General features: G+C 43.9%; 1 protein-coding gene and 1 long non-coding RNA gene across 14 annotated transcripts; both read left to right on the top strand.

Moving 5' to 3' along the window:
- Positions 1 to 49,333: 49,333 nt before the first annotated feature.
- LOC123159252 (uncharacterized) lies at positions 49,334 to 50,894 on the top strand. Its single transcript, XM_044577077.1, has 2 exons — positions 49,334 to 49,501; positions 49,621 to 50,894. The coding sequence occupies exon 2, from the start codon at positions 49,675 to 49,677 to the stop codon at positions 50,845 to 50,847; it is 1,173 nt and encodes a 390-aa protein (XP_044433012.1). The 5' UTR covers positions 49,334 to 49,501; positions 49,621 to 49,674; the 3' UTR covers positions 50,848 to 50,894.
- Positions 50,895 to 51,569: 675 nt separating this feature from the next.
- On the top strand, positions 51,570 to 63,767 carry LOC123160440 (uncharacterized). Of its 13 annotated transcripts, none has more exons than XR_006480214.1 (14): positions 51,570 to 52,836; positions 52,921 to 53,046; positions 53,130 to 53,320; positions 53,787 to 55,109; positions 56,122 to 56,301; positions 56,399 to 56,468; positions 56,557 to 56,805; positions 57,001 to 57,118; positions 57,647 to 57,716; positions 59,515 to 59,592; positions 59,710 to 60,671; positions 60,941 to 61,066; positions 61,461 to 61,568; positions 63,720 to 63,767. It is a non-coding gene; the product is annotated as an uncharacterized lncRNA (long non-coding RNA). The 13 variants fall into 13 exon arrangements; XR_006480215.1 differs by lacking the exon at positions 63,720 to 63,767 and adding an exon at positions 62,045 to 63,074; XR_006480213.1 differs by lacking the exon at positions 63,720 to 63,767 and adding an exon at positions 61,772 to 63,074.
- Positions 63,768 to 72,089: the final 8,322 nt, after the last annotated feature.

Raw genomic sequence — 72,089 nt, 5'->3', positions numbered from 1 at the left:
CCTGTGTTTACAAATGCTCTGTTTACCATGTGCATTCCTATCCTATTCCGGTGTTTTCCTATCCCTGCATTTTTAGAATCATACAAGCCAAATGAGCCCTTACAGAATTACTTCAGTTACATGTAGGTGTCGAATGGAACTTTTTGTGGTTTGTCCTGCTCCAGCCGCGACGTCGTCCACCTCACGTGAGCTGCTCCATCGACAGAAGCATCCACCAAACCAGACATCATGATTCCTGACCATCTTTCACCGCCTCAGATCTCCTTCCCTGCCACTGGCACCCACCGCAACGGCATCACCATCATTGACTCAGCAGATGAACCTGAGGAGTACACAGGTCCACAAGAGAGGTCGCACTTTTTTGTTTCTGCTTATGTTATGCATTGCTTAAAATTAACTGCTACTTTATCGTCCTGTTCACCTCTTGGACTCCAAGTCAGGTCCAAATTAATGTTCAAACTTGAGTTCTAAATTAGTTGTGGGACACATATCGAGGCAACAATGAATAGTATCTCTATCTAATATCTGGTTCACCTAGGATATGCCTATGTTGTCCATCTTGGGTGGGAAACAAATAGTAAAGCAATCATCATCTGTCTTTTTATTAAACTAAAGCAATCATCAACCTGCCATCATTATTTTTGGATCCATCCACTAGTTGTTACCATCACTCTAAATTTCTACATGCTCTCCTTACATAATCTCACCATATTTTTTTTGTATGCATGTCGATATTGTACATAGTCATGTTGAACATGTAGAGAAAAAGTGAAGAGTTTTGCGCGGCAATACAATGTCATGCAGACATCGCTCCATGGTGGGTTCAATGGCAAACCCTCCCCCTCTCTAGATTGTAATCCATAGGAAGATATCTGTTCTGAGGCGGATTCAGACGCAGCTGACCACTCCTATTTACCCCCCAAGGTGTTTGCTCTACCTTGGCATGATGGTGTTAGTCATATCATGCATATTTTGCCTTGCAGTGCCTACTTTTCACATCATATATGTTATCTTCTTAGTTTAGACATGTTCTGTAATGCCACCTGTTTAGTTTCTATATCATATATGGGAATTATGCAGTCTCATGTCTTTTAGCCAGCCATAATATATGTGAAATGTGCAATGCCATCCTGTTTAACCAGGCATCATATATTTGAATGATATCTTTCCCATCCTTTTCTTCATTACATTTCCATTTGATGACAATGTTTGTACATTAAACTACTCTTCCTATGAATCAGCCATTTGGGTGGGAGATGGAAAAATCTGGAGTGAAAACAAGGCCTTTAGAGCAGACAGTGCTACCTGTTGAAGCAGATCTCTTGTTGGGTCTCGATAGCTCCTCCGAGATGGATTCAAAGACAGATGACTAGTCCTATTCCCCCACCGAGGTGTATGCTCTAACTTGGCACAATTATACTGCTCATATCATGCATATGGTGTCTTGCATTGCATAGTTTAGACATCATATACACAATATTCAACACCATGTTCTTAGTTCAGACATCATATCGAATGCCCTCTGTTTAGCATATAAATCACATATGTGAATTAAATCATGTGATCCTAATTACTTAGATAACATGTAGGTGAATTATGTCATGCGATCCTGTTTAGTTATTCATCATATCTTTGAATTATGTTATGCTATGCTATCCAGTTTAGATAGACATCATATATGTGAAATTATGTCATGCTATCCATTTTAGTTAAACAATATACATGTCAACTATTGCATGCCATCTTTTTTCCACACTATATATTGCATCTATCTCTCATACAATGTCTATACATTCAACTATGTTTCCTGTTTATCAGCCATTTGAATTGGAGAAGGTGATGTCAGTATCTAGCGGACTAAAAACACGGTCTTCAAATAAAACAGTGCTACCTCTTGGTGGAGATAGCACCCCGGTTGTACATGCACGAGAACCAGCCCTACCACACATAACCCAAACTCTCGCATATTGTACCCCTACTGCAATGGACAGAGAACTAGCTTCACCCAATCTAACCCCAACCCCAGCAGATAGTAACCCAGTTCCTGTTGACACAGCACCATCTCCACCACAGAGCTCCCAAACAAGGGCGGTTAGTAAGGCAGCTCCAGTGCCCAAAGGGTCAGTACTACCACGGCGAACCCCAACTCCACCAGTTAGTACGCCTATTCCTGTGGAGGAAGCACGACCAACTAGTCGTAGTTTAGCATCTATCGCATTTGATGTTGTTAAATCCTATGTGCGTATCTTCCCATCTTGGAAATATTATACTGAAGATGAAGGAAAATGCCAGTTGCAGGTGTTTGTCCAGGAGTTATGTGTAAGTAATGTTATTCATGGCAATTACTTTGCTTTGTCCCATACATCCTACCTCCATGATGGTTATAATACAACAAATTTTCCCATTTTTCTCTATAGAGAAGGACGATTTGGAAACTCAGGATGAGGTAACCTGTGCTAGTATCTCTGCTATCTTCAAGAATGCTTGGTGGCAGTATCGGAATTACCTGAAGAAAACGTACTTCACCGGCAAAGAAACTCATCAAATTCCCTTACGTTCTCCTGAGACACATTTACTGGACGATGACTGGGAACGCCTTGTTTTGTACTAGTCCCAGACCAAGAATGTGGTAAGGTCTATGAGCTCATTTTATATTTTAAGTACTATATTCTTGCGTCTTACTGTACTCTGTTCATGTAGAACAAGTGCCTAAACCTGAAGAACAACTGTTCTAATTTAAGATTCCATTGCTATCGTGCATACTGCTTTGCTCTTGTATCACTATATTTACTCATACAAACTTATTTTTAAATTGAAGGATCCAATCGAAACTCCAATGGCACAACAGGTATGTTCACGCATGTTTCTTTAACAGGTTTGCTCTTATCAATAACTCTGTTGATTTCAATTTCAACTGTGTATATAGTTGACTTCTCATATCATGCACATTACTAGCATCACAACAGAGCCAATAGTGTTGTTGTACATGTAGACCCGTGGTACCCATCTAAAATCTTGTTGTGCCGTGTAGTTTCCCACACTTTGTATTCTTTCACTGTTGCTTTGTTTGAACTGATATGATTTGAACCATGTCTTATTTTGATCTGGCAAGACAATGCAGTGACCATAGGACATAGATATATGCTTGTTTCATGCTTCTATAGTACTTGGCAATAGAAGACTTGGTAGTTTAATCCTGTCCACCTTACTAATGAACTGGTTCACCGAAATGAGTTTCATATACTAGTACATGCTAAACCTGTTATGTGTCTGCTTGTTTCTTCTTTTAGAATGATGACAGAATATTGGAGAAGAGTGCCTTATTAAGCAATGGTAAAGGAAGTAATGCAGATAAGGTTCGGGATAGTGAGACATTCTTGTTGGTCTCCAACAAAGCTGATAAAACAACTAAGGAAGACTATCCTGAAGACAGTGAGATAACCCCAAAGTCCTGTCTTGGTTTAGTGTTCGAGTTATTGGCCACTACCGCTTGCACAAGCTATTCAAACTCACTGTCTGAATCAGTTTGGTTTCTTGAGTCTCAACTACAAGCTGAAAGACATCGATCAGCTATGCTGCGACAAGAAGCGGAACGACTGCGGAAGTCCCTGGAGCATTCAGATGCATACTTTCTGGTGCAACAACAAGCGTCGGAGGATTTTAGCGCCAAACAAGACAAAGCTAATAAGCTCGCTAAGCTTATTGCCAGCATGGTGGATACCCAGGATAACGTTTCTTGAGCTCTTCTGAAGTTGTTTTAGTTATCCTCTTGTTTTGCTGCCGTGTTTATTTGCACTGGTGGCCAATTTTGACGGCCAGTGTACGTAATATGCGGCTTTGTTCCCTATATTTGCACTGGTGGCGAACTTTGATGCCTAGTGGATGTAATATGTGTAATAGCGGTAATAGGCTAGCGTTAGTTGCTTGCTTATTTATTTCCTTATTGTCTTGTTTAGTTGTTTGCTTGTAGTCACTGTAGTTCTTTTTCCGTGTTTTTCTAGTGGCCACAATAACCTATTTTTGGTAACTAGGCCACAATAATCATGGCAACACACGGACTATTGTAACCATGGGCCTCCTACGGGCCGTATGATCCATGGCCTTCTACGGGCTGTAGGATCCATTGGTCTTCTATACGGGCCATAGGATCCATGGGCCTTCTACACGCCATAGGATCCATGGGCCTTCTACGGGCCGTACGATCCATGGGGCTTCTACGGGCCGTACGATCCATTTGTCTTTTACGGGCCGTACGATCCATGGGCCTTCTACGGGGCGTATAATCATTTCGCCAATCATGGGCCGTACTATTCGTGGACCATAATGGGCCGTTAATAGGCCATATTTGATAACTCTATGAATACAGCCAACGGGTTTTTTTTGACATGAAAACGGCCCAACGTATTAACAGGACACAAACGAGCCGACTATAACCACGGGCTGAATTTGGCCCACAAGCAGAAAATGATAGTAACGGGTCGTAAGTAACCGAATGCTGGAAATGAGCCCAAGAATAAATGGACTAATAAGGCTGAAAGATAACATGGGATGGAAATGGCCCAGTGGAATAATGGGCCGTTAATGGGTATAAAGTGATACACTGTTCATTACGGGCTAGTTTCACCATGGGCCATTAATGGGCCAAGAGTTACAAAGGGCCTCATATGGTCCGAAAGACGTCATGGGCCATACATGGGCCGAAGTTAAAACGGGCTAGAATCATATTAGACGGCCCAGATGATGCTACTGGGCCTAATTCGGGTAGGCCATAACGGGCTCTGGGTTAGCGAGCTGTAAATGGGCTATATGCGAACAAGCCGTTAACAAGCTTTCCGTGGGTCGGCCCGCCACCTTTTGACCAAGTCAAAAGGGCCGACCTTTTCACAGGAATGGGCCTCTGTTGGGTCGTGCCATGTGTCGACGTATCATAGGCGCCTTGGTCCAATGAGTGGATGACATCTGTCCCAACGGTGAGCCGACACGTGTTTCCTCCAGCCAATGATAATTTTACACGTGGAAAATCCCCATTGGTCGGGGCTGTTAACGGGTTATCGGATCCAAAACTGGTCCCGATATCTTAACCGTGTTCCGTTATGGTGGATGCCACATGTCGGTCACCCTTGACGAAAGCACTTCTGTGACGTGCGATTTATCGTCATGGAAGTGGACACTTCCGTGATGATAATTTTGGTAATGTCATGGAACACTTCTACGATAGCACAGGCATGACTATCTTGATTCTATCATAAAATTGTCATGGATGTACATGCATGACAAAAAACGTGACCTACTATGACAAACACGTATCATCACGGAGGTGTATTTTTTTGTAGTGCTAGATTGATTTTTCTTGCAATGGGAAGAGGTGCTTTGTGATGGGTTCCATCTTGCGGTGCTCAATCTCAGCGACAGAAGGAGACATGACATGCATGTATCGTTGCTATTAAGGATAAAAAGATGGGGTCTATTCCTACATGAATAGATCTTGTCTACATCATGTCATTGTTCTTGTTGCATTACTCCGTTTTTCCATGAACTTAATACACTAGATGCATGCTGGATAGCGATCGATGTGTGGAGTAATAGTAGTAGATGCAGGCAGGAGTCGGTCTACTAATCTTGGATGTGATGCCTATATACATGATCATTGCCTTGGATATCGTCATAATTATTTGCTCTTCTATCAATTGCCCAATAGTAATTTGTTTACCCATCGTATGTTATTTTCTCGAGAGAAGCCACTAGTGAAATCTACGGCCCCCGAGTCTATTTTCTATCATATTGTTTTCAGATATATTATTCAAAAAAACCAAAAATACCTTGCTGCACATTTTCTTTATTTATTTTATTTCGTGTTTTCGCTAGATCTATTTATCCAATCTCATACAATTTAATCTATCTTAATACCGGGGGATTGACAACCCCTCTTATGTGTTGCGTTGCAAGTATTTGTTCTTTGTGTGCTGGTACCATTTACATAGTGTTGCTTGGTTCTCCTATTGGATTGATAAACTTGTTTTCATAACTAAGGGAAATACTTACCGTTGTTGTGCTGCATCATCCTCTCCTCTTCGGGGAAATACCAATGCGGAACCATGAGTCTTCTAGTGAGATGATCCGGTTTGTGAGGGGAGTGTGTCCAAACTTTCATCAAACAATCCAATTTTATTTACCACAACATCTTGGTGCCATGCCATTACGTCCAGCAAGGTTTCATGTATTTCTATCATTTTTGAAGTTCTTGGAATTTAAAAGCCATGGTACTCAATGTTTGTGTCCAAGCCATGACACCAATATGTTTGAAAATTCCTTCCAATTTACTGCACATGGAATTAACTTGCACACAAGTACAGAAATATGATTTTCCACCCATGATGTTTTGCTGTTGCATGTACATGCGGCTCAAATTTGAATTACGGCATTAAATGGCTAGAAACTCACTTAATGTCTTAAAAAGGTCAAATGAACCCTTATAATTTCCAAATTTTAACATGACAATTGTATTAGTGCATTTTATTTAAAACACCATTTGTTGCCACTATACTCCAAATTGGTCTTTCACAGCCAATACAAAAAATCAACTATGTCAGACATAGTTTGTTATAGGAACCATTTGCGATGAAAATTCGTGGGTCTATTTATGTCTTCCTCCATAAGGTTCACCGGCTTCATCTGCTCAAGTGTCGGTCACCCCCGAATCCACGATCCCCATTCCCCAACCCCTTCTTGCAAAGAATGACGCCATGGAGATGCTTCATGAGGGTCTGTACGATGGCCGCGTCCTCCCCGAGCGCCGCTGCCTGAGCCGAGAGTGCGGCCGCCTAAGCGAAGAGCGCGACCGCATCTACATTGAGCGCAACCCTATCCACCGAGACGCCGTCTGCGGTAGCCGACAGGGCAGCTGCAGCGGCCGAGACGTCAGCAACAGCTACTGCGACGGTGGCTGCAAACACCGAGAGCGCTCGAGCAGCCATCCCTTCCACTGATGTCGCCCTGGCCCAGGTCGAGGCCATCTACGTCAAAGATCAAGAACACCGACGCCAAGATATTCTAGGCCTCCTCGGAATCCATCATGCAACCCATGTCTGAAAAGGCAACGGAGGACATGGAGCACCTCCTTCCTCATGAGATCGGCGAGCGAGAGTTGGAGATGTAGGAGGCGGCGGAGATCGAGGAGCACCGGGAGGAGGAGTTGCGTGTGGCTGAGGAGGTAGAGAAGAGCCTGTTCATCGAGGAATCAGCGATGGAGTGCCAACGTGAGCTCTGGCGCAGCCACTACTATGAGTACTACAATCTTGAGGGCGGCGCCGAGGACGGGGATGACCACGCAGACGACTTCAGCCTGGGAGACGTGGAGTCCACCAACGGCAGCTTGTCACCAGGATAAGTCATCGACATCTAATCTTACACCAATGAGGCATGCGTGTCGGCGGCTTTGTTAAAATTATGCATACTTAGCCTTTGTTTATAATGCTGGCCTTTTGCTAGAGCAATGTTCAGGTCAATTGGCTTTGTTTAATTACTAAAATTTCTTGATTCAGTAAGTGTGGTTTGTGTGCTCTAAGCTGTTTTGTGTACCCAAATTAGCAAGCAATGTTAAATTATGCAATGACATGGATGAGGACCAAACCCAAGGAAATTTCCACCAAATTTTGAATGAATAAACTCATCGCATGTGCATAAAGCAGAAGAATCGTTTGTGATGCACACATTTGTTCAAAGTGAATGGTGTCCGGTGGCACCGCGTGCAAAATTTCCCTCCACCATTTGATTTTTTGCCTACCACCAAAGTATCTAACTCTTCCTCCTCCCCACCCCCTTTTATCCCCGACCACAAGTCGCAAATCCCCTGTTTCCTCCTTCCTTCCTTCCCAAGCTATAGCCGCTTCCTCGCTTGTCCTCGCTCTCATCATCTCGCATTCGACCGCCGCGGTCGCCATGGTCTTCTTCAATGACCTCTCCACCGGTTCCTCCTCTGACGATTACTCTTTCACTAGCCCTGTATGCCTCTCTCCCCTCTCTCCCAGGTTATGATTTTGAATAAAGGATTTTAACCCAGCGTCCGATTTGAGTCATTTCTTCCTCTTGTGGCTCCCTAGGACCATCACTTGCAATGAATGGAGTGGGGTGGCCGAAGATTTGCCTACTCGTTGTGACCATCAATATCCATGCATGAAGTTTGTTGTGTTTGAATCTGTGGACAGTGGGAGGAAGTTTCTGTTGGGGAACGTAGCATGTAATTTAAAAAATTTCCTACGCTCATGCAAGATCTATCTAGGAGATGCATAGCAACAAGAGGGGGAGAGTGTGTCCATGTACCCTCATAGACCGAAAGCAGAAGCATTTGACAATGCGGTTGATGTAGTCAAACTTCTTCTTTTTCCGACCAATCAAGCACCGAACGTACGGCACCTCTGAGTTCTGCACACGTTCAGCTCGATGACGTCCCTCGAACTCTTGATCTATAACGCCCCAGATTCGTTGCGCCAGGTGTCCGCCAGTTATTCGCCATCGTTGCCACGTCATTTGCTTGCGTGTTGCATTTTATCATGTCATCATGTGCATTTCATTTTGCATACGTGTTCGTTTATTGCATCCGAGCATTTTTCCCGTTGTCCGTTTTGCAATCCGGCACTCCTGTGTCCTCCGGCGCCCCCTTTTGCCTCTTTTCATGTGCGGGTGTTAAACGTTCTCGGAATGGACCGAGGTTTGCCAAGCGGCCTTGGTATAGCACCGGTAGACCGCCTGTCAAGTTTTGTTCCATTTGGAGGTCGTTTGATACTCCAACGGTTAACCAGGTAACCGTAAAAGCCTCTTTTGTCTTGCAGCCCAACACCCCTCCAAAGTGGCCCAAAACCCATCCAAACTCCCTCCATGCTCTCGGTCGTTCGATCACGATCGTGTGGGCAAAAACCGTGCCTCATTTGGAGCCTCCTAGCTCCCTCTACCTATAAATATGTGCCCCTCCCCGATTTTTCGCGCAGATGAACCCTAGCCCCTTCTCCACCGCGCCGCCGGACATGTCCATCCGCGCCAGACCTGTCCGTCGGACACGTCGCGCGGACCAATGGCAGACCGCCACATCTCTCCGCCGCTGCTCTCCTCCAACCCGCCGCCGCCACGTCATCGGCCGCCTCCCTCTCTTTCCTCTGCGCCCGCCGCCGGCCCGTGGGGCCCGTGGCCGGCCCGCCCGAGCCGCGACCGGGCCCGCGCGTCCTCCGCCGCCCGCGCCCGACTCCGGCCACCGGACCCTGTCGGCGCCTCCGCCGTCGCCTCGCCGACGTGCTCCTCCGCCGCCTCGCCGACACGTCGCCTTCTTGCCGACCCCGCACCTCGCTCCCCGCCGCCGAGCGCCTCCCGCGGTCGTCCGCGCCGTCGCCCCGAAGCTCCTCCGCGCCCTCGCGCTGCCCCTTGCGCCCGTCGCTGGCGTGCCATCTCGCCGGTCGCCCTCCGCCGCTAGCTCGCCGCCGGCCATCTCCGGTGCCGGATCCGGCCGGGGCCACCCCGGATCCGTCGTCCTCGGTCTCCTCCGGCCTCCCCGCGCCCTCTTCGGCCATCTCCGGCCACCTCCACGTTCAACTCCGGCGAGGTCCGGGAAGATGGATGAGATCCACCTATCCCCGGATCCAAACACCCTCGCCCCGCCCAGATCTCCTCGTCCCGGGTCCTCCTCGTCCCGTTTCCGGAGGGTAAAATCCACAAGTCCCTGGATCTGCTGTTATTTTCATGTCCTGTTCATCATGACCTAACTTCTTGCATACTGCTCCGTTTTGTGCGTGCTATATATCAAAATGTTCGTTGTGAGATGCTCTTCATTTTGTTCCATTGCACCATGTTTATTTCAGTCCATCTTGATGCCTGAATCATCATTGCAAGAGTGCTATATAATGTTATCTGCTGTCTGTTAACAGAACATGCTCATTTGTCATTTTTGCCATGTTTGATGTGTGCATCCTATGAGGTTGATGTCTACTTGTGTTTTGTACTACGTCATGCCATATTTACAGTGGTGCTATCCATGTATTTTTGTGAATCTTGTACTGAGTGCATCGAGCTCGTGAAGTAGGGTACTTGCTGTTACTGTTTTGCTAGTCTGAATCTGTTATTTTGTGATGCTATGTAAACCTGCTGCTACAAGTCATTCTATGCATAATCTGGAGATGTTCTCTAAGGATGTTTTGTTGTACATGTCATGCTCTATCCATTCATGCCCCTGGTTGCATTTATAGTTTGCTGTAACATGTTTTTATCATGCTCCAAAGTTGCTAGATAATGTTGCTGTCAGCCTGTTAACGTTAAGTTCAATGTGGCCATGATTGTTGTTAGTGATCCATGCACCCTATAAACTTGCTCTTGCCATTCTTAGCTTCATAAACATGTCTTCTTACTATTGGTTGCCTTTTCATTCCATTTATTGCTTTGTGGTGAGTGGATCAAGCTCACCAACATGCCTACTTATTGTTGTTCCTGCCATGTATGAATCTGTCATATCATTTGCTATGTTTACATGGGTGCCATCATATTTTCTGTGCCCTTTTGGCTCATGGTCAGTAAGGGACTTTTGTTATATGAGATTAGTAGATTCATGCCATGTCTTTGTTTGCCATGTTAAGTTCCTGTAATATGTTGTTTGATAGCTCTAAACATTGCAACCTGTTGTTATTTCTGCCAAGTCTAAAACTGTTATTATTTGCAATCTTGCCATGTCCTTCTGAGCATGTTCTAGTTGTTTCTGGAGATAGCTCAGTGTTCATGTTTTTCCATGCTTTACCTGTACTTCATGCACATGCCTTTTGTTCTTACGTTCGAATGCTGTAGCATTTTGTTTTGATGCTTGTAATTTGCCTAGTTGTTGTTTTGGACAGCTTGTCCTTTAAACTTGTATAGTGTGTGTGTTGAACCGTTGCTCCATTTTGAGTGTGCTCTATATAAAACTTGCTTGATTTTGCATGTAGTTTCATATTATCATGTTGCATCCTTGTTTTGAGGTGCTTGCTTGATGTTTGTATGCATTTTGCATCAATGCGATGTTTTTAAGCGTTGCTAGTTGCAAGTGAAGTTGAAGATTTCTCCATGGTGGATAGGATTTTGGTTGGGATATCACAATATCTCTTATATTATTAATGCATCTATATACTTGGTAAAGGGTGGAAGGCTCGGACTTATGCCTGGTGTTTTGTTCCACTCTTGCCGCCTAGTTTCCGTCATACCGGTGTTATGTTCCCGGATTTTGCGTTCCTTACGCGGTCGGGTGATTTATGGGACCCCCTTGACAGTTCGCTTTGAATAAAACTCCTCCAGCAAGGCCCAACCTTGGTTTTACCATTTGCCTCACCACCACCTATATTTCCCTTGGGAGTAATTAACCCAAGGGTCATCTTTATTATAGCCCCCCCGGGCCAATGCTTGTCTAAGTGTTGGTCCAAACTAGAGCACCGTGCGGGGCCATCCCTTGGCAACTTGGGTTACGTCGGTTCCTGTACGCTTCGCTCATCCGGTGTGCCCTGAGAACGAGATATGTGCAGCTCCTATCGGGATTTGTCGGCGCAGCGGGCGGCTTTGCTGGTCTTGTTTTACCATTGTCGAAATGTCTTGTAAACCGGGATTCCGAGTCTGATCGGGTCTTCCTGGGAGAAGGTATATCCTTCATTGATCGCGAGAGCTTATCATGGGCTAAGTTGGGACACCCCTGCAGGGTATAATCTTTCGAAAGCCGTGCCTGCGGTTATAGGCAGATGGGAATTTGTTAATGTCTGGTTGTAGATAACTTGACACCAGATCCGAATTAAAACGCATCAACCGTGTGTGTAGCCGTGATGGTCTCTTTTTGGCGGAGTCCGGGAAGTGAACACGGTTTCTGAGTTATGTTTGACGTAAGTAGGAGTTCAGGATCACTTTGATCATTGCTAGCTTCACGACCGTTCCGCTTGCTCTCTTCTCGCTCTTATTTGCGTATGTTAGCCACCATATATGCTAAGTCCCTGCTGCAGCCTCACCACTTTACCCCTTCCTTTCCCCTTTAAGCTTTGCTAGTCTTGATACCCATGGTAATGGGATTGCTGAGTCCTCGTGGCTGACAAATTACTACAACAATAGTTGCAGGTACAGGTTACATGATGTTCATGACGCGAGAGCGATGTTTGCTTGTATTGGAGTTCTTCTTCTGCTTCTTCTTTGATCAGGGGATAGGTTCCAGGTCGGCAGCCTGGGCTAGCAGGGTGGATGTCATTTGAGTTTCTGTTTGTGTTTCATCCGTAGTCGGATGATGCTCTTATGTATTGTGATATTGTATTCGTGTGGCATTGTATGCCTCTTGTATGTATCCCCATCTTTTATGTAATGTTGATGTAATGATATCCACCTTGCAAAAGTGTTTCAATATGCGGGTCTATCCTTGGTGGGACCTTGAAGTTCCTTTTGGATAGGGTCACATATTGGGCGTGACAAGTTGGTATCAGAGCCTCGACCGACCCTAGGAACCCCCTTGATTGATCGTGTAGTTTGGCCGTTGTTGAGTCTAGAAGAAAAACTGTTTTTGGAGTCTAGTTATATCGGAGAGTAGGAATTCTTTTTACTCCTCAGCCTCTTCGTCGCTCTGGTAAGGAATCTTGATGTAGGTGTTTTGAATTACTCCTCTTCCCTTTCAAACTTACTTTAGGATCACGCAGTTGGTTTTCCGGTAGTTGTTCCTCAGCTCTTTTGATCTGGTGCGTTTCTCGTCAAGTTGACTCGACCCTCTTCATCTTTGCCAAGTTCAATCCTCAGTTGTTTTCTTTTCCCACCCGCCCACCTCTTTTCATCTCAGAACCGGAGTCCGTAATCGATTATCCATCCTACTCGTGCGAAGTTTTTGCTCTCTCTCCTCAATGATTTCAACCGGTATTTTCTCTTCAAGATATTCGTCGTTTCCCCTTCCAAGTTGATTTTGTTTTCCTGCCCTCCCACCCTTTTCTTCCCGGAGTCTGACTCTCTCTCGACCATCTATTTCATTCGTGTGGAGCCTCTTCAGTCTTCCCTCAATTATTTCAACTGGTGAATTCTCGTCTCGGTCCTTCATCTCTTTTTCTTTCCGGTGGATTCAATTCAAGTTTTTCGGTTTGATCATATTTTTTTCCCTCGGCTCAAGTGTTTTCCTTGCTCGTTTGCCTCTCGCCTGTTTATCCTTCCGGAGTGCTTAAGACATATCAGGAGATTCATCTGTGTTCCAATTAATTCGAGGTTGTCACCTCATTCAAATATTTCAAGTGTTCCGGTGCACCATCTACCTCTTCAACATCCCTTTCCAACGGTGTTTTCTTTTTAGAGGGCCCTAACCCACAGGTTTTTTCCAGGATCTTACCTAACTCTTCTAACTTCCCGGAGCTATTATCAAATCCTTTTCAAGTGTGACGTAAGAATGAATTTCATCAGTCAGATGCTTTTCCAAGATCGATTTCAAATCATTTTCCTTTGTTGCCTCAACCTCTTCGCTTTTCGTTTTCCCAGAGTATCTTAGTAATTTCGATGGTGTTTCTCGTCGATCGCAGAAGAGTTTTCCTTTAAATCTTGCCCGTTCACTTGAAGTTTCGTGGTTCTAGCTTCATGTTATCCTCGCAAATTATTCCGTTTGTCAGAAGTTCTTTTCATCCATCCGGAGTATCTCAGAAGTTGTTTTCCCATTTGTTTTCACCAGAGGCCATCGTTCTAGAAGAATTCTTCGTCCTCACATTTCAGCTATCGTTCTCTATTTATCTCAGTGCTTCGTTCAAGCGTTCTTTAATAAGCTCATGATCTCTTTGTTCTTTTGCATCTAAATCCCCCTCAAACATATTGTTTCTTCCCGGTGATTCATTCTCTTTCATCAGTCATTTTCCAATTCTTACGGCGGTTCGTTCAAGATTATTTTTCCTTGATTATCATTAAAATTCATTCGTTCTTTCCAATCCTACCGGTGGTTCATGAAGACCTTCTCAAGGTGGCGCTATATCTCTTCTCAATCCTTTTCAAGAAGAATAAGTAGTATGTAAAATCCATTGCTTGTCATCAATTTAATTTGATGAAGGATAATCATACAATAAATCTTATTCTTATTTCATCCAAGTGAGTAATCCTTTCCTTCGGAGTTTGTTCTTGATGAATAAATTCTAGTTCCAAGTGTTTTCATCTTTTCTTTTCCCGGAGTTCAATTTCCTCAGCCATTTCGTCGGAAACCTCCATCTAAATCGTCGCAAGGCTCATCTTATTCGCTCATCCTTCATTCTATCTCATCATCGTTTTGTTACCGGAGTTCTTCATGGTGGTTCTTTATGAATTAATTCTTTCTTTCAAGAGTTCATCAAGATTCTTGTTGGCGGAGTTCAAGTATCTTTTCTTCTCGCGTCTCGAAGTGCAATTAATTCTCTGTATTCTTTGGTAGTGGAGTTTTGCATTCCTTCGTTCTTCTCAGCTATTCTATCATTTCCGTTTGCGGCTGGTTATCACCTCATAATTCCTGAGATGTTATCCATAAGTCCACGACAAGCTTATTCTTTTCGTTGTTGAATTTTCTCAACAATTCCATTCAATCTTTTCTTCTAAGGTTGCTTTCTATTTCATTCGTGGCGCAAGTTGTCATTTTCTTCTCAGTTCTTTTCATTCAATTCTTTCAATTCTTCCGGAGGCATTGCGTTGTTTATGTCTTCAAGTATCATTCCATCCTCTCAAGCTCGTGTTTTATTCATTCCATTTTCAGCCGGAGTGCTGCCCAAATCCTTTTTCAGCCTTATTTGTTTCTTATCTCGTTCTAACCGGAGTGCTTTCATAGTCTATCTGATTCCATGAGCATTTGATTCTCGTCATTCTCATCGTTCCTCTTTTCTTCTCGAGTACTCTCGATTCTTTGCTTCTTCTCTTGAGTTCTTGCTTCACCTCATCCCTTTTTCCCTTCCGTCTCGGTCCTAAGATCTCGGGATGAGATCTCTTGTTAGTGGAGGAGTGTTGTAACGCCCCGGATTCAATGCGCCAGGTGTCTACCAGTTATTCGCCGTCGTTGCCATGTCATTTGCTTGCGTGTTGCATTTTGCCATGTCATCATGTGCATTTCATTTTGCATACGTGTTCGTCTCATGCATCCGAGCCTTTTCCCCATTGTCCGTTTTGCGATCCGGCACTCCTATGTCCTCCGGCGTCCCCCTCTTCTCTCTTTTTGTGAGTGGGTTTAAACGTTCTCGAAATGGATCGAGTTTTGCCAAGTGGCCTTGGTATAGCACCGGTAGACCGCCTGTCAAGTTTCGTGCCATTTGGAGTCCGTTTGATACTCCAACGGTTAACCACGTAGCCCGAAACCCCCCTTTCTCTTTGCAGCCCAACACCCTTCCAAACTGGCCCAAAACCCATCTAACTCCCCTCCATGCTCTTGGTCGTTCGATCACGATCGTGTGGGCGAAAACCGCTCCTCATTTGGACTCTCCTAGCTCCCTCTACCTATAAATAGGTCCTCCCCCGAAATTCCCGCAGTCCAAACCCTAGCCAAACTCCTCCCCGCCGCCGGACATGTCCACCTCCGCGCCAGACGCGTCCACCCGCCAGCCTCCACCTCACCCCGGCGAATCACGCGCCTCCACGTCACCTCCGCCACCTCCCTCCACCACTCCGCGAGCGCCACGTGTCCCGCCGGCCTCCTCCCACCGCGTCGGCCCACCAGGCCCGGTGCGGGCCCCCAAAGCCCGTGGCGCCGCCGCCGCTCCGCCCGAGATCCGCCCGCAGCCTCGCGTCTGCCCCGCTGCTGACCGCCCTCCGCCGGCGCCATGCCGCCGTGGACCGCGCCCCTCGTCGGAGCTCCTCCGGTGACCCCGACCTCGCCGCCCCGGTCGCCCTTCATCCCCACCACCGCCTCGCCGTTCGGCGTCGTCCGCCGCCGTACCCCGCGACCCCGCCACTAGAAGCTCCGATCGCCGCCGCCCGAGACCTCCCCGGCCCGTGCGTCTCCCCGCGCCGCCTCCTCGCTGTCGCCGGCCACCGTCACCTAGCCGGCCGCCGCAGCTCCGAGCTCGCCGCCCCTCGCCTCCTCCGCCGTATCCCTCGTCTCCGGCCTCCTTCCCCACTGTCTCCGGCGAGCTTCTCCGGCGACCTCCGGATCAGGACCAGATCCACCACTCCCTCAAACCAAATGGTTCCCCGCGCCCCTGGATCCCTCCGTCCCGCGTTGACTTTCGCGGAGGTAAAATTCCGCTAAGTCCCTGTTATTTGACATTATCATGCCATGTTCATCGCATCATATCTCTGCATCCGTAGCTCCGATTTGCACGTGCAATATGTCAAATTGTTCGTCTCACGAGTACCTCATTTCATTCCATTGCATCATGTTCATTTGTGTCCATCTTGATGCCTGAATCATCGTTGCAAGAGTGCTTCATAATGTTGTCTGCTGTTTCTTAACAGAACAAGCTCATTTGTCATTTTTGCCATGATTGATGTGTGCATCCTATGAGGTTGATGTCCACATGTGTTTTGATCTATGACATGCCATATTCACAGTGCCGTATGCCATGTATTTTTGTGATCAATGTGGTGACTAGCACAAGCATGCAAACTAGGCTTTGTGGTATTGCTGATTTCAGTCCCTGTTCTGCTGTTATTTTTATGCCATGTAAACATGTTGCTACAGAGATATCCATGCTTATTTTGAGATACTTCAGTAAGGATGTTTTGAACATATGGTTATTGTCTATCCATTCACGCCTCTGTTTGCAATTATGGAGTAGTATAGCATGTCAGTTTCATGCTCTACTTTTGCTTCAAAATGTTTCCTGGCAGATTGTTTACATGTTATTCAATTTTGCCAAGGTTGTTGTAGTTGATCCGTGCATGCTATGAACTTGTTCTTGCCTTGGTTTGTTTCATAAACATGTCTTATTCTTGATGCTATGCTTATCTTGTCATGCAATGACTTGTGGTGAGTGTATCAAGCTTGTTAAGTAGTGTACTCGTTGCTGCTGTTTTGCTAGGCTGAATCTGTTATTTCGTGATGCTATGTAAACCTGCTGCTACAAATCATTCTATGCATAATCTGGAGATGTTCACTAAGAGTGTTTTGTTCTACATGTCATGCTATATCCATTCATGCCCCTGGTTGCATTTATAGCCTGCTGTAGCTTGTTGTTTCCTTGCTCCAAAGTTGCTAAATAATGTTGCTGTTAGCCTGTTAACATTAAGTTCAGTTGTTGCCATGATTGTTGCTAGTGATCCATGCACCCTATGAACTTGCTATTGCCATGCTTAGCTTCATAAACATGTTTTCTTACTGTTGGTTGCCTTTCCATGCCATTTATTGCTCTGTGGTGAGTGGTACAAGCTCACCAGCATGCCAACTTATCGTTGTTCCTGCCATGTTTGAATCCGTATTATAACTTGCTATGTTTACATGGGTGCCATCATATTTTCTGATCCTTTTTGGCTTATGGTCAGTAAGGGACTCTTGTTCTATGCATTGAGTAGATTCATTCCATGCCTTTGTTTGCCATGATAAGTTCCTGTAACATGTTGTTTGATAGCTCTAAACATTGCAACCTGATGTTAGTTTCTGCAAAGTCTGAACTGTTATTGTTTGCAATCTTGCCATGTGTGTTTGAGCATGTTCTAGTGATTTCTGGAGATAGCTCGGTGTTCATGTTTTGTTAAGCTCTACCCGTACATCATGCCCATGCCTTTTGTTTTCATATTGGGGTGCTGTAGCATATTGTTTTGGTGCTTGCAATATGCCTAGTTGCTGTTTTGGACAGAATGTTGCTATAACTTGTTTAGTGTGTGTGTGTTGAACCGTTGCTCCGTTTTGAGTGTGCTCTATATGAAACTTGCTTGATTTTGCATGTAGTTTCATATTATCATGTTGCATACTTGTTTTGAGGTTCTTGCTTGATGTTTGTATGCATTTTGCATCAATGCGATGTTTAACTTGTTTTGCTCATATCTTCTAGGCCGTAGTTCCGAATTAAATGAACTTTATATGTAACTTGACTAGAATCTCGTGAGGATCATCCTTGTGCATCTTAACTTGCAGTTTAACAACTTGAACATAAGGTTTATTCAGATCTGGACCAACTTCGAAATTTGCATATGAGGACGTACCGGAATTGTTATATGTTGTTCCCGGCCTCGTTTAAACTTGCCTTGATGTGTTGCTCTTGTTTGCATCATCTCTTGCCATGAGTAGCTTCATGTAGCCTGGTCATGCATCATGCTTGGTTGTGCATCATGTCTTATCTATGTATGGTGTGTTTACCTTGTTGTGTGCTTCTTCTCGATAGTTCATGTTTTGTTGCGATCGTGAGGAATCATTCGTCTACGCTTGGTTCGGCTTCATCCGTTCGTCTTCTTCATGGACTCGTTCTTCTTCCTTGAGGGATTTCAGGCAAGATGACCGCTACCCTAGATCTCACTACTATCATTGCTATGCTAGTTGTTTCGTTCTATCGCTATGCTGCGCTACCTATCACCTGTTTATCAAGCCATCTCAAATTGCCATGAACCTCTAACCTTTGACACCTTTCCTATGCAAACCGTTGTTTGGCTATGTTACCGCTTTGCTCAGCCCTCTTATAGCGTTGCTAGTTGTAGGTGAAGTTGAAGATTTCTCCATGGTGGACAGGATTTTGGTTGGGATATCACAATATCTTTTATATTATTAATGCATCTATATACTTGGTAAAGGGTGGAAGGCTCGGCCTTATGCCTGGTGTCTTGTTCCACTCTTGCCGCCCTAGTTTCCGTCATACCGGTGTTATGTTCTCGGATTTTGCGTTCCTTACGTGGTCGGGTGATTTATGGGACCCCCTTGACAGTTCGCTTTGAATAAAACTCCTCCAGCAAGGCCCAACCTTGGTTTTACCATTTGCCTCACCACCACCTATATTTCCCTTAGGAGTAATTAACCCAAGGATCATCTTTATTATAGCCCCCCGGGGCCAATGCTTGTCTAAGTGTTGGTCCAAACTAGAGCACCGTGCGGGGCCATCCCTTGGCAACTTGGGTTACGTCGGTTCCTGTACGCTTCGCTCATCCGGTGTGCCCTGAGAACGAGATATGTGCAGCTCCTATCGGGATTTGTCAGCACAGCGGGCGGCTTTGCTGGTCTTGTTTTACCATTGTTGAAATGTCTTGTAAACCGGGATTCCGAGTCTGATCGGGTCTTCCTGGGAGAAGGTATATCCTTCGTTGATCGCGAGAGCTTATCATGGGCTAAGTTGGGACACCCCTGCAGGGTATAATCTTTCGAAATCCGTGCCTGTGGTTATAGGCAGATGTGAATTTGTTAATGTCTGGTTGTAGATAACTTGACACCAGATCCGAATTAAAACGCATCAACCATGTGTGTAGCCGTGATGGTCTCTTTTCGGCGGAGTCCGGAAAGTGAACACGGTTTCTGAGTTATGTTTGACGTAAGTAGGAGTTCAGGATCACTTCTTGATCATTGCTAGCTTCACGACCGTTCCGCTTGCTCTCTTCTCGCTCTTATTTGCGTATGTTAGCCACCATATATGCTTAGTCGCTGCTGTAGCCTCACCACTTTACCCCTTCCTTTCCCCTTTAAGCTTTGCTAGTCTTGATACCCATGGTAATGGGATTGCTGAGTCCTCGTGGCTCACAAATTACTACAACAACAGTTGCAGGTACAGGTTATGTGATGTTCATGACGTGAGAGCGATGTTTGCTTGTATTGGAGTTCTTCTTCTGCTTCTTCTTCGATCAGGGGATAGGTTCCAGGTTGGCAGCCTGGGCTAGCAGGGTGGATGTCGTTTGAGTTTCTGTTTGTGTTTCATCCATAGTCGGATGATGCTCTTATGTATTGTGATATTGTATTTGTGTGGCATTGTATGCCTCTTGTATGTATCCCCACCTTTTATGTAATGTTGATGTAATGATATCCACCTTGCAAAAGCGTTTCAATATGCGGGTCTATCCTTGGTGGGACCTTCGAGTTCCTTTTGGATAGGGTCGCATATTGGGTGTGACAGGTACACCTTCTATCACAGATCTAAGGCAAGAATTTTGTTGCTAAATTCGGATCCTTTCTAGAGAAGGAGTTTCTCTCGAAAGAAGTGAGTGGGAGGAAAGTAGAACTTGATGAGGTAACTGTACCTGCTTCCTTATTGGAAAGTAGTTCATCATAGAAACCGGTTCCTGTGATGACTACACCAATTAGTGAGGAAGCTAATGATATTGATCATGAAACTTCAGATCAAGTTACTACCGAACCTCGTAGGTCAATCAGAGTAAGATCCGCACCAGAGTGGTACGGTGATCCTATTCTGGAAGTCATGTTACTTGACCATGGCGAACCTACGAACTATGAGGAAGCGATGATGAGCCCAGATTCCGCAAAATGGCTTCAGGCCATGAAATCTGAGATGGGATCCATGTATGAGAACAAAGTATGGACTTTGGTTGACTTGCCCGATGATCGGCAAGCCATCGAGAATAAATGGATCTTCAAGAGGAAGACTGACGCTGATGGTAATGTTACTGTCTACAAAGCTCGACTTGTTGCGAAAGGTTTTCGACAAGTTCAAGGGGTTGAATATGATGAGACTTTCTCACCCGAAGCAATGCTTAAGTCTGTCTGAATCATGTTAGCAATTGCCGCATTTTATGATTATGAAATATTGCAAATGGATGTAAAAACTGCATTCCTGAATGGATTTCTAGAAGAAGAGTTGTATATGATGCAACCAGAAGGTTTTGTCGATCCAAAAGGTGCTAACAAAGTGTGCAAGCTCCAGCAATCCATTTATGGACTGGTGCCAGCCTCTCGGAGTTGGAATAAACGCTTTGATAGTGTGATCAAAGCATATGGTTTTATACAGACTTTTGGAGAAGCCTGCATTTACAAGAAAGTGAGTGGGAGCTCTGTAGCATTTCTGATATTATATGTAGACGACATATTGTTGATTGGAAATGATATAGAATTTCTGGATAGCATAAAAGGATACTTGAATAAAAGTTTTTCAATGAAAGACCTCGGTGAAGCTGCTTATATATTAGGCATCAAGATCTATAGAGATAGATCAAGACGCTTAATTGGACTTTCACAAAGCACATACCTTGATAAAGTTCAAAATGGATCAAGCAAAGAAAGGGTTCTTGCCTGTATTACAAGGTGTGAAGTTGAGTCAGACTCAATGCCCGACCACAGCAGAAGATAGAGAGAAAATGAAATATGTTCCCTATGTTTCAGCCATAGGCTCTATCATGTATGCAATGTTGTGTACCAAACCTGATGTATGCTTAGCAATAAGTTTAGCAGGGAGGTACCAAAGTAATCCAAGAGTGGATCACTGGACAGCGGTCAAGAATATCCTGAAATACCTGAAAAGGACTAAGGATATGTTTCTCGTTTATGGAGGTAACAAAGAGCTAGTCGTAAATGGTTACGTCGATGCAAGCTTTGACACAGATCCAGACGATTCTAAATCGCAAACCGGATACGTGTTTATATTGAAGGGTGGAGCTGTCAGTTGGTGTAGTTCTAAACAAAGCATCGTGGCGGGATCTACATGTGAAGCGGAGTACATAGCTGCTTCAGAAGCAACAAATGAAGGAGTCTGGATGAAGGAGTTCATATCCGATCTAGGTGTCATACCTAGTGCATCGGGACCAATGAAAATCTTCCGTGACAATACTGGTGCAATTGCCTTGGTAAAGGAATCCAGATTTCACAAGAGGACCAAGCACATCAAGAGACGCTTCAATTCCATCCGAGACCAAGTCCAGGTGGGAGACATAGAGATTTGCAAGATACATATGGATCTGAATGTTGCAGACGTGTTGACTAAGCCTCTTCCATGAGCAAAACATGATCAGCACCAAGGCTCCATGGGTGTTAGAATCATTACTGTGTAATCTAGATTATTGACTCTAGTGCAAGTGGGAGACTGAAGGAAATATGCCCTAGAAGCAATAATAAAGTTATTATTTATTTCCTTATATCATGATAAATGTTTATTATTCATGCTAGAATTGTATTAACCGGAAACATAATACATGTGTGAATACATAGACAAACATAGTGTCACTAGTATGCCTCTACTTGACTAGCTCGTTGATCAAAGATGGTTGTGTTTCCTAACCATAGACATGATTTGTCATTTGGTTAACGAGATCACATCATTAGGAGAATGATGTGATTGACTTGACCCATTCCGTTAGCTTAGCACTTGATCATTTAGTATGTTGCTATTGCTTTCTTCATGACTTATACATGTTCCTACAACTATGAGATTATGCAACTCCCGTTTACCGGAGGAACACTTTGTGTGCTACCAAACGTCACAACATAACTGGGTGATTATAAAGGAGCTCTATAGGTGTCTCCGAAGGTACATGTTGAGTTAGCGTATTTCGAGATTAGGATTTGTCACTCCAATTGTCGGAGAGGTATCTATGGGCCCTCTCGGTAATGCACATCACTATAAGCCTTGCAAGCAATGTAGCTAATGAGTTAGTTACGGGATGATGCATTATGTAACGAGTAAAGAGACTTGCCGGTAACGAGATTGAACTAGGTATTGAGATACCGATGATCGAATCTCGGGCAAGTAACATACCGATGACAAAGGGAACAACGTCTGTTGTTATGAGGTTTGACCGATAAAGATCTTCGTAGAATATGTGGGAGCCAATATGAGCATCCAGGTTCCGCTATTGGTTATTGACCAGAGACGTGTCTCGGTCAGGTCTACATAGTTCTCGAACCCGTAGGGTCCGCATGCTTAAAGTTAGATGACAGTTATATTATGAGTTTATATGTTTTGATGTACCGAAGATACATCGGAGTCCCGGATGTGATCACGGACATGACGAGGAGTCTCTAAATGGTCGAGACATGAAGATTGATATATTGAACAACTATATCCGGACACCGAAATGGTTCCGGGGGTTATCGGATATATACCGGAGTACCAGGGGGTTACCGGAACCCCCCTCCCGGGGGGGGGGGGGGTTAATGGGCCTCATGGGCCCAAAGTGGAGCAGAGGAGGGGCGGCCAGGGCAGGCCGCGCCCCCCTCCCCCTCTAGTCCGAATAGGACAAGGAGGAGGGGTGGCGGCGCCCCCCTTTCCTTCCTCTCCTCTCTCCCCTTCCTTCCCCCTCTCCTACTTGGACAAGGAAAGGAGGGAGTCCTACTCCCGGTGGGAGTAGGACTCCTCCCTGGCGCGCCTCCTCCTGGCCGGCTGGCCCCTCCCCCTTGCTCCTTTATATATGGGGGCAGGGGGCACCTCTAGACACATCAATTGATCCTTGAGATTCATTAGCCGTGTGCGGTGCCCCCCTCCACCATATTCCACCTCGATAATATCATAGCAGTGCTTAGGCGAAGCCCTGCGTCGGTAGAACATCATCATCGTCACCATGCCGTCGTGCTGACGAAAGTCTCCCTCGAGGCTCGGCTGGACCGGAGTTCGAGGGACATCATCGAGCTGAACGTGTGCTAAACTCGGAGGTGTCGTGCATTCTGTACTTGATCGGTTGAATCGTGAAGATGTACGACTACATCAACCGCGTTGTGCTAACGCTTCCGCTTTCGGTCTACGAGGGTACATGGACAACACTCTCCCCTCTCGTTGCTATGCATCACCATGATCTTGCATGTGCGTAGGAATTTTTTTGAAATTACTACGTTCCCCAACAGCTAGGGTCATCAAGTTTAACCTGAGTATTCCACATGTGCAAAAATTTATTGCACTCGTTGTATGTGAACGTAGAGCTTATCACACCCGATCATCACATGGTGTCTCAGCATGACGAACTATCACAATAGTGCATACTCAGGGAGAACACTTATACCTTTAAATTTAGTAAGGGATCATCTTATAATGCTACCGCCGTACTAAGCAAAATAAGATGCATATAAGATAAACATCACATGCAATCAAAATATGTGACATGATATGGCCATTATCATCTTGTGCCTTTGATCTCCATCTCCAAAGCACCGTCTTGATCTCCATAGTCACCGGCTTGACACCGTGATCTCCATCATAGCATCGTGGTCGTCTCGCCAACTATTGCTTCTACAACTATCGCTAACGCATAGTGATAAAGAAAAGCAATTACATGGTGTTTGCATTTCATACAATAAAGCGACAACCATAAGGCTCCTGCCAGTTGCTGATAACTTTTACAAAACATGATAATCTCATACAATAATGTATATCACATCATGTCTTGACCATATCACATCACAACATGCCATGCAAAAACAAGTTAGACATCCTCTACTTTGTTGTTGCAAGTTTTACGTGCCTGCTACGTAGGGATGAAAATGGAGTGGAAAGATTCATTTTTCGGAGGCAAAATGGAAACAGATAGTAAATATGAAAATGGAAATTTGCAAAACCGAAATGGAAATGAAAATTTTTATGTGGAAATGGAAACAAAAACGGAATGGTGTTTTCTGGGGGAACAGACGTGGAAACGGAACTTTCCGTTTTCGTGAATATGGAATTTCCATTTCTACTATAGGACCATGGCTGATTTGTAGCCCAACTACCAAACAACACACAATGATACAATGAGTAGAATGAGCAGAATGGATCATTTGAGGACCAACTTTTACTACCACACACATATTCAACTAGACCCTATACGGAATTGTCATGTATTATTACAATACTACCCTATGCTGCTAAGACAACCATATTATTTTGTAGCCATGTTAACAATTCCATAAGTTTGTTTGCTTTTTTCTGTATTTCTCTATGATTCAAGGGGGGGGGGTTAAGTTCCAGTCAACATACAATATTGTTTCCGTGTCCGCTCTGTATTCGGTCCTTGTTTGTTTTTGGTACTATCTATTTCCATATTCGTTTCCATGGTTTCTGTATTCGTTTCCGCTTCTGCAAAAAAATATGAAAACAAATATGGTAGCACCCAGTTCCGTTCGTTTCCACGCCGTTTTCATCCCTACTGCTATGGGCTTCTAGCAAGAACCGTTGTTTCCTACGCATCAAAACCACAATGGTGATTTATCAAGTTTGATGTTTTAACCTTCAACAAGGACCGGTCGTAGTCAAATTCGATTCAACTAAAGTTGGAGAAATAGACACCCGTGAGCCACCTTTATGCAAAACTAGTTGCATGTGAACGTGGTCATGTAATGTTGGTCTGGGCCGCTTCATCTAACAATACCACCGAATCAAATAAGACATTGGTGGTGAGCAGTATGACGATCACCGCGCACAACTCTTTGTGTTCAACTCGCGCATATCATCTACGCATAGACCTGGCTCGGATGCCACTGTTGGGGAACGTAGCATGTAATTTAAAAAATTTCCTACGCTCACGCAAGATCTATCTAGGAGATGCATAGCAACGAGAGTGGGTGTAGGATCGAAAGTATGTCTAGAGGGGGGTTGATTAGACTACTTGCCCAAATAAAAATCTAGCCTTTTCCCAAATTTAGTTCTTGGCAGATTTTAGCAGCTTAGCACAAGTCAAGAAATCAACCTACACATGCAATTCTAAGAGTGTAGTAGCGGAATGTAAAACAATTGCATATGAAGGTAAAGGGAGGAGTTTGAGGAGGCAAACGCAATGTTGACACATAGATTTTTTATCCGTGGTTCCGATAGGTGGTGCTATTGTACATCCACACTGATGGAGACTTCAACCCATGAAGGACAACGGTTGCGCGAGTCCATGGAGGGCTCCACCCACGAAGGGTCCATGAAGAAGCAACCCTGTCTATCCCACCATGGCCATCGCCCATGAAGGACTTGCCTCACTAGGGGTAGATCTTCACGAAGTAGGCGATCTCCTTGCCCGTACAAACTCATTGGTTCAACTCCACAATCTTGTCGGAGGCTCCCAAGTGACACCTAGCCAATCTAGGAGACACCACTCTCCAAGAAGTAACAAATGGTGTGTTGATGATGAACTCCTTGCTCTTGTGCTTCAAATGATAGTCTCCCCAACACTCAACTCTCTCTCACAGGATTTGGATTTGGTGGAAAGAAGATTTGAGTGGAAAGCAACTTGGGGAAGGCTAGAGATCAAGATTTATGTGGTAGGAAGGGAAGATCTTTACCTCAACACAAGTGTGGTGGTTCTCTCTCAGAAAATGTATGCTGGAAGTGTAGGTACGTTCTGATGGCTCTCTCCACGAATGAAGAGTGGGTGGAGGGGTATATATAGCCTCCACAAAAAATCTAACCTTTACACACAACTTACCAAACTCGGTGGGACCGAATCGTGAAACTCGGTCAGACCGATTCTGGAAATAATGTGACCGTTAGGATTTTTGGTGGGACCGACATGTCATCTCGGTGGGACAGATATGGTTAGGGTTAGGGCATAACGAAATCTCGGTGAGACCGATTAAACAAACTTGGTGAGACCGATTTTTGTAATGGACACACAGAGGGTTGGTCAGGCAAACTCGGTGGGACCGATTCGCTCATCTCGGTTGGACCGAAATGTTACGAAGAGGAAACAGGGAGTTTGCATTGCAATCTCGGTGGGACCGATTGCTCATCTCGGTTTGACCGAAACGTTATGGAGGGAAACAAAGAGATTGCAATCCCATCTCGGCGAGACCGAGATCCCTATCGGTGAGACTGAAAAGACTAGGGTTTTGTGGCAGTGGCTATGTCATCTGAACTCGGTGGCGCCGGATAGATAGTTTTGGTGGGGCCGAGTTTGACTTTTGGTTTGGGTCATATGTGGATGTGAGAAAGTAGTTGAGGGCTTTGGAGCATATCACTAAGCACTTTGAGCAAGAAACTCATTAAGCAACACCTCATCCCTCCTTGATAGTATTGGCTTTTCCTATAGACTCAATGTGATCTTGGATCACTAAAATAGAAAATGTAGAGTCTTGTGCTTTGAGCTTGAGCCAATCCTTTTGTCCTTAGCATTTTGAGGGATCCACTTTTCTCATCCATGCCATGTCAATCATTGAGCTTTCCTAAAATATTTGTCTTGAAATAGCATTAGCTCAATGAGCTATATGTTGTTAGGAATTACCAAAACCACCCAGGGATAGTTGCACTTTCAATCTTCCCCTTTTTTGGTAATTGATGACAACATATAGATCAAAGCTTCGACAAATGATAATAAGATTAAAAGACATCGTCGCTTTGAGAAGTATGTGATAAGTAAGAGCTCCCCCTAAATTTGTGCACTATTTGAAATTTTGCTTTGGACTGCAAATGCACAATGAGTTAGGATCATGAGTCACTCTTCCATGTGACATACATCTTGGTGGAGCGCTCAAAAATGATAATAATTAAACACATGCACTCATCACCAAGCAAAGTGAATGATCATATAAGGATATGAAAGATAATGTCATGATCATCCAAGTATCTCACAAAAGGCATAATGTATCAAGCAAAGCACACACAAAGAAGTTCAACCACCAAAAGCAAGAGAGATAAAAAGCAACACTCTCTCTTGAAGCCTATGATCTATACATTTTTCTCCCCCTTTGGCAACAAGTTACCAAAAAGTTCAAAATTGCATAGTACTAATCGACTCTCAGGCTTGGTCTTCATGTGGTGGTGTAGAGATGACTCCAAGGACGAAAGCATCAGTTGATGTAGCTGGAGCTGGTGGAGTAGGAGCTAGAGCTGGGGCACTGAGGCTGTAGCAGCTGGTGCAGATGATGTAGCTCTGGTGTCTGGAACAGGCACTGCAGCAGATCTCTGACCTCTGGGCACTCTAGCAAATGCATCTGTGGTAGACTTGCCCTTCTTCTCCTCCACTTCCCCCTGAAGTTGCTCAACTGCAGTTTGTATTTCTGTGACCTTCACATCAAGTGCATAAAACTTCTGCTCTATGATTCTCTCCAAGCTCTCCTGGTTTTGAGTCAGGGTGGCCAAGCCCTTCTCAATCCTCAAGGTGGAGGCAATCAAGTAGCCAAGTTGGTCTTGCTTGCTCTTCAGAAACACTTGAGATGCCTCTTCTGCAGTTGGCATCTTAGCAGCTTTCTCTGCCCTTGCTTTCTCTCTCTTTTCATGTGCTTGCACAGATGATGGTTCTTCCTCATTCATCTCAACAGTGTTGTCTTCAAATTCAGGATATAGGGGTAGATGCTCCTTGTCCAAAAGATATGTGCCTGTGCCCATCTTTGAGTTGATGAGCTCCTGAATGTGTGGAGCATACCCACAACTCCTCTTCTGATCAGCTGCAGTCCTCTTGATTGTTTCCACAATCAGGCTCATGACTTTGAATTTCTGAGGTATATCAAACAAGTGCAGCAAGTTGATAGCATGACCTCTGATCATCTTGTGATCTCCTGACTTGGGAAGCAATGTATGCCTGAGTATCCAATTGATAGTAGGCAGACCAGACAACAAGTAGTGCACAGATCCAAGCTTGTGAGTTTCCAAAGCTTTTTCTGGGATCTCTCTATACATGTGAGCCATAGAGTTGTGGTCTTTCTTCTTCTCTGCATATACATCCAAGTCATCTTCAGATTCCTTAGGGGCATTGATCAGCTCAGCCCATTCCTCAACCGTGGATTGGTACCTAGTACCCTCAGACATCCAGACAATCCTCCCATCTGGGTAGAAATGAGCTGTGGAGTAAAACTGCATAATGAGCTCATCATTCCACTTGGCGAGCTTCTGGGCAACAAAGTCATCAACTCCACAAGACTTGAAGCTGTCATAGACTCCTGGATAGTGAGCTTCATTCTTCTTGATGCACTCCCAGTTGATCCACCTCATGTCACACACAATGGGCTTCTTGTCAAGCAAAATGGTTTCATAGAAATCATGTTGCTCCTTTGTGTGGAATCTGTAGTCAACCGATGTCCTTCTCCTCACAGCATAAGGATCTGACTGTCTCCACAATCTCAGTCCAACATCCTTTCTGATATGCATGTCCTCGGCAACTGGATGAACATCATTGTGATCAAGAAACTTGGGCTTCAACTTTCTCAACATAAGAGAATCTTCATCTTCTTCAGCAGCTTCAGGCACTGGGGACTTGTTCTTATCAGATGCAGGTATGTTCCTGGTGTTCCTCTTGGGTTTAGGCTTGGGTGCAGGTGCAATAGCCTTGGGAGCAGCTTTGGGCTTAGATGGAGCAGCCCCTGACTTGATTGCATCTCCCATTAGCTTCTGAGCTTTAGGAGCTGGTGCATCATCCTCTTCCTCTTCTTCTTCCTCATCAGAAGATCTCCTCATAGAGGGCTTGCCAAGTACTTTGGCAGTAGTAGTTCTGACTCTCTTCTTCTTCTTATCTTGGCCAACAGCTTCTTCATCAGACTCAATGGTGAACTTCATGATTTCACCAGTGGCAACCTTCCTAGGTTTTGGAAGTGGGAATTCTCCTGGCAGGTGCCTTCTTTTGCATCCCTGGCTTGGTGGAAGCAGTTGTGCCATACTCCTTTTTCAGCACCTTCTTCTTAGAAGTGGCCTCATTCTCAGCAGCCACATAGTCCTCATCTTCAGAATCTGAGGTTTTCTTCTTCCTTGCCCTGGTGGCAGCTTTGGGCAAATTGCTGGGTGTGCTCCTGCTGCCCTCATCATAACTGCTAGAGGGACTAGTGCCCTCACTCATCTGGACCTGCTCCTCAGACTTGTTCTGACTGTCACTCTGATCTGACATGATGCAAACTCTGATAGCGGACCCTGTGAATAGATGTAGATGAGGTAGAGTGGATGAGCATCACAAAGCACAGAGGTTTTTGCAAAAAGTTGAATCAATAAATTAGTTTTAGTTTTCCATGGAAAGCATTTCGGAGCTACTGATTTGTAAACTCGGTGATACGGAAGCAGCTTTTGGAACCTAAACTAGTGAACTCGGTCAGACCGAGTCACATTTCGATGGCACCGAGACTGCTAGGGTTTCACAAAGAATCGATCTCGGTCGCACCGATTTGCAATTCTCATTCAGACTGACAATCCCATGTGCAATGGCCTAAGCCAAATCGGTGAGACCGATTTCTACAACTCGGCCGGTCCGAGATGAACTCGGCGGAAACCTAACCCTAAATTTTCAATCCAAAACTAATCTACAGAGTAGTTTTGTTGGATAGGAAGATTTCAAACGTGGCAAGATTCATGGCAATGCAATGTGCTAGGAATCGGAGTGAGGATATCACAAAGTTTTCAAATCCATACCCTAGTTCGGCGATGAACTTGCTATGGCGGCAACGGCGGAGCAGAATCCTGTTGACGGCGGCGGAAACCAGTGGCGGGAGGTCGCTGGCGATGAGGAGAATGATCCGGAGACCCGAGGAGGCAGAGCATGCTGTGCGCGGGCGAAGGGGTTTCGGAAAAATTTCCAAATTTTGGCCCGGGGGTATATATAGCCTGACCCTGTCGGTGTGACCGAGTGGAACAACTCGGTGGCAACGAGATGCAAAACTGCAAGCAGTTATTGCAACTCGATGTGGCTGAAAGGTTCTAATCGGTTGCAAGGAGGTTGAAAACCTAGATCAACTTAGTGATCTCGGTGTGAACGAAATTAGTGAATTGGTCAGACCGAAATGCCCAAAGAGGTTTTGGAAGTTTAAGTCTATGACGAATCGGGGACTCCGAGTGCTCCTCACACAGAGTGGTTCGAATCTGACTTGATCAAACTTTGTGATGTAGCATGAATAGAGTTTGAGACAAGAAAAGCATGGATAGCTAGATAAGGTTCTTAGGCATTCTTGTCCATCCACTTGGCAAAAGAAAAGAATCCAAACAATCAAAACAACAAGTGGATGTCCTTGAATGAGTAAAATATGCAACCAACATGCTCACACAATAAAATGGCAAATGAAATATGTGGCAAAGCATGCACAACCAATTCTAGCATCTATCAAGCAATTGGCGATGACTAGGTCATCTATATATGAGTATATTGACTTAGGAGTCAAATGAGAACATTTGATCATAGGTCATACTCATCGTTTAAGCACAAGTGGGGTTACCACTTTTACATAAAGCATTGTTGTGTTCACACCATTAGAGTTGCTTTAGCTCAATTCTTGGAGTAAAGCTCCCCCTAGATGTGAGATCCCCCCTAAGAGGGATGAACTAACCTTGGGTTTTGTCGATGATGACTTCATGTAGGTGTTGAAGATATGGACGCTCAATGTTGATGTTGATCATTTGGAGCAATCCATTGGAGTGAGTTGCACTTTCAATACCTACACGGGTTAGTCCCACAAGGAACAAACAAGGATATCCATAGACATAGAGTGATGCATACACAAGATGATGTCCATGAAAGCATTAGGTTACCTTGTCCCTTGTCTTACCAACAAGAGGGTTTGTGACTCCTTGAACTAGTGCAAGATATGGAAGTTGATTGCACTTATCCTTGCCAAAATGATATGAGTGAAGTATGTTGGCGGAGTCACCCTCAAGAACTCTCTAGTTCTTCTTCTTTGGGATCCACATCATCTTGATGGGAATCCTTGGAGTTGTAGTTGTACTTGTTGAAGTAGAACTTGATGTAGTCTTAGGAAACCACTTGACCATGGCCTTAGGAGCTTCTTCAAATGCATCAATCTCATCTTGAAGCTTGTCCTTCCCTTTTTGCTTGTGGTCTTGTGGTGGAAGATCATCTTGAGCTTGTGTCCCTTTGAAAGAAGTAGGATCATACTTCTCTTGTTGAGGAACAAACTTCGTCTTGGGGTATTTATCTTCTTCCCACTCAACTCCATTGGCATTGAACTTTCGTTCAAAACCAACACCTTGATTCTTCCGGTGCCTTCCTTGCTTGCGTACAATTTCCTCGAATTGCTTACTTCCGGCAAGACTCTTGTAAACACCTTTCTCTATAATTCCCTTCAATAAGCTATTTTCTTGCTCAAGTGTAACTTGGCTAAGAGAATCATTAGTGGAATCAAGAGAACTACTAGAAGCAACAATATTGGATTTAGCATGATTATTGTTACTACTAGAAGAAGAATCTTTCTTGTTCTTGTTATTAGACTTGACTTGAGGCATGTAAGTAGATAAGAGTAAATGCTTGGCAATGTAAGAAGAACTTTTCTTGCGAAGATCATCATTAATTGCCTTTAAAAACTCATGCTCTTGCTCAAGGTTGAGCTTTTCAAAGCGTAACTTCTCATGAGTCTTTAAAAGTTCTCGATGATCTTCTAAGATAGTTTCATGAGCTAACTTAAGAGTGTTTAGTTCTTTAGTTAGACGCTCAATCTTCTCCTTATCATTGTCATTCGTTTTATCTTGATTAGCATGATTATTTAACGTTTCATCATATTATTCATCACTAGAGTTGTCAACAAGTAAATCATCATCACCTAACAAGTCATCTTCATCACTATTGAAATCAACATACTCGGGGTGTGATACCTTTGGGCCTTTAGCCATGAAGCATCTTCCAAGTCCTTCATTTGGTGAATCAAATATGTCGTAGGAGTTGGTTGACACAAGTGCTAGACTGGCAACACCTTCACCTTGAGTATATTCGGAATCGGAGTGATAGCTTCTCTCGGAGTGATTGTCGGAGTCGGAGCCGGATACCCATTCACCAACATGAGCTTGATGTCTTCGTTTTGTGTAGCTCCTTGATGACTTATCCTTCCTTTCCGAATCATTGCTTCTCCGGGATGTTCTTCGTTCATAACGATCATCTCTACTCCTCCTTTCTCTTGATGGAGATTCTTCTCTTCTACTTCTTCTTTTTGGAGAGTCTTCTCTTCTTTTGTAGGGAGCCGTACACTCATTGGAATAGTGTCCGGGTCTTCCACAATTGTAGCAATTACGCTCACGACTAGAAGATCTTTTGTCATTGTAGGACCTTGACTTGGAGCTTCTTTCCTTGCTTCTATTCTTGTAGAACTTGTTGAAGTTCTTCACCATTAGGCTCAATTCTTCATTGAAGGTTTGTTTCTCACTTGATGATGTGGGAGCTTCACATGAGGCTTTGTAAGCACCACTTGACTTGTTGTGGAGCTCCTCCTTATCCTTGAGTGACATCTCATGAGCAACAATTCTTCCAATGACTTCTGTTGGCTTGAGATCTTTGTAATTGGGCATCATTTGGATCAATGTGCATACGGTATCATATTTCCATCCAAGGCTCTTAGGATCTTCTTGATGATGAATTTGTCGGTCATCTCTTCACTTCCTAAGCCGGCGATCTCATTTGTGATGAGAGCAAGCCTAGAGTACATCTCGGCGACGCCTTCACCATCCTTCATTTTGAACTTGTCAAGTTGACTTTGAAGCACATCCAATTTGGATTCCTTGACGGAGTCGGTACCTTCGTGCATGTCAATCAAAGTATCCCAAATTTCCTTTGCATTCTCAAGACGACTGATTTTGTTGAATTCTTTGGGGCACAATCCATTGAAGAGAATATCACAAGCTTGAGCGTTGTATTGCGGCATCTTCAACTCTTCCGCGGTAGCTTCACGATTCGGTTCCCTCCCATCAAAGAATTCACCTTGCAAGCCAATACACACAATAGCCCAAACGTCGGGGTTATGTCCAAGAATATGCATTTTCATCTTATGCTTCCAACTAGCAAAATTAGTACCATCAAAGTAAGGACCTCTACGGTGGTAATTTCCCTCGCTAGATGCCATACTCTCCTAGGTTGTGAAACCAAGGCTATGACCACCAAAAGCTATGGAAATCAAAGCAAATGGAGACCAAAGCTCTGATACCACTTGTAGGATCGAAAGTATGTCTAGAGGGGGGGAGGGTGATTAGACTACTTGACCAAATAAAAATCTAGCCTTTTCCCAAATTTAGTTCTTGGCAGATTTTAGCAACTTAGCACAAGTCAAGCAATCAACCTACACATGCAATTCTAAGAGTGTAGCAGCGGAGTGTAAAACAATTGCATATGAAGGTAAAGGGAGGAGTTTGAGGAGGCAAACGCAATGTTGACACGGAGATTTTTTATCCATGGTTCCGATAGGTGGTGCTATCGTACATCCACGTTGATGGAGACTTCAACCCACGAAGGGTAACGGTTGTGCGAGTCCATGGAGGGCTCCACCCACGAAGGGTCCACGAAGAAGCAACCTTGTCTATCCCACCATGGTCGTCGCCCACGAAGGACTTGCCTCACTAGGGGTAGATCTTCACGAAGTAGGCGATCTCCTTGCCCTTACAAACTCCTTGGTTCAACTCCACAATCTTGTCGGAGGCTCCAAAGTGACACCTAGCCAATCTAGGAGACACCACTCTCCAAGAAGTAACAAATGGTGTGTTGATGATGAACTCCTTGCTCTTGTGCTTCAAATGATAGTCTCCCCAACACTCAACTCTCTCTCACAGGATTTGGATTTGGTGGAAAGAAGATTTGAGTGGAAAGGAACTTGGGGAAGGCTAGAGATCAAGATTTATGTGGTAGGAATGGAAGATCTTGACCTCAACACAATTGTAGGTGGTTCTCTCTCAGAAAATGTATGCTGGAAGTGTAGGTACATTCTGATGTCTCTCTCCATGAATGAAGAGTGGGTGGAGGGGTATATATAGCCTCCACACAAAATCTAACCGTTACACATAACTTACCAAACTCGGTGGGACCGAATTGTGAAACTCGGTCGGACCGATTTAGGAAATAATGTGACCGTTAGGATTTTCGGTGGGACCGACATGTCATCTCGGTGGGACCGATAAGGTTAGGGTTAGGGCATAACGTAATCTCGGTGAGACCAATTACACAAAGTCGGTGAGACCGATTTTGGTAATGGACACATAGAGGGTTGGTCAGGCAAACTCGGTGGGACCGATTCGCTCATCTCGGTTGGACCGAAATGTTACAAAGAGGAAACAGGGAGTTTGCATTGCAATCTCGGTGGGACCGATCGCTCATCTCGGTTTGACCGAAACGTTACGAAGGGAAACAGAGAGATTGCAATCCCATCTCGGTGAGACTGAGATCCCTATCGGTGAGACCGAAAAGACTAGGGTTTTGTGGCAGTGGCTATGGCATCTGAACTCGGTAGCGCCGGATAGATAGTTTCGGTGGGGCCGAGTTTGACTTTTGGTTTGGGTCATATGTGGATGTGAGAAAGTAGTTGAGGGCTTTGGAGCATATCACTAAGCACTTTGAGCAAGAAACTCATTAAGCAACACCTCATCCCTCCTTGATAGTATTGGCTTTTCCTATAGACTCAATGTGATCTTGGATCACTAAAATAGAAAATGTAGAGTCTTGTGCTTTGAGCTTGAGCCAATCCTTTTGTCCTTAGCATTTTGAGGGATCCACTTTTCTCATCCATGCAATGCCAATCATTGAGCTTTCCTGAAATATTTATCTTGAAATAGCATTAGCTCAATGAGCTATATGTTGTTAGGAATTACCAAAACCACCCAGGGATAGTTGCACTTTCAGTGGGATAATGTGTCCATGTACCTTGTAGACCGAAAGCGGAAGCGTTTGACAACGCGGTTGATGTAGTCGAACTTCTTCTCGTTCTGACCGATCAAGCACCGAATGTACAACACCTCTGAGTTCTGCACACGTTCAACTCGATGACGTCTCTCGAACTCTTGATCCAAAAAGTGTCAAGGGAGAGTTTCGTCAGCACGACGGCGTGGTGACGGTGATGGTGAAGTAATCCACGCGGGGCTTTGCCTAAGCATTACGTGAATATGACCGGAGGCGTAAACTATGGAGGGGGGCGTCGCACATGGTTAACAACTGGTGATGTGTGTTCTAGCGGTGCCCCCCCCCCCCACATATATATAGGTTGGAGTGGAGGATAGGCAGCCAAGGGGGCGCCCCAAGTAGGAAGAATCCTACTTGGGCGCCTCCCAATTCGGCCTCCCCCCTTCCATATTCATCCGGAGGGGGAAGGAAGGAGGAGGGAGGAGAGAAGGAAGGGGAAGGCCAAATTGCTCCCCTTCCTTTGTCTCTTCCCCTCTTTCCTTCCCCCTTATTTCTACCTACATGGGGCGCACCAGCACCCTAGGAGCTGGTATGTCCCCTTCTTGGCCCATGTAGTTGTCGGCGGGATGCCCGGAACCCTTTCTAGTGACCCGATATGTACCGGGTATCCCCGGAACACTTTCGGTGTGCGAGTATCACTCGTCCAATATATGAATCTTTACCTCTAGACCATTTCGAGACTCCTCGTCATGTCCATGATCTCATCCGGGACTCCAAACAACATTTGGTCACAACACATAACTCATATAATACAAAATCGTCATCGAATGTTAATCGTGCGGACCCTACGTGTTCGGGAACTATCTAGACATGAATAAGACACATCTCTAGTCAATAACCAACAGCAGAACCTGGATGCTCATATTGGTTCCCACATATTCTATGGAGATCTTTATCGATCGTACTGTAATGACAACATACGTTATTCCCTTTGTCATCGATATGTTACTTGCCCGAGATTCGATCGTCGGTATTCTTCATACTTAGTTCAATCTTGTTGCTGGCAAGTCTCTTTACTCGTTCTGTAATACATCATCCCGCAACTAACTCATTAGTCACATTACTTGCAAGGCTTATTATGATGTGCAATATCGAGAGGGCCTAGAGATACCTCTTTGATACTCGGAGTGACAAATCCTAATCTCAATCTATGCCAACCCAACAAACACCTTTGGAGATACCTATAGAGCATCTTCATAATCACCCAATTACGTTGTGACGTTTGATAGCACACAAGGTATTCCTCCGGTATCCGAGAGTTTCATAATATCATAGTTAAAGGAATATGTATATGACATGAAGAAATCAATAGCAACAAAACTGAACATTCAACATGCTAAGCTAATGGATGGGTCTTGTCCATCACATCATTCTCCTAATGATGTGATCCTGTTCATCAAATGACAACAATGTCTATGGTTAGGAAAATATCTTAGCCATCTTTGATTAACGAGCTAGTCTAGTAGAGGCTTACTAGGGACACAGTGTTTTGTCTATGTATCCACACATGTATCAAGTTACCGGTTAATACAATTCTAGCATGAATAATAAACATTTACCATGATATAAGGAAATATAAATAAGAACTTCATTATTGCTTCTAGGGCATATTTCCTTCAGTTTCTGGCATGTGCAGAGAAGGTTAACCCCACTTTTCTTGTTGCAAATCATTTGTTAGATGTGATTCAGACACTGTCATTGTGCTATGTTATTCTGGATGTGATTAAGAGAGTTCCACAGTTTTTACCTAGTATTTAAAAATGTTGTCATCTCATGAGCGGTGCCCTGAGAAATTATTTGGCACCGCATCCGTAATTTGTGCAGCCAACTTTGCTCCACACATCCGAGCAGCCAAGCAGTAAAATACTAAAACTTTATGGCACGAAGGAACTGGGAATCGGAGCAACTAGGTTCTTAGGAGTCTGGTTCCCTGAATTTTCCTCTGGCATTGGCTCGGCAATGCAGGGCACCGGTGCCAAATGTTGCAACAGTTGTTTTGACACCGGTTTTGACATAAATAGTGGATGGCCTAAGTGTTATTAGATCTATGTTACTAAATTTTTGCATGTACACACATGTTAGTATCAATTTGATGTTATCCAAACACTGTCGCTATGCTGTTGCAGTTCTATTCAGCTTAATCATAAAATTTTCAATTTGTTATTTATAGTACATGACTAAGAACTTGTAGCGTTATTGCAGTTAATTATAGCTTGTGATGTTTCTGAATTTGGTTGTTGTATCAGTAGCAATTAATTCATTTGCACATTGATCTTTTTGAGAAGATATGTCATAATTAACGTGTTTCTTCAGTTTTTTCAAAATATGTATGTGGTGATTTTCTATGTTTCTAGAAACCAATTTCCCCTACAATTGTTACTGATTTAGTTTTAAATATTATAGGATGAATGGAAGTGTTCTTACGTGGAGTGGGTTGATCAAGAGTGGCCTAGCAAAGTTCCGGAGCATGTATGAGGAAGAGAACAGAGATAGGCTTAGAGAAAGTGTTGTCAATGCTGAAGAATATTTTAGGATATGGGAAAAAAGATGAAGATGGAGAATGAGCTTAGATTTTTTAATTAGACTTTGCTATGATGGTGTTGGCGAAGGAGGGGGCACTTTCCCAGTTGGTCAGTGCAAAACAGGTTCTTACTTAACTGAAAGCAGAGGTGGAGAAGACGAACTTGACTGATCATGCATCAGTCGATTAAGGAAACGAATATATTGTTCTAATATTGTGCTTATGAAGGTGAACTAGCTATATGTTGTACTGTGTTGTTTTCATGTAGGTATTGTACTGTGATGTTAAAATATATTTATGTGCCTGATATGAAATTGGCAAACAACTGTACGATATGAAATGTGAATTTGCTTAATATTGAATTATTAATAGTAAACTAATAAACATGCTAAATGGGTCATGAAACTTTATAAATGGTTATAGTAGTAAAAGCGTGTGTGATGGATAGCACAATGCCATATAGTTTTCTTCATCGAATCCTCTGTGATATATTTGAAATAAAGCAAATGGTTAATGGAGGCAGAGCGTGTGTGATTGTTACACCTATCACACATGGGGCTATACAGAAAACTGTGTGTGATGTAGATACGAACGGAAACATTTGTCTGGGATTCAGTGTATGGGATGTGCAGACGAACGGAAACGTTTGTCTGGTATTCACTGTGTGGGATGTACATATGAACAGAAACGTTTGTCTGGGATTCACTGTGTGGGATGTACATATGAACGGAAACGTTTGTTTGGGATTCACTGTGTGGGTTGTACATACGAACAAAAACGTTTCTCTGGGATTCACTGTGTGGGATGTACGTACGAACGGAAACGGTTGGGCCTGTATAATTGTATGCGATGTCTAGCCCGATTGCACACAAGCTCATTTTGTCCAGCGTGTGTGACTAGAGGGCCTATCCCTGATGGTTTCTGGGTCGTGTGGGAAGGACCCCCCCCCTATCACACACACATGCAAGGCGACGATTTAAAACTCCATTACGGAAAGGGGTTAAAAATCGTTTTTATAGCAGCTCACTGTACCAGTGCACGTCGATCAATGACTAGAGCTCGAGCAAGGGCTATATCCAAGCCGAGGTGAACTCGCTCCTCTCAGAACTTATATATTCCACATATGATACATGGCTACTACCTCAAGTGGAGACACTGTGTGTGATCAGGTACTTAGAGGAATGCCATGATGCTGCGACATCCAATGGATAAGATGGCGAGGACACCAAGCGCAAGGACCAAGAGGAAGAGCTGCCAGAAAGCTATAGCCACCGGACGTCCGGTGCTGACCGGACGTCCGACGCTTGGAAGATCCACCTGCCAGAAGGGCCAGTCGACGGACGCTACAACGGCCAGATGACCGACAAGTACCTGACATTCGGCACACTCCAACGACCAGACGTCCGATCGTCTCCAGATATCTCGCACAACTAATCCAGAATGAAAATGCCAGAAGTCCGAGCCCCTCCGGACGACCGACGCATTGGACGTCTGACCCCGTCCAGAAATCCGACGAAGACGTTACAGAGCCAAAACGCCGGTCTGTGCACAGTGATTCGGGCCGAGGCCCATGTACCTCTTCACCCCTAGACTATATATACTCCTTCTCCTCCAATGTTTTAGGGTTAGCACTATGATAGCTTAACATTGAGACTGAGCCTTGCTCATCCACTTATCCCTACTCCCATGGCGCTGAAGACCTCCATGTGAGAAGATCCCCCAAGTGGATTCGAGACCCCCTTGTGGGAAGATCCTCCAAGGATTCAAGACCCCTTTCCTCCTAGGATTGGGATGAACTAGTTACATGTATCTCCCTTTGTTTACTTTGGATCTTGTATTTCTCCGTTTGTGTCTGTGGATCTAGCACATGTGTGATTGGATCAAGTCTATTTGAGAGTTCTTCTTGTGTTTCTCTTTGATTTGCTCTCTTCGCCCCTTCAAGTGTGAAAAGATCAACCTACTTGGGTTCCATCCTACATCATCTTGGATTAGAGCCACGTTGTTTCACACCTTGGAGTTCTTTATCTCCATTTTCTAGCCCCAATTTGTGTGTTTTTACCCAATTTCAAAATCCCCACAAAATAGCCATACCAAAAAAAATTGTGATTTGTTGGTTTGATGATATTTTGTTCATTTTGATCCATGGATTTGATGTGTTTCAGCTGGATCTAGCTTTTCCCCATCATTTCTATCCACAAAATTCGCCCAATTTTCACCTCAAATTTTCTTTTGTCCACGAAACCCTCGAGTTCATCACGAACAGATTTTCCCCACTCGCCGGACATCCGATCCGAGATCGGTCGTCCGATAGCCACCGATCATCCGACCATTACCGTACGTCCAACCAAAACCTAACGAAACTGAATTTATCACAGAAAATTACAGCCACCGCCCACACTTCTGCATTGCCACCATCATTTGACCAATTTGTCTCGAATTTTGACAGGATTTCCACCACCTCTTCCACATACTACCACCGCTTTCCACAACCATCATGGCTTATTCGCTACCTCCGACAATTTTGACACATTTTGCCATTTGAGAACTTGAGTTACGATTTCTATTTCCTTGTTCGCCGCCAATCGAACAACCGCTGGAGGGGCTCCATGCACAGAGTAAAGAGGACTGGGAACAAAGGGTCCCCTTCTCAAAGGCCCCAACACTCGTAAATCTTCCTTCATGGTGCTCCATTCACCATGATTCGCGTTGAGGAGTGTTCAAGTAGTCCACAAACCCACAATATTCACCCTGGGCTAAAACCCATCTTGCAAAGGGTCTCCACAAGGAATGACCACTGTACCGAATCAAACGTCTTTGTAATATCTAGCTTTAGAAGGATCTAAGGCACTTTGAGCGCATGAACTCGTCGAGCAGTACATTGAACAAACATGAAGTTGTCATGGAGGGATTGCCCCTTGACGAAAGCACTTTGATGTATCCCCACTAGTTTTGGAAGCTCATCTACTAACCTTGTTGCCAGAATCTTGTCAAAGATTTTGATTTCCCCATGCACAAGGCTATCCGGCCGGAAATCTCAGAGCTCCATAGCATGATCTTTCTTCGGCAGCAAGGAAACGATGGCTTTATCTATGCCGAAAGCACTCCCATGTCACCGCGGCACAAGACCTCTAAAGCCCTCAGGAAATCATCCTTATTTATGTGCTAGAAAGTGGCGTAGAAGCGGCCAGTAAATTCGTCTAGCCCCGAGGCCTTGCCTTGCGACTTCGCCTTTACCACCTTTTCCACTTCCTCAGTCGAAAATGGCATATCTGGGTGGCCGAGGTCTCTGCTCAGAGCATCAAGGTCAATAGTGTACACTTGATCCGGACCACGCCCAAACATGGCATCATAATACTCATCCATCGTTGTGGCTATTTGTTTGTGGCTCGACACAATAGCCCCTTCGCATTATAGCGTAGTCATGATGTTCTTCCTGTGACGGTGCTTCACATGTTGATGAAAAGTTTTTGTACTTGCATCCCCTTCACGTAGATACATGAGCCTCAATCGTTGTCGTGCAATTGATCTCTCAAGGGAATCTTTTAAAAATTGAATACAAAATGACTATTTTACATAATGACTATACTGTACTATTTTATTTTGTATTCCCGCAAAAAGACTATTTTATTTTGTATATATACGAACACTTTTTATTTGTGTACGTGATTTTTCTTATAGAATTTAAAATTTATTGAAACCTGTTAAGGTTTCCCTTTATTTGTTTTTTAGGGAATTCCATGTTTTTAGCACAAAATTCCATTTTTTGTAAAGGTTTCCTTTTATTTCCATAAAACACCAATGGGCCCCGGCCCGCTTGCCTGACGCGGACCCTCCACGCGAAGGACGCTCCTTCAATTCAGCCTCAGTTCAGTCCTTGCAATTCCACGCACATTTCGCCGAGGGTTTAGGGTGTTGGAGCCACCGCCGCCGACACTGCCGGTGCTGCCCTGCTCCTTCGCCCGAGACCGATGGAGAACCACATGCATCCCGGTGCCGGTGGTGGTGGCTGGCGTGGCGGCGGCCAGCACGGGCGTGGGGGTGGGCGTGGCGGCGGCCAGCACGGGCGAGGGGGCGGGCGTGGCGGCGGCCAGCACGAGCAGGGGGCGGGCGTGGCGACGCTCAGTGCGGGGGTCATGGCCGCGGCAGGCATCTCGTGGCCGCGCGGGCTGGCAAATTCAAGCGGGCCGCCTTCTTGCCGTCGGATCATCTGGTGAGCTTCTTGACTTGCACTCAAACGCCATTGGTGCTTAGTGAAACGCGGTAGATATTTTTGGGGAGAGGAGGAGGGGGTCGCCGGCGCCGTGGTCGGGCTTCTCCCGCACGTACTCCACCTCCACCTCCAAGGAACCCTGTCGTTAGGTGCGGTTCGAGCTGATTATAAGGTGGAGGAACCGGAACTCACCTAGGGGACGGGGTCGGGGCCGGGGCTCTCCTTGGAGCCCTCACCCGCTGCCGCATTTTCGTCCTTGACCATGTTCTTCCTGGTGCGGTGGTGGCTGCCATGGCAGGTGTCCTTTGTTGTGGCTGTGTAATGTGGTCGAACCAGTGAGGTGGAGTACTTGCCCCAGGAATCCCCACATAAGCTTTGGAACACTAGTAAATGCGCACATGCAGTGCATGTTTGTATTTGGGAGAAAATTAATTGCACATTAATATTAAAAAGAGCGATATTGGTTAAGAGATAATATTCCACTATGACCCCATACATCCAAGTGGATGGTCTCAGGTGCTATAAGGTTGATCTTTTGATTCTTGCTTTCTAGAATTCGCAACTAACGATTTGATGTAACTTCTTTGTCTCAGATTGTTGCTGCGGAGGCTGCCGTGACTAATATTCCTGTAAGAATTAAGTTCTAATACATTTATTTTATGCAATATTAGCTTTACACCATGTTTGAATTCAGTTATAATATACTCATGTTCCGCTGTACAAAATTCTACGCAACTCAAGGACCCACGGAGAGAGTTGGGGATTTCGTTATTTTCATATTTGAGTTTTCTCAAATTTTGAAAATAGGATCATTTGATTTTAATTATTTTCTCTTCGTATATTTCGGTTATAAAAATAAAAGAGAGGGAATAAAATGACTTTCCCAAAATAAAGAAATATTGGAGATTAAATATTAAAATCAAATAAGATTTTATTTTGGGATTTTATTGCTATTTTATTTGCATAAGAAAAATGTGCATTTTTCAAAATTGCATTTTAGGCCCAAATAAATGTTCATCTTATCCGGCTTATTTTTAGAGGACGAGGAAAATTTATTTTGGGATTTTTGGACTCCATTTAGTATTTCTTTTCTTTCTTTTTCTGCACATTGGAATTATTTAAAAAAAAAGTGAACCGACTCCGAGCCGTACCCGAGTAGGACTCCGCCCGGGGGGGGGCTTTATAAGCCGGGGCCCCCTACCCCGCAACCCACACCGCCGCCAGCCCAACCAGCGCCGCCGCCGAACCCTAGCCGCCGCCAGAGACGCTGCTGTCGCCGCCGGAGTTGACCGCCACCGTCGCTGTTTTTTTCGGTTTATTTCAGTAAACCCTAGATCTAGATCCGGTTTTTTTTAATTCTGGTTTATTTTCGTTAGATCGGTTTTCCGACGGTTTATTTATTTTGCGGACGTTCGTCCGTACGTTCGTTTTAACGAACGATTTTCACCGTTTAGCCGCAGACAGCGAACGTTCATTCGTTAGCCTGTTCATCAGTTTTTCTTTTTCTCGGGTTTTTTCGCGATTATTTTCGATCGCGATTTCTGATCCGATTTTCGTTTTAGTATATCTTTTCGCTTGTTTATCGGAATCAGGCGATTCAAGCACCTAGAGTTTCATCTCGAAACCCTCTTTCCGTTTAACCAACTCAAACAAGTTTTTGCTACTGTAAAATTTGACTTAGGTCTATATTAGTAAACGAAGCTTGTTTCTTTCGCCGTTTGATTTTCGTTGCTTCGTTTGATTTGATTCTTTTTGCAAACCGGAGTTCTTAAGTTGAACTTTCTGGTTAGATCTCTTATTTGAGTTTTACCCATGCATTAGATGAGTGCTTATTGTATGCTTATTTGTTTGCGATAGAGTACCCGGAGTGCGCAACGTGCTACTACGAGTATCTAGGTTTCACGGATCATCAGCAAGGCAAGTAACACTTTGATCATACCTCTTTACTACCCAGTTTTATTGCATTAGATCAATCCTCAAACAATTGCATGGTTAGGATCTGATTTAACATGTGGGTTTGGGAAGTGGATGAGGTAGTACCTATTGTCCTGTTATTATCAAACATTTGGGAGTTACTTCTACGTTTGTTATATTGCTATGCTATGCTAGTAGACGTGGATTGGGTGAGTGTATCCATGACAGATGTGAGATTTTTATTTAATGGTTCAACTTAAGGTGGCAACTTTAATGCACATCTGGGTGGATTGAGGCACATGGGGAAGCCAGTGTTGCCTGTATTTTTGGAAATCCCGGGGTACCGTATGATTCTCCTATGGACCGCCACCCAGGCTCAAAGGTATCATGAGATTTTTCATGCTAGAAACTTTGGTGTGCAGCTGCAAGCTATTATGGGCTCTAGCATAGTTGATTAAGTCATGTGAACTTTTACAGTGGTAGACTAGCAGATGTAGGGGATGTAGGTGGTACTGTCTACCCATCGTAAGGTGCTAACGCTTTTGAAAGGCTATGTCTCGGTCATCCGTCTCTCAAACAACATGTAGTGCGAGAATCCAACGGAGGAGATCGAGTCTTGCGGAGAAAAGTGTGCAAACCTATGGAGAGTGTACAAACTAATCATGGTTAGCCGTGTCCCCGGTTATGGACGTTTTGAGTATCTAGTACTTGGATTATCATGTGAATCTCATCATGTTACTTAATTTAATTTGTTGGGTTTAATGTTGATGCTTAATTGGGATTGAGTTGGGTGAACCTTCTCAATGCTTAACAACCACCATGATAGTTAAATAAAATTTATTCCTTTGTTGTAGGGGAAAATTGGCTTTATGCAAAACTGTAACCACAGAGCTTTCCACCAGCCATATATGCATGTACTGATAGCAATATTCTGTTCATTACTCTCTATGTGTTACATTGCCAGCATATTCCATGTGCTGGCCTGTTTTCAGGCTGCAACATTCATGCTGCAGACTTTTCAGACGACGAGTAAGGTGCCTTAGGTCGTGATCTTTCACTCAGTGATGTCGTTGGAGTTGATGGACTCGCTTTATCTTCCAAGCCTTCCGCTGTTATCATTATTAGATGGCCTTAAGCCATATTTATTGTAATAAGTTCTCTTTTGAGACATTCGATGTAATAAGTGTGTGATTGCTACTCTGTTATAAATCCTTCAAGTACTGCGCGTGTCAGCATTACCGATCCAAGGATGACACTGATGCACAAAGATCAGACTATTTGAGGTCTGGTTGCTACAAACACGTGCTAAACTCAACCTTAACTTGAAGAAATTTAAAACTACTACTTTTGTGTGTTAAGGGTCCAATCACCCCCCCTCTAGACCCATCTTCTCGATCCTTTCAATATCACAGACCTACAGGTCCATAGCTAGTAGCTAGATGGCTTCTTCTCTCTCTCTGATCTTCAATACAAAGTTCTCCATGATCTACATGGAGTTCTATCTAATTCAATCTTCTTCTGTGGTGCGTTTGTTGGGATCCGATGAATTGTGGGTTTATGATCAGATTATTCATTGAAAGTAATTGAGTCTTTGTTGTACTTTATTATGAATGATTGTTATAGCTTTGTATTTCTCTATGATCTATCCGTTTGGTTTGGCCAACTAGATTGATTTATCTTCAGTGGGATAGGTGCTTTGTAATGGGTTCAATCTTGCGGTGTCCTCACCCAGTGACAGTAGGGGTAGTGAGGCACGTATTTGTATTATCGTCATTAAAGTTAAAACGACAGGGTTCATTCATATTGCTTGAGTTTATTATGTCTACACTATGTCATCTTACTTAAAGCATTACTATGTTTGTCATGAACTTAATACCATAGATGCATGTTGGATAGCGGTCTATTGGTGGAGTAATAGTAGATGCAAAATCGTTTCGATCTACTTGTCACAGACATAATGCCTATGTACATGATCATTGCCACGAATAATATCATGACTATGCACTTTTATATCAATTGCCCAACAGTAATTTGTTTACACTCTGTATGCTATGATTCAAGAGAGAAGCCTCTGTTGAAAACTATGACCCCTGGGTCTACTTTTATCATATTATAAAAAAACTTTATTGTGATTTATTTGCTTTTATTATGTTTTGCAATTTATCTATCTACCACTACCAGATTTAATCCTTGCAAGTAACGAGTTCAAGGGGATTGATAACCCTCTTGCTCGCGTTGGGTGCAAGTATTTGCTCTTGCGTGTCGAGGTGCTATTCACTAGGCTTGGTATGATTCTCATATTGGTTCCATAACCTTGGTTCTTTGACGGAAATACTTGTCAACTACTATATTGCTTCATCCTTCCTCTTTGAGGAAAATCCCAACGCAACTCACAAGTAGCAGAAATCACTTCCATGACACGCCACTTATCATCACGGAAGTGAACACTTTCGTGACAATAAACTGAGTATTGTCATGGAACACTTCTACGACAACACGTGCATGACTATCTTGATTCTGTCATAAAATCGTCATGGATGTACATGCGTGACAGAAACGTGACCTATTGTGACAAACACATATTATCACAGATGTGTTTTTTTAGTGTGGCCCAGCAACACACCCTTATTGCCTCCCAGATAGAGAAAAGACGCAGTAGGATGAAGGTTTACTTTTATGCTTCAGGGAATTAATGTTGCTCTCCTCTAGCTAAACTTGTTGATGTTGGTTGATCTAGATAAACTTGTTAATGTTATGGTCTATTTTGGCATAAGCTATTGTTGGTTTATGTTATTAGCAAGAAACTCATGTTATGATCTTGCTTTTATGGCACTATAAGCACTGGTTTATGATCCTTGTAAGATACCTGCAAGAAAATTATGGAGTTGTTATGATCTTGTTGTTTTGTTCATTCATCATGATATTATCTTGCTTATTTTCATGAGTGTTGACTACATGATATTGCTGTTTTGTTCATTCATCACTATATTATCTTGTTGGTTTGATGAGTGTTAACTGCATGATCTTGCTATTATGATGAATGAAGGGTAAAAGTGGCCCTATGTTGACATCATCACCGATGAGATGAATGAAGGGTAAAAGTGAGCCTAGGTTGATATCGTCGACAACGAAGATGAATATAGGGTAAAAGTGACCCTTGGTTGATATCGTCGACGACGATGATGAATGAACGGTAAAAGTGACCCTAGTTTGATATCGTTGTCCATGATGATGAATCTAGGGTAGAAGAGACCCTTGGTTGATATCATCGTCGACGACGATGAATCTAGGGTAAAAGTGACCCTAGGTTGATATAGTCTTCGACAATGATGAATGAAGGGTAAAGTGACCCTAGGTTGATATCATCGTCAACAACGATAAATCTAGGGTAAAAGTGACCCTAGGTTGACATCATCTTCAACAACAATGAATGAAAGGTAAAAGTGAAGCTATGTTGATATCATCGTTGACGATGATGGATCTAGGGTAAAAGTGACCCTAGATTGATACCACCGTCGATGACGATGAATCTAGGATCAAAGTGACCCTAGATTGATATTATCATTGTCGTGGACGATGCATGCAGAGCAAAAGTGGCCCTAGGTTGATATCGTCGTCGTCGACATTGAATGAAGGGCAAAAGTGACCCTAAGTTGATATCATCGTTGATTCTGATGAATCTAGGTTAAAAGTAACCCTAGGTTGATATCGTCATCGAGCTTGGCTTTCTGCAATTCACTCTTAATTGTACTTACCTATGCTTGTCCTTTGGTTTGAACAGAGCTTGGCGACAGAGAGGGCGCCAGTGTCCATCGGTGGACACGCGGTGGCAACTCGGGCCACCTCGGTTGCTACATGGTGCTGTCGCTTGAGCTGGCCATGGGGTTTGTGTATGCCATAGAGGTCGGGGATCTACATCACACCTCATGTGTGAGCCGGAAAGGTGGCGTCTGGGCATGTTCGATTGTGTCTGACACATCCTCCAGATATTCCACGTGTTGGTGTGCCTCCAGACGCGAGGGAGGAGAGCTTCCTTGATCCCTGATGCCTCCCCGCACTCGAGCCCCACCTCGCGCAGATGGCCAGCGAGCCACCGACGAGCAACAGTACCAATAGGACCACCGCCGACCTCCCTTTTCTCTACCGCTCATCTATCTCTTCTCCCACAGGTACCTAACGCCATGCCGCGCCCACCAACCATCATGCCCCAAGCTTCGACCGCCTTCCTTCCAGATCTGCCGCCTGTGTGCCATTTCCCACCGGATCTGACGAGATCCGGCAGGTCCTCGTCGACTGCACCACCGCAAGGACGCCACCGGTCTCGTCTGCGTAATGGGCCACGTCCCAGCCCTTTCGAGCGCAGCGCCGCCTCCCTAGCATGGCCGCCCCTGCAAAAAACCGAATCATTATCTCAAATTAGCTACCTATAAAAATCGTGGGTTGAATACTGAAAAATGCAGTGTCCTTTTGTAACAACAAAACATTTTCTCACATTGGCCACTTAAAAAGGTTGCATGTTGAATATCCGAAACCATATGGACTTTTCTGCAAAATTAGCAACGGACGGGCATAAGCACTAATGACTTTATTATTAGGAATAGAGGATTATTATTATTATTATATAGGTATAGATATAGATATATAGATATTTTTATTTTTCTTTATTTTTCCCTTTTTTTCATTTGCCTTTTCAATTTTAAAAATGCTTCAAATTTGAGAATATTTTTAGAAATCATGAATATTTTTTTGAAATAATGAACATTTTTTGAATTTGTTAATATTTTTAAAATTGTGACTTCTTTTGAAATTATAAACATTATTTAAAATTCTGAATACCTTTTTTACGAATCAATGGACATTTTTTGCAATATTGAATATCTTTTATAAATTAATTAACATTTTTTAAATTGTGACACTTCTTGAATTTGCGAATATTTTTTAACAAATTCACGAGCATTTCTTGAAATCATGTCCATTTTTTGCAAAGGCATGAACCATTTGTGAAATGTCAATCATTTTTCAAAAGTGCCAACATTTTTTGAATTGGAGAAATGTTTTAGAAATGTGCAAACAAGTATTCAAATTTAGAACATTTTTGGTAATTCAAGAACAATTTTTGAATTCAACAAAATTTTAGAGTTTGGAACATGATTTTTTTATATTTTTATAGTCTTACATTATGGTATAGAGGGAGTATAGTTTAAATGAATTAAATAAACAAAAAGAAAAACAAATAACAAAAAACTCAAGAAAGAAAATAAAACAGCACCGTCCCGCCCCGCAATCGGCCGGCCCAAAGCACGCGCGTGGCTATCCATGAGTTCCCGGACAATTTTCCTTGCTATTACAGCCCACGAGGTCCACACCGGCCACCGGCAGCTTCCTAGGGTTTGTTTAGGGTTTCCTTTATAACCCTTCGCCCCCAGCCTGTATCGCCGGCGCCGCCGTCCCCGCCCCATTCTCCCAACACAATCAACTGCTAAGCCTACCCTGATTTCAGTCGCCGCCGCACCATCTTCGACTTGTAGGTGCGTACCTGTTGTTTCATCTTTTTATGTTTCCTTTTGTTGTCCTCGATTCAGATTTCAGGATGGGTCCTAATTGATTTCCATTTGACATTGGATTCCGATTTGAATTCGAATTACAGGTATCAAGGGCAACTGCAACACTTTTCTAAGGAATTAGAGCAAGGTGGAAGGAGATGGGTTTTTTGTTTTCTAAGTATCTTGCGAGGCGAGGAACTAGGATTTCAAAGCGGCGGTCCGGTCAGCGCGTCGGCGGCCGTGAGCGAAAGCGTCGGCGGCATCACCTTTACCTTGTCTTTGATGACTGGTCGCTCGGGTATAGCATCCGCAAGGTAGACTCATCGCCTGGCTCTCGTCGCCAATCCGCTGTGAGGCGCTTGCCTCGGCCTTTCTTCCGATTACAGGCGCCGCATGGGTCGCCGGAGTACTTCGCGTCAGCCTTTGGCACCAACATCTTGTCGATGCATCCCAGGTCTACCTCTTGCAACAGCTTGTTATCCGGGAGCTGTATCCTCACCTTGGACGTCCGCTCGCGGGCTATCACGTTTGGCCCTCGGTTGGAAAATACGATTACCCTTTGCCCTCGGTGGAAAAATCCGATTAATCCCATCTATCTCGCCGTCGACAATAAGCTATTCACTCTAAGCAAACACTCCTTCGAGATACTCTCCTTGGATCTGCTCAGCCCCGTGCCGCCGGATCGATCTGGCAGAGTGAGGTGGTCGTGGGAAGTTCTCACGAAGCAGCCGTTCAAGGTTCGCAACGTCACCTCCTACGCATTGAACCCCTACAGCCAGTCCTTCCTGGTGAGCACCACGAAGAAAGCTATTGCGGACACGTTTGCCTTTGACACGGTAAAGCTTTCATGGAAACAAGTAGGCAAATGGGCGCTGCCCTTCCACGGCCGCGGCCACTTTGACCCTCTCCTGGGCGCCTTTGTCGGGCTCTCCAAAGATCCAGACACCTTCGGACAACTCTACTTCTGCTACATGCCCAGCTCCGACACTGGCCACACCCCTAAGTCGAAGCTCGGCAAGATGAAACTGCTCAGTGAGGACCCAGCCGAGAGGCATGTAAGCGCCACCCTCGTCTACATGGGGCGCCGGAGCAAATTCTGCCTGATAGAGTGCGTCTCCATTGAGGGCGACAGTGCTGATCAGGAGCTCAAGGAAGAGGGAGTCATGCCCCGACCTGGCCGCTGTCTTTATCGTTTGACCACATTCTCTCTCAGCCATGACATGAACGGAGACCCGACCACTGGCGGCAGCTGTCGAGTGCAATACTACAAAGTGCCCGAAGCAACCACTCCGACGTTCTTGTTTGCAGATCCTGTTGTATTTTGGATGTAAAATGTTAAAATAATGTCATAATGACGACTTCCTATGTTTAATTTTCACTCATTTGTTATTGCGTTGTGCCTAGTATAAATTTGACATTTATTTTGGGACGGAGGACGTATGTTCTAATAATGTGCACGCCATATGTATTAGTACTTCCTCAGTCCCATTATATAAGATTTTTTTTGACACTACAGTTGTGTTAAGAAACGTCTTACATCATGGGAGGTATGTGTCAAGAGTTTATGAAAAAAATAATTCTACGCATGTCACAGATATTTTTTTTCCATAAGGAGATGCAGGGGTTTTGTTGTGACGTTTTCAGTTTCACCGGAAAGATGTGGAGACTGGCTTCACATTTCGAAATACACGCAAAAAAAAATAATTCAACTTCAGCCGTAGGAGACAGGATTTGACCATGGAGGTGTTGGCAAAAGAGCCAACACCTCCGTCCCTAAGGCTAGTCATAGTGGGAGTAACTTAGCAAGTAATATAGTGCACTCCGAGAATTTTTTGCTTATGTGGCATGTAGTTAATGAGAGGTGGTAACATAATACTCCTTCCGTCCGGAAATACTTGTCATTGAAATAGATGTATCTAGATGTATTTTAGTTGTAGATGCATTCATTTTTATTCATTTTAATGACAAGTATTTTCGGACGGAGGAAGTATGTTACTGTAACATAACGCTTTCCGAGATAAGATGAGTCTACAAGCTAATTAATTAAGTCCTCTATGACACTACTACTATGTTACTTTGCACTATGAAGGTAGTAACTTAGACTAGTGTCATATGCATGACACTAGTATAAGTTACTTCCCACTATGATTCCAATATGAACTACATACGAGGCAAAATGAATGCACATCAAACAAAGTAGAATAATGTACAAACCTTGAGAAATTGATCGAGCATAGTAATCCAACGAATGGCAATCGTCAGCTGCCATCCGAGCATCGCTGAATGCCCAAGTTGAATCAAGTACTCCAGTAGCAGTCTAGCCAGTCTAATTGGCTTCTACGGCTGCCAATAAGATCCCTTTTTTTTACAATTTTATCGGAAGAACTCTTAGCTGCTAATTTCTCCTCAATGTAAAATGTAAATTAACATCCAAAGACGAAGCAATTCCCCTCCCATTTTACTTTGTAGCAAATATTAACAATTTCAGTGGTATGAGATCTTCACCATGTATTTGTTTTCGCATTGCTTTCTGCTTAGTTTAGGAAATGCCAGCAGCACTGGATCTTCAAAAAATAAATAGTTTGAGATCTCAAAGCAACCGGCTTAAAAGTGATTCTTTTTTCGGGGAAAATCCGAAGAAGAAACGAAGCACCCATCAAGCTCTCTCAGAGTTTATTGACTCTTGGCCGTCGGATCTGTTTCCTCATGTGATTTCGGCTGTCAGATCTCGCTCCCGATCGATCTCTGCCGTCGAATCAAAACTAAGACCGTTGCAATGAACTGTTTGCGCCCCGGTCGTGCCACCGCGCGTAAATAGCCTGCCCCGCCGAGGGCATTCTTGTCATTTCACCCATATGCGTATAAACGCCCATGGTGAACCCTAGCCGCCTCGTCCTCTCTCCTCCCACGTGCCACCTCTCCCTCCCTCTCTCTCGTTCCCCTCCCCTCCCCTTCCCTCCCGCGCGCCTCCTCTCCTCCCGCCCATATCGCCGCCGTCGCTGCCGCCGCCCCCCGCCACCTCGAACCACGCCGTCGGCATCCATCCACTGCTCCGGTAGCGGCCAGATGCGCCGCAACAGAGCCCCCCAGCCCTCCCTCTCTCTCACGCGTCTGCTCCACGTACGCCACCTGTTTCCGGCGAGCCCCGACATCTCCGCCACCGCGCAGCACAACGCCGAGCTTGCCTCTCTCCGCTGCGTCCTCTCCTCCTGCCGGATTCGCCGCTCACGGCCGCCGCTCACCCGTGACCCTGCCCCGTGGTTAGGGTTTCGGGTGTTCGTCACCGGTGGCCATGGGGCTGCCCCTCCTCTCTGCCTCTGGTCAGTTCATCCCCTGCCCCTCCTTCCTCCTCCTCCCCCTCATCCTCTCTATCTCTTTCTAATCTCTTTCTTCTTTTGTAGCAGCAGAGGGGAGGAGCGGGGACGAGCCTCCTCCCATTTACTCTCTGTGTGTGTGTTCATCCGCTCGAGAACTGGATCCCGAGGGTCAGAGGTGCAACCCTGCAGAGCTGCTGGATCCCAAAATTAAAGGTAATTAAGGCATGCTTTGGGGTCATTTCTGTTGCGTCTCAGATTCGTTGGTGCCATTTTCAGTTTCGGTTACTATTGTTCAGATGTGATTGGCCTGGCAGCAGCTCGGGCCTGCTGAAGAACGAAGACGCAACAACAGGGGGAGGGAGAGGGAGACGGGGAAGACCATGTGCCGGTGTCGACGACGGTTCGCCAGCGAGCTGGTTGTTCATCGCCTCTGACTTGGAGGATGGCAGAGGCGGGGTCGTTCGTCACACGTCACCACCAAGCTGCTGTAAGTAAGGAATTTTTCTGGGTGGTGGTGGATGAGTATCCCCCATGGCAGTGATGTATGCATATGTGTATTTTGGTGGCCTTTCTTTGCTTGTTCCATCCATTCTACAAGATAATGAAAAGTACTGGCAGGTGAACCAGTGTGTTATATGTGCTCATGCTTGCCCATGCTAAATGCTCTCCTCTCGGCAATACTATGATTGCTTTATTCTTAGGTATCATGGTTAACATCATTACTACTTTCAGAATTCAAGGTGCATGATGGATGCAAGGTTTTTTTTTTGCTCTGTTTTTTATTATAAGTAATGGGGTTACTATGAATACCTTGCTACTTGAATATTCACTGTGTATTAGATGTGAGTGAGCGCGCCCTTTTTTATTCTCTTTTTCATGTTTTTATCCCTAACTTTGTTTTGGTACACCTCAGCCTGCTCACTCATCTTTCTGTTGTTGTCTTCCTGATCCAGATTATGCCCAGATCTCTGCTGCCATCAGCGCTCCATCTCTGGAGTCATCCTGGTATTTTACTTTGCATGCTTCTTTTCTATGGCTCTGTTCTCTTTGTGATGTTCTCTGCTTGGATTAATGCTAATTATTATGTGCATTTTTGCATATCTAGCTCCTGATGGGGGGCACATTTTATTCCCCTTTCAGTATTGTGAATGCTTGTGGTTGTAGATTGACATTATTGAAGCAAGGACCCTGTGTAAATAAATGTTACGGGTGACCACATGTGGGTAGGCTTGTTGGTTAGGAAATATGTAGCCTTAGTACCCCAGACCAATATATTCAGTTAATCGATTTTTAATCTGGATACACCGAGCAAAGTTATATATGCTAGCTCAGTTGTGTATAAATTTGTTTCTATAATAGTCAGATCCAACCTTTGTATTTGCTTTGCTTGTTGTACTTCGGTTAGAAGCAAATAATGTGATGTTGTCCTGTTGTGATATCCACACTATCAATATCAAAGTGTACAGGTCTATTCCTTTTTTTTTATCATTTTCACTTAATCTTCCTTGTCCTGTTAAATTTTTAAACTGAGTATTGTATGAGGTTCGACACTCTTCCAGCTTGCTATATTTGTTAAACACATACTGCAATGGTGGGTGATTCTGTATTGTTGTTTAGTGCAGCAGCAACACTGATGGCAGTTCTACCTGACAATGTGTAGTAGTGTACTCATTAGTTAGCCCACTTGTGCCGGATAGTTTCTTGTTTTATTGCTTGTGCACTGTCCTTGACAAATGAAATGTGCAGCAGGCTTTTGATATTTTAGTCCTCTGGCCTTGTATGCAGTACTTTGCTAGACTATTGCAGACAAATTGAAACAACTGCAAATGTGTAGCTCCAGAGTTAGGAGACTAGAAATAATTGAGCTTTTTTGCCAAAAAACTAGGATTTTACATCACTAATTAGCCCTTCATTCTTATATGCTTTTGCATTTGCTGCATTCCCGCTTTCAGGTCTTTTCATTGTTTTCACACGTTAGCTCTAGGATGCCAAGTGTAATTCAATTCATATGTACATGTACTGTTTTCAGGTCGTTTCTTTGTCCTATCTGTGCATGTTTTGTTTGGTTACCCTCTGTATACCAGTCATTTTAGAACGATGCAGGTTTTGTTCTTACAGAAATAGACATCGCGAGTGGATTTCCTTTTACCTGAACACTTGCCGAATTCAGTGCTCGGAGAAGTCTGCTATGCCAACTTGTGGATTCAGAACTTCAGATCCTTATTATCAGATCGTGTCACTCTTTCCAGTCCAAAACTGATGAGCTCTAGAAAACGGTATATCTCTGCAGTCTCCTGTTCCTAGCACTACTCATTTATGAAGCAATTCATTCCCTATACTGCATTTAAATATCTTGCATTTGCACACAATTTGTATTAGTAATTCGTGGCTTTTATGTAATAAGGTGAAACCTACTCTTGCAGGCTCCTGATTGTGTGTGTATATTTCGTGGCTTCAGAATTATTTTATTTTTCGCCTTATGGCATCAAGATGCAGCTGCTCATATGATTTCATAGTTTGGCAAGTACCACAGAATTTGTGGTTGACTGCTTACATACAAAATCATCGTGTTAGTACTTAGTACTGAAGTTAATTTCTACATTGTTATTAGAGTTGCCTTGATGTTTCCCGTACTATAAGGATCTATGTATGCTCTATTTTTTAACCATCTAAAACTGTAGTCATTTATACTCCATGCAGCAACATTATATGTTGTTGTCGGTTTGCTGATCCATATTTATCTCCCCCAACTTGTTTTTATGTCTCTGCTCAGATTGCACAAGAAGCTGACATGTAAATGTAGATTGTGTAGCTTTATGGGCATGCATCAGATTCATATTATAATAAAATTTTGCCTTCATACTATAAATCCATTAATTGGAGCTATATATCATATGCCGTACCATTTAGTCTGGTTCATGAGTAAAATGTTGTTTCAATAAATTTAAGGTCGTTCTTTGTTTGCTTAATGTTTGCTAGCACTAATGCTGATGTATGAACAAATATAGAGCTTCAGAAGAAAACAAAGTATAGTTCATATTTTTAATCATTTATGTCCATATCATGTGATGCTAATGTATGAACTTTATATGGGTTGGTTGAAACGATATCAAATAAAAGAATATACATTCTGGAAATTAAATAAACCCTACAAATCAAATTAGGAAACTATCGTTACTGGCAAAATGAATTTATAGGGATTTGCAAGGCTTTCGTTTGCGGCTGGAAATACTTTCACTAAGTGCTATATGACTATTTTGATTTTTGTGCATTTCCTGATATTTTTAGGAATTGGCGATGATCAATTTACAGTCAGTTATCAATTTGTGCGGTTCATTAAATAATCAAGATAACACATGGAGGTCCATTCTTCTTTGGGCCGGCAGCCTTCTCGCCAACGAAGGCATTTCTACCCGGTCCTTTTCTTTTAGCCTGCTGCAGGGACCAAACACTATACCTTCTTCTTCGGTGAGCTCTTCTTCTCTTGACTTTCTCCCTGCGCCGCTTATTTGGTCGTCGTTGATCTCCCCTTTCTCTTTTGCCTGACTATTCTATCCTTTCCTAGGTCTTCAATCTGTTTTCTTCTTCAATGAATCTGACCACGACATCTTGCACGTACTGCACCGCTCCCAGAGGTATCTTTCTCTCTTCCAGATCCAGTTATACTATTATATTTGTATTAGTATCTTCTGATCTGACATGCCATTTCTCCCCTAATTCTAGGTGAACGGAGTCATAAAAATCAACTTAGCATCAGACTACTGGGTGAACAGAGTTGTAGAAACCAGAACAGAGTCACACACTCTCAATGGTGGCAAGTTATTATATTAAATCTTGCTAGACAGTTGCTCACATGGGTACTATGTATGCATGATTTTTTAACTTGAAGATTAGAGGATTATAAGAACTGAGAACATTGCATGGAAATCAGCTTAGCACCATAATAATGAGGTAGTGTATCATGCAGTCCGGGTAAGATCACCACTGACTGACATCTATCTTTTTGTTTATTTGTGTTATATCAATGAATGGGAAGCATCATGATGCTCTTCCCCGTTCCATGTTCTGAATATGCGCTAATCGAGCATCTATTTTTGTTTCATATATGCATATGCATTTATTGTATCATTCAGCTCTGTCACCACATTTTACGGTTCCCGTTTCCAGTTTCCATGGCGCGGCGGCTTGAATTGACGCTCTCGGCCATGGTGCGCCTGGATCAGTCAGGTCGATCGAGGGACAAGACTGGCAACCGCTCGTCCGTGCTGATCTTCGACCGAGATAGGTAAGATATCCTCTCCCATCTGTGTCTCCTCTCTTAGTCTCTTCTACATCTACGCCATGGAAGTTAGGCAAAGTACATGGGCATTGAGAACACCGGCCGCTCCCATTTGGTCGACAGTAGAGGTTTTCTTCATCCTTGCGACATCCAAACTCCAGTCCCCGAGCAAACTCGCTTCACAATCCCCGCCCCACCCCCTCTTCTTGACTATTTATGGCTTTATGTTTTCATATCATGCTAATAAACCATGTACTGACACTTTCCTGCTGGTATGCCATTGGCACAAGAGTAGTGATACGCCTGGGCATGATGTTGTTATTGATCGGATGTATGAACGTGCCTATTACTGCTATGCTTGCTACTATTTGTTTGTGAAAAGAGTGGTAATAATAATATTACTGCTTGATGTACAGAATTCAGGTTCTCACACCATATGGGTTCAACATCATCTTTTATATGATGTAAACTTTGCTGTTCCCGGTCAACATACATTTTGCCAAATCACTATTAATGCAACTTTGTTTCTCCTAGAGCACTGGAAGCAACCACATCATGAGAGGGTCAACGGACGACAATCCGATATGTGTCACCGACAGTGAAGGTAAAATTACATTGTACTCTCCTGCAGTGCGATCATGTCACCTGCCGGCCCACTAAGTGCACATTCTATGTCAGATGTAATTATTCTCTGTGCTAAAAGCGTTGATCCTGCACCGTAGATGTAAACATGCAGTTATTTAAACCATTCTGCATGCTCTTGTAACAATGATGAGAGTTGTAATGCCCATCTAACTGTCTTGCATTTAGCTTTTTAGGAAGCTGCCATTCTACAGAAAGGAGGCAAGGTGATGGGCCCTGAGTGTATCCCCATTGAGGTGTGGAAAGGGCTCGGGGACATAGCGATAGTATGGCTAATCAAGCTTTTCAACCTCATTTTTCGGGCAAACAAGATGCCAGAAAAATGACGATGGAGTATATTAGTACCAATCTTCAAGAACAAGGGGGATGTTCAGAGTTGTACTAATTACCGTGGAATTAAGCTGATGAGCCATACAATGAAGCTATGGGAGAGAGTCATTGAGCACCGCTTAAGAAGAATGACAAGCGTGACCAAAAATCAGTTTGGTTTCATGCCTGGGAGGTCGACCATGGAAGCCATTTTCTTGGTACGACAACTTATGGAAAGATATAGGGAGCAAAAGGACTTGCATATGGTGTTCATTGACTTGGAGAAGGCCTATGATAAGATACCGCGGAATGTCATGTGGTGGGCCTTGGAGAAACACAAAGTTCCAGCAAAGTACATTACCCTCATCAAGGACATGTACAATAATGTTGTGACAAGTGTTCGAACAAGGGATGTCGACACCGATGACTTCCCGATTAAGATAGGAGCGCATCAGGGGTCAACTTTGAGCCCTTATCTTTTTGCATTGGTGATGGATGAGGTCACAAGGGATATACAAGGAGATATCCCATGGTGTATGCTCTTTGCGGATGATGTGGTGCTAGTTGACGATAGTCGGACGGGGGTAAATAGGAAGTTAGAGTTATGGAGACAAACCTTGGAATCGAAAGGGTTTAGGCTTAGTAGAACTAAAACCGAGTACATGATGTGCGGTTTCAGTACTTCTAGGTGTGAGGAGGAGGAGGTTAGCCTTGATGGCCAGGTGGTACCTCGGAAGGACACCTTTCGGTATTTGGGGTCAATGTTGCAGGAGGATGGGGGTATTGATGAAGATGTGAACCATCGAATCAAAGCCGGATGGATGAAGTGGCGCCAAGCTTCTGGCATTCTCTATGACAAGAGAGTGCCACAAAAGCTAAAAGGCAAGTTCTACAGGACGGCGGTTCGACTTGCAATGTTGTATGGCGCGGAGTGTTGGCCGACTAAAATGCGACATGTTCAACAGTTAGGTGTGGCAGAGATGCGTATGTTGAGATGGATGTGTGGCCACACGAGGAAGGATCGAGTATGAAATGATGATATACGAGATAGAGTTGGGGTAGCACCAATTGAGGAGAAGCTTGTCCAACATCGTCTGAGATGGTTTGGGCATATTCAGCGCAGGCCTCCAGAAGCTCTAGTGCATAGCGGGCGGCTAAAGCGTGCGGAGAATGTCAAGAGAGGGCGGGGTCGATCGAATTTGACATGGGAGGAGTCCGTTAAGAGAGACCTGAAGGATTGGAGTATCGACAAAGAGCTAGCTATGGACAGGGGTGCATGGAAGTTTGCTATCCATGTGCCAGAGCCATGAGTTGGTTGCGAGATCTTATGGGTTTCACCTCTAACCTACCCCAACTTGTTTGGGACTGAAGGCTTTGTTGTTGTTGTTGTTGTTGTTGTTGTTGTTGTTGTTGTTGTTGTTGTTATTGTTGTTGTTGTTGCCATTCTACAGAAAGAACAATCATTCGAGCTAACCATGATGTGAGAGCGACAAGCAGTCGTAAACCATTGCACATCAGCAACAAAAGAGGTATATCAGTTTACCATCCTCGCTGCCTTGACACTTTAGCACAACACAATGCAAGTTCATGTACCATCCGATCTTTACTGATGCTTGTTTTCCACTTTTCTGTTATCAAATATCAAGAGAAACACCACTATGCTAAGAAGCGAAAGGTTCAGTCCGATAGGACTTTGACACGGGGTAACATGCCCATCTCCTTTTCTCATGGTTAACGATGTTTTTTCCTAACCATGGGCTAAAAATCATATGCTACCGTGCAGGACCATATCCCATTGGTTATGACAGTTAGACCCATTAGTCACAATCTGTTCAGAAAGCAACATCTATAAAGATATTATGTACTGGTGATTTGATCCATTGTGCCACTCATACTTCACCTATTTGGATCATTTAGCTCGAGCAATTTGCATAATCTTATTCTTACAATAACTGTAGAGTATTCATATATACATATAAAGTTAGTCATGATCCGCTTCTTGTATGTTATGTAGGTCCGACATGTTCTAAACTTAAAATATGAATGGGCAGTATGAATGACCTTTAGCGAACTATTTCCCGTAAACTAAACAAAAGCTTGCCATCTTTAGTAATCATGCATATACATGTGCATTAGTTTTTATCAAATATTGTAGTATGGTATTAATTTGGTTGGACTGGTCAACTGTGCTAGCAATTCTTGCTGCAATATTCATTCTATAGTATGTACTAGCTCTTAGACAAGATAATTGTTTAGCCCCTGGTTTCTTAGCTACTGGTTGGTCCTGTAAAGCTACATCCTTGCTTTCTGATAGTGTTATTTGAATCTATAGCAGTGGGTATGAAGATCCGCTAATTTGAGTTTTTTTCTGCCTTTATTTATCGTGCGATGGCCACTGTCGGAGCTTTCACCCTTCACCGCCCCCTGTGGCCCAGCGATTTGCGGCGGCTGCGGGGTCTTCCCCTGATTTGGTGGTGGCGGGCAGGCGACAAATAGCCCACAAACCTTTAGTTTTCCACCCTGGTTTCTTACCAGGCCAGACTGTGAACAAGTACTATAGAGAGGATATCTCTAAATCAAGTGGCCCGTGCACTAGAGAAAACCGCAGGTACACCTTTTGCCTTCTTTTCGTGTCACCCTTTCTTATACTAAGATGGGCCTAACTTATTTAAAATTTGATAATTTCCTGTGTATTAAATGTTTCTTCCTAGACAGAAAATACATCTTCTGACTTTTATACTTTTCCATATGCTTTTCTGGAATTTTCACACACACACACACACACATTATAATTATTGTTCAGCTTTAGTTTTTCAATGCCTTAGTTATCCCCATTAATTTAGTCTTTTAGTATATTTATTTTGTGTTGTTGTCTAGGTTTGTATCCTGGTTAGACCGTGTATAATTGTAGCTGACACAGAGATTATACTGAATTAGTCTGTGGATGGAGACTTTGGGATCATAATATCTAACGAAAAAGTGCGAAAAAGAGTTATATCAGAGGTTTGATCATTTAACTTTTTTTGATTAATTCCTTGATACATTTCCATCCTGATATAGTCTCTACCTTTCCATCCTGATATAGTCTCTACCTTTCCATCCTGATATAGTCTCTTCATTGATATAGCATATCCTTTTCTCTATTATTCACATAATTCTTTGCTAACAGAATATCCTAAACAATCTGGAAAATAGATAGCTTGAATGATGCACATGTTATTAACTTCATGCATTATTTTGAGGGAGAGTTCAATCCATGTATGTTTTTCCTTGCAATGCTCATTGTTGCTGGTTTTCATTCTTCTCGGTTCTTCCTAAATTTATTCTCAAGGTGGTAAATTGTTTTCTTGTGGTTACATTTTTGTCGGGCCAGCTCACCACCTATCTTGCTGTATAGGTATCTGTGGTGCTCACAGTGGTCGCCCAGATCCCGATGGAGATGGTAGTCCCTGGTCAGGGCACGGAATTGATGCCGTCGACCCCGCCATTTCCACTCCACCCCGAGGTATCCGGATCCTTACTTCATGGGCTTCTTTACTTCAGACGAAAGGATCCATGCTATATGAATAAACTGCTTTAATTCATGTTCTTTAGAAGTATATGCAATCTTGGACTGGATGCCAAAATTTTCTTTTATGTCATCCTTTAACTGACTGCAAATCAATTTTCCGTTATACCAATGCTTCCTGATATGTTTGTGCTTTTCAGATTCATGTTCTTTAGTTAAAGTATAGTAGCTACTAGCTACTGTATATGCAACACCGCATTTTGAATCATCCAATAAAAGTTACATTCATGTCCAGACTGTTTTAGATAGTGGATTGTAACATTTGCAAACCCCTAATGTATACGAGGAAGTGTTTGTTCATTAGTATGGTAACATGTGTTGTAGTGGCAAGGACCCTCCAGTGAGATCATCCAGTCTTGCAACATGAAATATTTTCTCATAATTTTGAAATTACAAAATGTACTTAATTGCAGATGATGTGCCTTATGGAAGAACCGAGCACTCATATTTTGCACTTAGAATTAGAACTATACTTTGGTTGGTTTGATTTAGTAATATTGCTTGAGGCAGCCTTTTGAAAATATATGTAAGAAAACCCGAGTACTCATTCAAAGTGTTTTTGTATTAACATTCATAATATATGTAGCTCTGCTACGTGTTGGTGGGTTTAGTTTTTAATACCATAGCTGATGTTTTCTTTATATAGTAAGATGGAACTAAACATATCCAAAGTAACATTTATAATTACTCAACTCTGACAAGCTTCAACAACTTTAACTTTATAATACTCCCTCCGTCCCAAAATCAATAACTCTGCAATTAACATGGCAGGAACTTAGAAAGGAAAGGTCCTGGAATGCATCAATATAGGACTCGTTGTCCTTCTTTCTAGGAAGAATATTGGAGTCGTTCAAGTTTTAACTCATAGATAGATGGCATTTTAACCTTCGTTTCTAAATAGTTTAGCTTGGAGCAAGTTGTGATAGCGTGGCATAGTTAGCATCTAACCTTTTCACTCTTCCTAGCAAACCGTTGTTTGGCTAAGTTGCTGCTTTTTCTCAGCCCTTCTTATAGCGTTGTTAGTTGCAGGTGAAGTTGAAGATTGCTCCTTGTTGGAACATGATTATATTGGGATATCACAATATCTCTTATTTAATTAATGCATCTATATATCTGATAAAGGGTGGAAGACTCAGCCTTATGCCTGGTGTTTTGTTCCACTCTTGCCGCCTTAGTTTCCGTCATACTGGTGTTATGTTCCTTGATTTTGCCTTCCTTACGCGGTCGGGTTTATGGGAACCCCTTGACAGTTCGCTTTGAATAAAACTCCTCTAGCAAGGCCCAACCTTGGTTTTACATTTGCCTAACAACCTACTAATTTTCTCTTGGGAGTTATAAACCCGAGGGTCATCTTTATTTTAACCCCCCCTCGGGCCAGTGCTTCTCGAAGTGTTGGTCCGAACCGGGCGATATCCGGCGCCCCCTGGGCAACCAGGATCTATGCCAACCCGACGTCTTGCCCATCCGATGTGCCCTGAGAACGAGATACGTGCGACTCCTATCGGAATTTGTCGGCACATCGGGCGGTCTTGCTGGTCTTGTTTTACCATTGTCGAAATGTCTTGTAACCGGGATTCCGAGACTGATCAGGTCTTTCCGGGAGAAGGAATATCCTTCGCTGATCGTGAGATCTTGTGATGGGTTAAGTTGGGACACCCCTGCAGGGTATAATCTTTCGAGAGCCGTGCCCGCGGTTATCTGGCAGATGGGAATTTGTTAATATCCGGTTGTAGAGAACTTGACACTTGACTTAATTAAAACGCATCAATCGCGTGTGTAGCCGTGATGGTCTCTTCTCGGTGGAGTCCGGGAAGTGAACACGGTTTGTGTTATGGTTGAACGTAAGTAGTTTCAGGATCACTTCTTGATCACTTCTAGCTTCACGACCGTTGCGTTGCTTCTCTTCTCGCTCTTATTTGCGTATGTTAGCCACCATATTTGCTTAGTGCTTACTGCAACTCCACCTTATTACCTTATCCTACCCTTAAGCTTAAATAGTCTTGATCTCGCGGGTTTTTGAGATTGCTGAGTCCTCGTGACTCACCAGATACTACCAAATAGTTGTAAGTGCCGATGGTACCAGTGCAGGTGATGCAACCGAGCTGAGTTGGGAGTTCGATGAGGATCTTGGTCATTACTATGTTTCTTTTCCGGATGATCAGTAGTGGAGCCCAGTTGGGACGATCGAGGATCTAGCATTTGGTGTTGTCTTCTTTCTTTTGGATTTGTCCGTAGTCGGACCTATGTGTGTATTCTGAATGATGTATGACTTAAGTATTGTGTGAAGTGGCGATTGTAAGCCAACTCTATTTATCCCTTTCTTGTTCATTACATGGGATTGTGCGAAGATGACCCTTCTTGCGACAAAACCACAATGCGGTTATGCCTCTAAGTCGTGCTTCGACACGTGGGAGATATAGCCGCATCGTGGGCGTTACAATACTTGTCATAATGTAGGGGGCGGGGCACTATACTTTGTGTGATAAACACGGTGTATGTTTGGAACATGGTTTAGATTATGAATATATAGTTAGTACATCAAATGTACTATTATTTGGAATCAATGTGGTGTGTTATTAAGGTAATACATGAATGATAGTTGAAGTTGGCAACAATCATGATTGTAGATTCTTATTGAAATAGAGAAATGAATTCAAATTCAGTTTGAATTGCAGCGGTAGTATAGACATTTGGAATGCACTAAAATGTTGGTATGAGTAGGTTACATGCATTATACAGCCTGCGAAAAAATTTAAATGGACATAACATGGATTCATACTTCCTCCTTCCATCTATATAGGGCATAATGCGTTTTTTAAGACCGTCTTTGACTATTGACAAGATTAATAGTACATGACATGCACAATGTGAAAATTATATTGAAAGCTCCTTTCACACACGAATTTAACGGTGTACTTTGTGTAAGTTGCATGTCATATATTATTGCTCTAATATTTGGTCAAAGTTAGCATCAAAAAACGCATTAGGCGCTATATAGATGGAAGGAGGGAGTAGCTTTGCATAGCATTTGTATAGTAAAACAGGGCAAGACTCTCTCTTTGTGTGGTGTGAATAGTTTTATTTTTTTCGTTTTATTTTGGTTGAGGGAAGTGCGAATTGACTTGGTACGTACAAGTACAATATTACGCGTTAGGCTTGTCCCTAAAATTCAACCCGCGCCTTGTTATATCCCGAAAATTCAGATATCGTGCTCCCAAAACTGGCGCCTTCACAACCCGCGCCTTGCTATCCTGAAACTACAACGCACGCGAAAACTCTCTCCAGCTGCCAAATCCTGACACGCGAAATCCCCCTTCTAACCCTGGGCCGAAAGGGCTGCTAGTTCCAATCGGTGGGGGTACTTCTGTAACACATCCTACATTTTGGACAAGCGCGTCCCTAAGTCATGGTTCACCCCCTCCCATCGCCTCCTTTTCGCCATTCGAAATCCCAGGCCGCCATAACCTCTCCGCTCCAGCCGCGAAACCCCACCCTCCTCTGTCCGTCACCTCAGCGCTGCCCAGCCGGAGCCTCTTCCCCGACGATGTCGTCCATCGCAACAGCTCGACGTCCCTTGTCAAACCTCCCCGGATGAGGATCCATTGTCCATCTCGTCATCCCGCCGGTTCAGCCACCCCGTCCTCCACCTCCAAGGAGCTGCTCGGACGATCGCCTCGTCTATCGCGATTGCTCCACCGGAACCGTAACATCCTCACCGACTCCTCGGACGAAGCCAAGGCCTACTTGGCGCCACCAAAGAGGTTGTACACTCATCGCATCACACCTTCTCCTTAACTCGACCTCCCGCCGACGGTGCTCCATCTCGCACCCCCATGGAGCGGCTACCTTGAAGCCGGCGCTGCGGGCGACATCTCCACGGCGGCTCTCCCCCAGTGCGAGGCCCCTTCGATGGCGGCGTCCATACCAGCCGGATCTGCTGCTGCTGCTCCGGCTCTCGCTCGCTCGCTCGCGCAGCTGCTGCTGCTCTGGATCTTGCTCGCTCGCTCGCGCTGCTGCTGCTCTCCCCCTCGCTTGTGCTGCTACTCTGCTCCGATTTAGCTACACTTCAATCGACTAAATCGACTTTTGGGTCAATAGATTTTCAGGGGTGGGGGGGGGGGGGGGGGCTCGCCGGAGTTAAGGAAGAACCACCCGCAGTGGAGAGGGGCTCGTCGGAGAGGTACCCCACTATCTATCTTAGGGTTTAGGGTGGGGGAGGGGGGCCTAGAGGGCTGGCCGGGGCGGCGGCGGACCGGTGGTGGGGATTTGTTTTGGGGCGGCGAGGCGGCGCTAGGGCCGGTGGTTCGGCCGGTGGTGGCTGGTGGCTCAGGGAGGGTGCAGGTTGAAGATGAACTGCAGGCCCTCCCTAAACTACATGTCAAGTGCCTCTCTGCTACCATTGCTTCCAGTTTCGACAGTAACATTCATATTTCATAGTAAATTTCAGTTTCAACAGTTAAGTTCAGAGTCAACAATTTTTACCTCATCTGTTGTAGTCAGGTGGTTTTTGGTGATTTAAATTTTACTTCTATTTTACATCATCTATTGGAGATGCTATTAGAATCCCACTTGAGATTGACGATGTCTGTCCTGTGCTGCTTCAGCCTTGACATCTTACGGCTCACTGGAGTTGCTCCAACGACAGAACGATCCATCACAACAGAGCAGTGCCCTGGACGCCGTCTACAGATTCCTCAAATCTTCCTCCATACCTTTGACAGCCACCTCTGCCTCAACTGCTTCAGCGACCAACCCAATGATGCTGAGGTCGACACGGCTACGGCAAAGAGGTTGTACACTTGTTGCATCACTTATTACTATGCATTCATGTCGATCCATTAGGGCTATTTTGGTTCAACGAAAAAACATAGCAATAGGGAATTTTCCTATGGCACTCTACTATTCAATTATTCATGCATTTTGTTGAAAGAAAATGGAGCAAAACATCCACCTAAACCTACTTTTCAAAATCCTATGCATGAAAAGAAGACCAAGTGCATTAGTGGCAGAATAACATTCTAACTGTACAAGCTTTCATATGGTTTCACTTTATTTTGGCCGTGTTTCTTTGCATTCCTCTGCTCTTCCAATTCCTATGAACCAAACACCCAAGTTGACAGAAATCCAGTGTTTACAAATGCTTTGTTTACCATGTGCATTCCTATCCTATTCCGGTGTTTTCCTATCCCTGCATTTTTAGAATCATACAAGCCAAATGAGCCCTTACAGAATTACTTCAGTTACATGTAGGTGTCGAAGGGAACTTTTTGTGGTTTATCCTGCTCCTACCGCGACGTCGTCCACCTCACGTGAGCTGCTCCATCGACAGAAGCATCCACCAAACCAGACATCACGATTCCTGACCATCTTTCACCGCCTCAGATCTCCTTCCCTGCCACTGGCACCCACCGCAACGGCATCACCATCATTGACTCAGCAGATGAACCCGAGGAGTACACAGGTCCACAAGAGAGGTCGCACTTTTTTGTTTCTGCTTATGTTATGCATTGCTTAAAATTAACTGCTACTTTATCGTCCTGTTCACCTCTTCGACTCCAAGTCAGGTCCAAATTAATGTTCAACTTGAGTTCTAAATTAGTTGTGGGACACATATCGAGGCAACAATAAATAGTATCTCTATCTAATATCTGGTTCACCTAGGATATGCCTATGTTGTTCATCTTGGGTGGGAAACAAATAGTAAAGCAATCATCATCTGTCTTTTTATTAAACTAAAGCAATCATCAGCCTGCCATCATTATTTTTGGATCCATCCACTAGTTGTTACCATCACTCTAAATTTCTACATGCTCTCCTTACATAATCTCACCATATTTTTTTGTATGCATGTCGATATTGTACATAGTCATGTTGAACATGTAGAGAAAAAGAGAAGAGTTTTGCGCGGCAATACAATGTCATGCAGACATCACTCCATGGTGGGTTCAATGGCAAACCCTCCCCCCTCTCTAGATTGTAATCCAGAGGAAGATATCTGTTCTGAGGCGGATTCAGACGCAGCTGACCACTCCTATTTACCCCCCAAGGTGTTTGCTCTACCTTGGCATGATGGTGTTAGTCATATCATGCATATTTTGCCTTGCAGTGCCTACTTTTCACATCATATATGTTATCTTCTTAGTTTAGACATGTTCTGTAATGCCACCTGTTTAGTTTCTATATCATATATGGGAATTATGCAGTCTTATGTCTTTTAGCCAACCATAATATATGTGAAATGTGCAATGCCATCCTGTTTAACCAGGCATCATATATTTGAATGATATCTTTCCCATACTTTTCTTCATTACATTTTCATTTGATGACAATGTTTGTACATTAAACTACTCTTCCTATGAATCAGCCATTTGGGTGGGAGATGGAAAAATCTGGAGTGAAAACAAGGCCTTTAGAGCAGACAGTGCTACCCGTTGAAGCAGATCTCTTGTTGGGTCCTGATAGCTTCTCCGAGATGGATTCAGAGACAGATGACTAGTCCTATTCCCCCACCGAGGTGTATGCTCTAACTTGGAACGATTATACTGCTCATATCATGCATATGGTGTCTTGCATTGCATAGTTTAGACATCATATACACAATATTCAACACCATGTTCTTAGTTCAGACATCATATCGAATGCCCTCTGTTTAGCATATAAATCACATATGTGAATTAAATCATGTGATCCTAATTACTTAGATAACATGTAGGTGAATTATGTCATGCGATCCTGTTTAGTTATTCATCATATCTTTGAATTATGTTATGCTATGCTATCCAGTTTAGATAGACATCATATATGTGAATTTATGTCATGCTATCCATTTTAGTTAAACAATATACATGTCAACTATTGCATGCCATCTTTTTTCCACACTATATATTGCATCTATCTCTCATACAATGTCTGTACATTCAACTATGTTTCCTGTTTATCAGCCATTTGAATTGGAGCGGGTGATGCCAGTATCTAGCAGACTAAAAACACAGTCTTTAAATAAAACAGTGCTACCTCTTGGTGGAGATAGCACCCCGGTTGTACATGCACGAGAACCAGCCCTACCACACATAACCCAAACTCTCGCAGATTGTACCCCTACTTCAATGGACAGAGAACCAGCTTCACCCAATCTAACCCCAACCCCAGCAGATAGTAACCCAGTTCCTGTTGACACAGCACCATCTCCACCACAGAGCTCCCAAACAAGGGCAGTTAGTAAGGCAGCTCCAGTGCCCAAAGGGTCAGTACTACCACGGCGAACCCCAACTCCACCAGTTAGTACGCCTATTCCTGTGGAGGAAGCACAACCAACTAGTCGTAGTTTAGCATCTATCGCATTTGATGTTGTTAAATCCTATGTGCGTATCTTCCCATCTTGGAAATATTATACTGAAAATGCCAGTTGCAGGTGTTTGTCCAGGAGTTATGTGTAAGTAATGTTATTCATGGCAATTACTTTGCTTTGTCCCATACATCCTACCTCCATGATGGTTATAATACAACAAATTTTCCCATTTTTCTCTATAGAGAAGGACGATTTGGAAACTCAGGATGAGGTAACCTGTGCTAGTACCTCTGCTATCTTCAAGAATGCTTGGTGGCAGTATCGGAATTACCTGAAGAAAACGTACTTCACCAGCAAAGAAACTCATCAAATTCCGTTATGTTCTCCTGAGACACATTTACTGGACGATGACTGGGAACACCTTGTTTTGTACTAGTCCCAGACCAAGAATGTGGTAAGGTCTATGAGCTCATTTTATATTTTAAGTACTATATTCTTGCGTCTTACTGTACTCTGTTCATGTAGAACAAGTGCCTAAACCTGAAGAACAACTGTTCTAATTTAAGATTCCATTGCTATCGTGCATACTGCTTTGCTCTTGTATCACTGTATTTACTCATACAAACTTATTTTTAAATTGAAGGATCCAATCGAAACTCCAATGGCACAACAGGTATGTTCACGCATGTTTCTTTAACAGGTTTGCTCTTATCAATAACTCTGTTGATTTCAATTTCAACTGTGTATATAGTTGACTTCTCATATCATGCACATTACTAGTATCACAACAGAGCAAATAGTGTTATTGTACATGTAGACCCGTGGTACCCATCTAAAATCTTGTTGTGCCGTGTAGTTTCCCATGCTTTGTATTCTTTCACTGTTGCTTTGTTTGAACTGATATGATTTGAACCATGTCTTATTTTGATCTGGCAAGACAATGCAGTGACCATAGGACATAGATATATGCTTGTTTGATGCTTCTATAGTACTTGGCAATAGAAGACTTGGTAGTTTAATCCTGTCCACCTTACTAATGAACTGGTTCACCGAAATGAGTTTCATATACTAGTACATGCTAAACCTGTTATGTGTCTGCTTGTTTCTTCTTTTAGAATGATGACAGAATATTGGAGAAGAGTGCCTTATTAAGCAATGGTAAAGGAAGTAATGCAGATAAGGTTCAGGATAGTGAGACATTCTTGTTGGTCTCCAACAAAGCTGATAAAACAACTAAGGAAGACTATCCTGAAGACAGTGAGACAACCCCAAAGTCCTGTCTTGGTTTAGTGTTCGAGTTATTGGCCACTACCGCTTGCACAAGCTATTCAAACTCACTGTCTGAATCAGTTTGGTTTCTTGAGTCTCAACTACAAGCTGAAAGACATCGATCAGCTGTGCTGCGACAAGAAGCGGAACGACTGCGGAAGTCCCTGGAGCATTCAGATGCATACTTTCTGGTGCAACAACAAGCGTCGGAGGATTTTAGCGCCAAACAAGACAAAGCTAATAAGCTCGCTAAGCTTATTGCCAGCATGGTGGATACCTAGGATAACGTTTCTTGAGCTCTTCTGAAGTTGTTTTAGTTATCCTCTTGTTTTTCTGCCGCGTTTATTTGCACTGGTGGCCACTTTTGACGGCCAGTGTATGTAATATGCAGCTTTGTTCCCTATATTTGCACTGGTGGCGAACTTTGATGCCTAGTGGATGTAATATGTGTAATAGCGGTAATAGGCTAGCGTTAGTTGCTTGCTTATTTATTTCCTTATTGTCTTGTTTAGTTGTTTGCTTGTAGTCACTGTAGTTCTTTTTCCGTGTTTTTCTAGTGGCCACAATAACCTATTTTTGGTAACTAGGCCACAATAATCATGGCAACACACGGACTATTGTAACCATGGGCCTCCTACGGGCCGTATGATCCATGGCCTTCTACGGGCTATAGGATCCATTGGTCTTCTATACGGGCCATAGGATCCATGGGCCTTCTACAGGCCATAGGATCCATGGGCCTTCTACAGGCCGTACGATCCATGGGCCTTCTACGGGCCATACGATCCATTTGTCTTTTACGGGCCGTACGATCCATGGGCCTTCTACGGGGCGTATAATCATTTCGCCAATCATGGCCGTACTATTCGTGGACCATAACGGGCCGTTAATAGGCCATATTTGATAACTCTATGAATACAGCCAACGGGGTTTTTTGACATGAAAACGGCCCAACGTATTAACAGGCCACAAACGAGCCGACTATAACCACGGGCTGAATTTGGCCCACAAGCAGAAAATGATAGTAATGGGCCGTAAGTAACCGAATGCTGGAAATGAGCCCAAGAATAAATGGACTGATAAGGCTGAAAGATAACATGGGATGGAAACGGCCCAGTGGAATAATGGGCCGTTAATGGGTATAAAGTGATACACTGTTCATTACGGGCTAGTTTCACCATGGGCCATTAATGGGCCAAGAGTTACAAAGGGCCTCATATGGTCCGAAAGACGTCATGGCCATACATGGGCCGAAGTTAAAACGGGCTAGAATCATATTGGACGGCCCAGATGATGCTACTGGGCCTAATTCGGGTAGGCCATAACGGGCCCTGGGTTAGCGAGCTGTAAATGGGCTATATGCGAACAAGCCGTTAACAAGCTTTCCGTGGGCCGGCCCGCCACCTTTTGACCAAGTCAAAAGGGCCGACCTTTTCACAGGAATGGGCCTCTATTGGGCCGTGCCATGTGTCGGCGTATCATAGGCGCCTTGGTCCAATGAGTGGATGACATCTGTCCCAACGGTGAGCCGACACGTGTTTCCTCCAGCCAATGATAATTTTACATGTGGAAAATCCCCATTGGTCGGGGCTGTTAACGGGTTATCGGATCCAAAACTGGTCCCGATATCTTAACGGTGTTCCGTTATGGTGGATGCCACATGTCGGTCACCCTTGACGAAAGCACTTCTGTGACGCGTGATTTATCGTCATGGAAGTGGACACTTCCGTGATGATAATTTTGGTAATGTCATGGAACACTTCTACGATAGCACAGGCATGACTATCTTGATTCTATCATAAAATTATCATGGATGTACATGCATGACAAAAAACGTGACCTACTATGACAAACACGTATCATCACGGAAGTGTATTTTTTTGTAGTGCTAGATTGATTTT

The sequence above is a fragment of the Triticum aestivum genome, chromosome 7B (assembly GCF_018294505.1).
Source record: "Triticum aestivum cultivar Chinese Spring chromosome 7B, IWGSC CS RefSeq v2.1, whole genome shotgun sequence".
Taxonomy (NCBI): Eukaryota; Viridiplantae; Streptophyta; class Magnoliopsida; order Poales; family Poaceae; genus Triticum; species Triticum aestivum.
This window is presented reverse-complemented; position numbering and strand designations above follow the sequence as displayed.

Excerpts from the sequence above, each read along its gene's own strand:
- LOC123159252 (XM_044577077.1), top strand. The coding sequence starts at position 49,675 with ATGGGTTTTTTGTTTTCTAAGTATCTTGCGAGGCGAGGAACTAGGATT.